At 51.5% G+C, this 70,046-nt stretch overlaps 2 protein-coding genes and 1 long non-coding RNA gene across 7 annotated transcripts; 2 read left to right on the forward strand and 1 right to left on the reverse strand.

The window, feature by feature from the left end:
- Window positions 1-1,424: 1,424 nt before the first annotated feature.
- NDUFS6 (NADH:ubiquinone oxidoreductase subunit S6) lies at window positions 1,425-16,253 on the reverse strand. Of its 2 annotated transcripts, none has more exons than XM_055366829.2 (4): window positions 15,822-16,100; window positions 15,297-15,350; window positions 3,014-3,136; window positions 1,425-1,625 (listed from the first exon to the last, which is right to left on the reverse strand). In XM_055366829.2, exons 1-4 carry the CDS (start codon window positions 16,098-16,100, stop codon window positions 1,560-1,562), a joined length of 522 nt encoding a protein of 173 aa, XP_055222804.1. In that variant the 3' UTR covers window positions 1,425-1,559. The 2 variants fall into 2 exon arrangements, with proteins under 2 accessions (XP_055222804.1, NP_001266642.1); NM_001279713.1 differs by lacking the exon at window positions 15,822-16,100 and adding an exon at window positions 16,122-16,253 and having other exon boundaries at window positions 1,560-1,625.
- Window positions 16,196-19,288, forward strand: MRPL36 (mitochondrial ribosomal protein L36). Of its 4 annotated transcripts, none has more exons than XM_004059076.5 (2): window positions 16,196-16,337; window positions 18,726-19,288. In XM_004059076.5, the coding sequence occupies exons 1-2, from the start codon at window positions 16,305-16,307 to the stop codon at window positions 19,047-19,049; spliced, it is 357 nt and encodes a 118-aa protein (XP_004059124.4). In that variant the 5' UTR covers window positions 16,196-16,304; the 3' UTR covers window positions 19,050-19,288. The 4 variants fall into 4 exon arrangements, with proteins under 4 accessions (XP_004059124.4, XP_004059121.3, XP_004059122.3 ...); XM_004059073.4 differs by lacking the exon at window positions 16,196-16,337 and adding an exon at window positions 17,774-17,882; XM_004059074.4 differs by lacking the exon at window positions 16,196-16,337 and adding an exon at window positions 17,790-17,903.
- A 15,264-nt stretch (window positions 19,289-34,552) lies between these two features.
- LOC129528103 (uncharacterized) lies at window positions 34,553-36,996 on the forward strand. Its single transcript, XR_008673315.2, has 3 exons — window positions 34,553-34,805; window positions 35,494-35,725; window positions 36,434-36,996. It is a non-coding gene; the product is annotated as an uncharacterized lncRNA (long non-coding RNA).
- The last annotated feature ends 33,050 nt before the right edge of the window (window positions 36,997-70,046 follow it).

A 70,046-nucleotide genomic window follows, 5' to 3' on the forward strand; every position in this document is an offset into this window, starting at 1 on the left:
TACAGCTTAATTCTTTTCTTATACCAGAATATGCCTAGTTGTCTTTTCTCACCAATACTGCTAGGAACTGGGTGAGCCCTGTGATCTGTGGGTTTTTCTTTGGCTTGGGAAATGTGTTTCTGCTGTTTCTGCCTCACCTTCCCTCTCACCATCCCTCTCGCCTTCCCTCTCGCCTTCCCACTCGCCTTCCCACTCGCCTTCCCTCTCGCCTTCCCACTCGCCTTCCCACTCGCCTTCCCTCTCGCCTTCCCACTCGCCTTCCCACTCGCCTCTTCCCTCTCGCCTTCCCACTCGCCTTCCCTCTCGCCTTCCCACTCGCCTCTTCCCTCTCGCCTTCCCTCTCGCCTTCCCACTCGCCTTCCCACTCGCCTTCCCTCTCGCCTTCCCACTCGCCTCTTCCCTCTCGCCTTCCCTCTCGCCTTCCCACTCGCCTTCCCACTCGCCTTCCCTCTCGCCTTCCCACTCGCCTTCCCTCTCGCCTTCCCTCTCGCCTTCCCTCTCGCCTTCCCTCTCGCCTTCCCACTCGCCTTCCCACTCGCCTTCCCTCTCGCCTTCCCTCTCGCCTTCCCTCTCGCCTTCCCACTCGCCTTCCCACTCGCCTTCCCTCTCGCCTTCCCTCTCGCCTTCCCTCTCGCCTTCCCTCTCGCCTTCCCTCTCGCCTTCCCTCTCGCCTTCCCACTCGCCTTCCCACTCGCCTTCCCTCTCGCCTTCCCTCTCGCCTTCCCTCTCGCCTTCCCACTCGCCTTCCCACTCGCCTTCCCTCTCGCCTTCCCTCTCACCTTCCATCTCACCTTCCCTCTTACCTTCCCTCTGCTCTGGTATTTCCTCCTCTGGAATTCCCGTTACTCACAGGCCAGACTCCTGGATCATTCTAGCAAGACTCCTTTCTCTTCCCTCAAAATCTACTTTTATTTTTATGTTACACTACATTATAATCCTTACTCTTTTAAAAACATAGACTGTCCTTAATGTGGCCAGTATGTGACTTTCGATGCCTTCAAACCAGTGCTTAAATTCTTGGGTTTTAAGATCTGACATTTCAACATAGGGACTAGGACGGACAGATAGACCAGCTCTGCAAGCCAGCAACAGGAGAGAGGCTGACCTTCCCATAGGACCAGTTGAGGCCTGGGCGCCCTCCTTCACTATGCACCTCAAGAGCCACCTCGGCTCTCTGAAGCAGTTGCATCTGCAAAACAAGAGGCACTTCTCCTTCTCCCTCCCTGCCCCCCGCCCATTCCTGCAGCCCACGTGGCCCCAAGGATAAGAGGAGACACACAGAAGCAGCCGGTAAGGCAGGCAGCGGCCGGCAGGAGGCAGCTCAGGCTCACTGGAGTGGGCACTGCTTCCACTCGCATGTCTACCCATGTCCATGTGGATGTTCACTTCCAAAGCCCAGACTATGAAAGAAACAAACTTACAAATTGTCAGCCTTGACAGCAACACCCTTTATTCAGCACCAGGAATACCCTTCGCACAGAACCAGCGAGCTTCACGCGCTCAGCTTCCCCGCAGAAATGCTCACGGGATGCTGCGGGACCCCCGGCGTGCCACATGCTCTAGCGGTGGTGCTGTCTGAACTGGAGCCCACAGTAACCGCATGTGCCGGTTTTTGTTTCTTTGTCCTGAAAAAATTCAGAAGGAATGATGTCGTATTTCCATATTCTACTTCAAATCTAGATATTAAGCATTGAAAATGTATGTATAAAACTTAGACTGTCAGAAACAAAAATACGCAGTTACTACTGAAGTAAGAATGCAGACTGTCCATCTCGGTTCCAGCCTGACCGAAGCCCCTGGCCTCAGGCTCCCACCCCGGGCTACGCAGCCATCCCCTAGGACCCCCAGGGACATCACTGTCGGCCTGCAGCTCCATTCACTCCCCACACCTCAGCGGCCTGGAGCAGGCAGTGGGTGCTGCTCCAGGACCGTGAGGCACACCCAGGCTCAGCCTGCAGGGCTGGAGCCCAGGAGGGGACATGCCGGGTGCCCAGTCCCACTCTAGGCTGTTTAACCATTTATGCCTGTTACACTGTCCCCTTTTCAGGACAGGCAACAAGATAATGACAGCTTTTAATAAATGTCAGCTCTAACGAAGTTAAAGTCCCTTAACCAGGACTCTGCTTTGGGGAGAACACCAAGCCCAGCAGCCGCCTGAGTCCCTGAGTGCTCCACGGTCGGTGGCCTCCCCCTCTCCCTGCACCCCAGGTCAGCAGCCGCCCGAGTCCCTGAGTGATCTGTGGCAGCCTCCCTCCCACCCTGCACCCCAGTTCCACATCCCAGCTTCAGCCCACGGTCTCTTTCTCTGGTCCTGTGTTCTTTTTTTCTCAATGGTCCTGTATATGACACTCATCAACAGGCATAAAAGATTACATAGGGATTGTTAGAAAATAAACCGTGTGCCCCCAAAGTCCTAACCCCCGACGTGACTGTATTTGGAGATGGGGCCTTTAAAGAGGTGATGAAGGTAAACTGAGGTCACATAGGGGCCCTGAGCCAATCTGCCTGGTGCCCTTATAAGAAGAGGGGATGAGGAGTCTCCCACAGAGGGACAGCCCTGTGAAGACACAGGGAGGAGACCTCATCTGCAAGCCCCGGAGCGAGGCCCCAAGAGGAACCCACAGAGCGGCACGGTGGTCTTGGGCTGCAGCCTCCAGCGCTGTGGGAAATGTGTTTGTTGTTTTCGACCCCAGCCTGCGGTGCTGTGTGTGGCAGCCTGAGCTGAGATGATGACCAAACCGAGAAGGGCCCAGAGAGGAAAGACGCTTGGGTGTCCGAGAAGAGAAACATGCCGCCCAGCACTTCACAGTTGAAAGGGGGTTTTCGGACGGGCGGCTGTATGTAGGCCCTGTAGTGTGGCGCTGTAGGGTGAATGTGCCAGCAGTGTGAACCCCGTAAGGGCCGCCTCGGGAGCAGGTAGAGAAGAGGACAGAAAGAACAGGCATTGGGAGTGAAGGGGAGTATGAGGACGAGCAGGCTGCCCTAACGTGTGCACGGGTGGCCGGCTACGCACCAAGTTTATATACACTTTTGGGTGGCCAAGAGCTCCCCCGCCGCCATCGCACGCTATCACCCGAGTCTCCACCTCGCTCACGGGCTGCTCTGCTATCAAATCAATGGCAAAGTTTTCATTCACCTGGAACAAGAAGACTTACGTAAACAAATACACAAACTTGCTAACTACATACAATTTAACCCACCACACACAAATTCATGTACCATCAGCACGGATCTATGGTGCATGCTTCATTTAACTATTATCATTGTAGACCTTATTAAATTCAGGGCCTACACACACATCTACTTTTCACTGGAATCAAGTTCCAAACGTGGAGAGGCACTGCAAGAATCCCAGCAGCACAGAGCCTTTCCCTTCTGTCCCCGTGTACCCAGCAAACGCTGACGCGTGCCCCGTGGGCTCTGCCACGCCCTCTTCTCCCCACCACATCGTTCCGTCCCACCTGAGGACATTTGTATTGCTCAGGCCTGTCTGTCACAGGCTCCCATGTGCGTTTCATAAGAACATTCTCTCACAGAACCTCCATGCAGTTATCCACCTCAGTAAACATGATACCGATGGAATAGATTTATCTAAAATGCCAAAAATGCCAGTAGCTCTGCAATCCGTTAGACCAACAATGTCCTTCCGGCTTTCCCCTTGGGCCACAGAGGTCCTGAATGCCGGTTAGGCTGTTCCTAAGTGTTTTCTCTTGTTTGCTGCTACCGTACACTGGGTCTCCTCATCCACTGTGTCTTCCACCTGGTCATTTATGACTCATAGGCATGTGCGGGAAAGACTCTGGTAACTTCACGTCCTGCTTGTGTGCTGACGCTTTCAGTTACAATCAAAACGGAATGAAAAAAGTGTCTCCATAATACCGCGATGGGGTGAAGGAGGACACAGGACTACGTGGAGATGCCAGGCAGTGGGTAAGTGGACAGGAAGCTTCCACTCATCCATGTGGGGAATACCAGGGGTCCGCCTACATATTCACTTATTTACATGAAATCCAAAGGAGAAAGCATTGAACAGTTACTACTGTGAGGTGGAAAGGAAGGAGGACGCGAGCACGATCGTTAGACTTTCTTCCAAGTTTTATAAATCTGACTGAGACTATATTTTATATTTTTCAAAGTTACAAAACTAAACTTTTAAAAGAGACAAATGGACCTAAGGAATTCCCAACACTTTAAGAGAGTAACAGGAACACTTCTAACAGGACACACCTTAAGAATAAAACCGCTTCCAAAGCAAATGAAATTATTATTGAAAAATCAGGATTTTCAGTGTGGGGAAGGAAATAGAGAGGTCAGCTCACTGGTTCAGCAGAAGTCTTGTAACCCTGAACTGAGTTTGGAAGGATCAGTGTGACTCATCCCATGTCTGATGTTCACACACACCCTTTCTTTTCTTTTTTTGAGACAGAGTCTCACTCTGTCGCCCAGGCTGGAATGCAGTGGCGCGATTTTGGCTCACTGCAACCTCCGCCTCCTAGGTTCAACCAATTCTCTGCCTCAGCCTCCCGGGTAGCTGGGATTACAGGCACCCGCCACCACGTCCGACTAATTTTTGTATTTTTAGTAGAGACGGGGTTTCACCATGTTGGTCAGGCTGGTCTCGAACTCCTGACCTTAGGTGATCCGCCCGCCTCGGCCTCCCAAAGTGCTGGGATTACAGGCATGAGCCACTGAGCCTGGCCTACACACACCCTTTCTAGCTCCATCCCCAGGACCATGATTAACTCAGTGGCAATGAGGACCCCTGCTGCCCACATGGTGGTCTCTAAACACCATTTCACACCGAAGGGAAGGGACTGGATTCTTTCAAAAATGACTGATTCTGGGTCCAGGACAGGAAATGTTATAGGATGAACTTCAGACACTCTACTGTGGCACAAGTCAGGGAAGCTTTTAAGGCAACTAAGGTTGTGTTAAAAGAGGAGTCAACCCGGGGAAATTTGCCACATGGGATAATCTGGGATACAGGAAATTGGAGGGACAAGGGGATTATAACTGCAAAATGTGGAAACACAAATTTTTACACTCATGATTTCATAAACATATTTTAAAAACTCATTAATTACCTTACTAGGTACTATGGTTTGAATGTGCTCCCCCAAAGTTCCTCTGTTGGAAACTGAATAGTCAGTGCAACAGTGTTGAGAGACAGGGCGGGGCCTTCAGAGGTACTGAGGTCATGAGGGTTCTGCCTCATGAAGGATTCTGGCTGCCCTCACAGGTGGTGAGTGGGCTCCTGGTAGAAGAAGGAGTTCAGTCCCCTTCATGCACACTCTCCAGTCCTTCCACCTTCCACCCTCACCAGACACAGCCCTCAACCTTGGATTTCCCAGCCTCCAGACTGTAAGAAATAAATCTCTGTTCCTTATAAATTATCCAGTCTCAGGTATTCTGTTATAGCAACACAAAACAAACAGAAACTAGAGAATCAACCCATTAAAGACTGGTAAATATAGGGAAAGAATCAAGTGTTTCTTCTGATTTTCCTACAGAAACTTTACCTCAACACCAAGGTTTCTTTTGATATAAGTATTCAACCTAATAAGATGGATAATATCATCATTTTACAACCCGTTATGAAATCACAGATGTAAGAGACAATGATCAAAGTCTCTTACTACAACCAGAACCAATTATATTATGTGCCTCCTGATGGAGGGATACATCACCTATGTAGCAGTCTCACCAGGAACAAAACACTGACCCTCAATCTGATCAAGCCTTGAGATCCAACTAATTTCCAAAACATGCAGAGACAAGAGACATGTTCAACAACACTACAGTGATGCGGTCAGTAGAATCCAGCTGTGGGTGACTCTACAGAGGAAATGACCCAGGTTCTTTAACAAATAAAATTTTCCAATGAGAAAGAGAGTGGGAGACCGATGGGAACCTACAGATTAAAAGAGACATAAGAGACACCAACAGCTGCATGTAGGAACTTACTTGGGCTCAGAGTCACACTGTAACATTTTTAAAAACATGCATGATCAAGAATATTTAACACCACTTAGATATTTAACTTAAAGAAAGTATAATTTTTAAGGTGTGATAATTATATTGTTGTCATGTTAATATATTTTGTTATTTTGGTTTTTTTTTACTTCCCCGTAAGATCTGAATGTTAGTATCTTTTGAAGGTACAGTTAATCCTTGAACAACTCAGGGGTTGGGGGCCCCCAACACAATTGAAAATCTGCATATTATTTTTGACTCCCCCACAATTTACTCATAGCCTGATGCTGACCAGAATGTTTGCCAATAACATAAATGGTCGATTAACATATATTTTGCATGTTACAAGTATTATATATTGGATTCTTATAATAAAGTAAGCTAGAGGAAGAAAATGCAATGAAGGAAATCACAAGGAAGAGAAAATGAACTGACTTTTCATTAAGTGGAAGTGGATCATCATAAAGGTCTTCATCCTCATCATCTTCACGTCGAGCAGGCTGAGGAGGAGGAAGGGAGGGTTGGTCCTGCTGTCTCAGGGGTGGCAGAGGCGAAAGAGAAGCCACTTAAGTGGACTCACAGTTCACACCTATGTTGTTCAAGGGTCAATTTACACACAGATAAATTTAGACTCAGTAACATGATGTCAAAGATTCACATCAACATTACCAGGGGCTGGGGGGCCGGGGGAGAGGCAGAGCAGAGCTGAGCCAGATTGGCCCCTCCGATAACGATTAGCAGAGCTGAGCCAGACTGGCCCCTCCGACAACGATTAGCAGAGCTGAGCCGGACCGGCCACTCCGACAACGATTAGAGGAGCTGAGCCAGACTGGCCCCTCTGACAACTATTTCGGTTGGTAATTGTTGAAACTGACTGCCTGGGTACATGGGAAAAGGGAATCATTAGACTATTCCCTCTGTTTCACAGAATTTATGTTTTTTAAGAAGCAATTAAAACATCCTCGCTTGGCAAATAATGTATTTGATGATGCTCACGATGGCAAATTTGGGAACTTGGAAAGGGGACATGCCTTGATTTCCTCTGACTCTGTAATGAGCCAGCCCCTTTCAGCTGCCCCTGGGAACAGTCAATGATTAAGTGCCAGGAAGACAAGGCACGAAGAACCGGGAAGCTATGGGAAGTAGAGTGCCGGCATCTGTGCATGTAGAGGGAAGGAACTCAACTCTACACCCCCAGCAGGCCTCAAAGCCCAGGGATGTGGGTCTACCTGCATGTCCCCTCCTGGAGGGCCAGCCCCGCCAAGCATGACACAACCCTCTGCCTCGGATGTTCCTCCTGGGGTTCCCCTGCTTAATGGCACAGCCTGAAACTTTGTGCTCCTTCTACAGCGTCTCCGCCCCAGAGTGGAAGCAGCAACAGGGCTCATCACAAAGTCACTCATTTCTGGAGACTAGAGGCCCATTCAATGCCACACAGTCACAGAGAACACACACGCAGTGGGAGGCAGGGCACCACTCTCCCTCACAGATACGTTTCGGAAAGGTTTATTTTTCAAGAGGTTCTGTCAGTTACAGATGACCATTGTGTAAAGCTTTTCCTTGAAGATCTATTTCCAGAAACACAGTAGGAAGTTAGTGGAAAATGAAGCCACATTAAAGCAGAGGCCTGAGCCGTGTGGCGCCGCCCAGGTTGTTCCACACACTCCAGCAACACAAGCCTCTGCTGCTGGCCCGGCGGCTCGCCTTGTCGCAGCGCCTTACAGCAGGCTCTGGAGTGAGCAATGTTCTGCTCACCCCTGCTGCAGGCGATGCAACTAACCATACAAATTAAGCCTTATGGTGTAAATAATATGGTGTCTGCCTAAGTGACAACGTGTCACAAAGGCCGCACTAACAAACTGCCAGGCCCCGATCACGGCAGTCAAAGAGACTGGCCACCTCCCTGCAGGGAGGGCTGCTGACGCCTCGACACTGGTGACTGACGCGGGATGCCCTCCCGTCATTTAGTGTGCGCAGCTCAAGGGTGACCCTGACCGCCCATCACCAGCAAACGTCTGGCTCCAGGAGCTCAGTGCAACCGCAGGAATACAAAGAACCAGCAGTGAACACACCCAGCCACGACACAGAGCCCCGCTCCGGGTTCACTCGGCCAAGCTCCGGCAGTGAACACACCCAGCCACGACACAGAGCCCCGCTCTGGGTTCAGACTCAAGGCTCCATTCTCACTTGCTTTCACCTGGGGAAAGGTGAGAAAAACTGAAGAGCGCTGCTGCACTTCACGAGGGAATCAAGGGAGAACCGTCACGGCAGCCCGCACGCCATCTCTTGTTAAGCACACGGCACATCATACACAGTGAAGTGTCCAACCACTGTAAAATGAGTCCCTCGCCCGTCACTAATGTAAAAAATAGGAAACACTCTTTCCATTGACCTCTTGATGATCAAATGATTGGGCATAAAAATATGTAGGTTTAAATCTTTAGGAGTCAAAGTCCTATTGTGTCAAACTGAGATTACATCTATTAAAGATAAAACATAAAATATGTGATTCTGTGACACAGCATCAAAACCAACGCAGAAGGGAAAAGTCCACCAGCTGGATCATAGACACTGTAGAATATCGACCCCATTCATGGACATTTAAAATAAAGGTTTAATATAAAGTAAAAGCTCAGTTCAATTATTTAGAACATCAGGCATTCTGAACATGAACGCCAATAATTATTTTAGCTAAACGTGTGTATACATGTCTATATAAGTATAAATCACAGGCAAAACTGAAGTTTTCATTCAAATTAATTTTTAAACTAAGTAACTTCATAGAAAATGCTCTAAAAACCACAATTGAGCTGTCTGTACAACATGTTCAAACTTGCTTTGAGAATGTTGGAATCCAGTGACTAATTTTGTCAGTGCCTTGGAAGAGAAAGAACCACAAGACACGAAGACACAACAGAGAAGCAAAGACGAAGCTGGGGAGCTGCATGAGGGAGGAAATAAAGCCCATCTCACCGGAAATAAAGCCCATCTCGCCAGCTCACCGACAAAGCCACCAGCATGTGAACCTGGGGCTCGTGAATTCACAGTTCCAACTATTTTCCTCTGGGTCCTGGGATAAATAAACCTCACTTTATAACCATTATTTCTGACAGTCCAAGCCTTTCTAAAGGAAGCAAAGACCCACAGTTCTTATCCATCCAGAAGATTTCTTTTAAAATCCGATTGCCTTCACTCCACTATAAAGATGGCGTATTTGGGACGGAAGCTCAGGAGGAGGAGCATGCAGAAGCAGGAAGCCACACAAAAGCTCTGGAGAGCAGCCATGGCACACACCGCACCGCCGGCGTCTCAAACACCCCCTAAAGGACGCCCAGGTTGCTTCAAGACAAGACAGACTCAGGCAAACCTCCCCTCTTAAACCCTCTAAGGATGAACCTGAAAGCAAGCACAGAGCTCCGCCTCTGCCACCAACCAGATGACCTGCAAAGGCGGAGGGTGGAATTCCGAGGCCCCTCAATTCAATCTTCCTCTCACGGAGGACCTTCTCAGCCACCACTGTCTGGCTGGGGGCCTCACCCTAGCACCCATCCTCGACTCCCAGTCCTGTCTCCCACCTGGAGCTCCAGCGGCACCACAAGGGCACTTTCACAGCTCCCTCCTGGTGACGCCACCTCTTCCTCCTGCCCCCCAAGTCCTAGGAATAGTGGCTGCTTCCTGCAGCTACTGACCCCTGGGTACCTCAGCACTCCCTCTCAGCTCTCTGGTGGCATCCCTCCTGTGACCAACAGCATGTGTGTGCACGCACGAGAGCCAGCATGGTTCGGGTGGTGCTGCGCTGGCCTCAAGAGACGGCTCAATGTAGACGAAAGATGTCACAAGTCTCTTCCACTGCTGATCCGAGGAGTGCGCTTGTCCTGGGTGATAACACAAGTTACCACCACGGGTGTGCAGAGCCCCTGGAGGTGCCGCGTGGGCCCAGCCTCAGCCTCACTTGCTTCCCCACCCGAGTGTGCCCTGCCCTGCCGGCCTCTTGGGAGAAATAAGAATGAGCGACACCAGCCACAGAAGCCTCAGGGAGGAACCTCTGGTCAATTCCTGCGTGGGCCTGAAGCCACTTCCCTCTCAATTTTTTTTTAATTGTGGTAAAATACACATAACATAAAACTTGCCATCTTTACCATTTCTAAGGACACCACGTATATTCACATTATTGTGCAACCATCACCACCGCCCATCTCCAGAACCTTCCACCTTCCTAAACTGAAACCCCATTTCCATTCAACACTAACTCCAAATTCACCCCCCAACCCCCGGCAACCACCAACTACTTGCTACCTCTAAGAAGCGACTGTTCTGGTCCCCCGTATCAGAGGAATCACACAGTGTTCACACAGTACCTCTGAGTACCTCACACAGTACCTCTGAGTACCTCACACGGTACCTCTAAGAAGCGACTGTTCTGGTCCCTCGCATTAGAGGAATCACGCAGTGTTCACACAGTACCTCTAAGTACCTCACACAGTACCTCTAAGTACCTCACACAGTACCTCTGAGTACCTCACACAGTACCTCTAAGTACCTCACACATTACCTCTAAGTACCTCACACATTACCTCTAAGTACCTCATACAGTACTTCTAAGAAGCGACTGTTCTGGTGCCTCGTGTTAGAGGAATCACGCAGTCTGCTTCTGTGACTGGCTCACTTCACTGAGCGCAACATCCTCCAGGCTTATCCGTGTTGTGGGGCCTGTCAAGCGTTCTTCCTTAAGGCTGAATAATATTCCACTGTCCATGGACAGATCACATTTTGCTTATCCGTTCAGCTGACAATGGACCCCCAAACTGCTTCCAGATTTGAGTTATAATGAATAATGCTGCCATGACACGAGTGTACCCCAGACCCTGCTTTCAGTTCTTTTGGGCACACGCTCAGAAGTGGAACCACTGGATTGGATGGAAGTCCTAGTTTCAACTTTTTGAGGAACCCACACGCTGTTTTCCTTCACGGCTGTGCCATTTTACATTCCCAGCAGCAAGGCACAAAGTTTCAGTTGCTCCACGCCGTCACCCACGCTTGTTTTCTGTTTGGAGGGTCTTGGTAGTTTTCCTCTCTCGTGAGCACTACTCAATTATTTCCATTAATGAAATCTACACACTCTTCTCAGAAGGATAAAACTTCACATTATCGCAACAAAACAGCACGCCAGGTAGACATTTGCACCGCGTGCAACTGCTCCTAATCCTGGTGGCACCATGCACCTTGAAGTCTGCTACTGAAGAACTGAAGGCCAGGCAGGTGAGGCCACAGGGTCACAACTGGACTCAACCCTGCCAGCCTAGGTGTCTCAGAAAACGTGCAGAATCTCGCTGACCCAAACGCCCAGCTGTGGGCTGTGCGGGTCAGGGAGTGACTCCTCCCTGCCAAGCATCTGAGGAGAGAATCCATCCCACTGGCGGGCAGATGAAGGCACAAGCTGAAGCCCCCAGCTGTTCCGTGATCCTGACACACACAGGTGGAGAGGGGTGGCACAGAGTCGCACTCAAGGGATCCCAGCCTCCTGATGTTCCGGGTTTGCTGCCTAATTCCTTCTTTTCAAAAACTAAAAGTAAAGACCTTGTGTATAGACACTAACGTTTAACTTCAGTATTTTAAAAAAATCTAAAAGTGAAGCCTGCCCTCATGGTGGTGGCGAAGGCAGCAGCAGAGTAAGGCGAACACACACTAGAGGCTTCCCTGGGACAGGCGCTGCTCCAAGCCTTTCCTCACCTACACGGACTCAGTGCCCACGAGCCTACAAGCTAAGTCACTGAAGCACACAGCCCTCATAAGCCCATCAGCGCAGGAGTCTGAATCCGGATGCGGCCAGGCAGCGCAGCCCCAGCTACTAACCAAAAAAGCAAATGATGTCGCCAAGTACCTGGCTACCAGGCTGTTGTTATTGCTGTTATTATTACCACACCTCACTGCAGACCTCCCCCAGTCATCCCTTCTATTAGGGGACAAGTCATATCTGCTTTTAATTTTACTTGTACGACTATAAAGCAATGAAAATATTTCCATCAACAGCAGAGAAATACCTGGTCACTTCCAAGTTTGTTCCAGTCCCCCATCTGACTTATGTGGCCCCAGAGTGCCACCTGCTCCAGGACCATGTGAGGCCTGACTTCTGGCTGGGGGTGGCTGGCACATTCTTTAGCACATGAGGAGTCTCCTCACAGGAAGGCCCGTCACAGGCCCAGGGGCCATGGATTCCTTTGCAGGTACCCCCGGTCAAAGCTGGGCAGGAGCCACACAGAGATACTTTCCACTGTTTTTCTGCAAAGACCAGCTCAATTATCTAGCTTCCTGCTATGCTTGTTCTACAGGTGAAGTTCAGATTCACTTTATTTTTTTCTTTTTTTTCTGGAGATAGAGTCTTGCTCTGTTGCCCAGGCTGGAGTACAATGGCATGATCTCAGCTCCCTGCAGCCTCAACCTCCCAGACTCAATGACCCTCCCACCTCAGCCTCCCACGTTGCTTGAGCTACAGGCATGTGCCACCATGCTAGGCTAATTTTTATATTTTTTGTAGACACAGGGTTTCACCATATTGCCCAGGCTGGTCTTGAACGCCTGGGCTCAAGTGATCAGCCCACCTTGGCCTCCCGAAGTGTTGGGATGACAGGCATAAGCCTACTGTGCCTGGCCCAGTTTACTTCTTAAAGTATTACTTGACAAAACTAGAGGACAGTACGATCAGGGGCTGCCAGGGGTTGGGCAGAGGGAGGGATGAACAGGCAGAGCACAGTGGATTTTTAGGGCAGTGAACTCGGTACAACACTGTCACAGTGAATACATGTCATTACACATCTATCCAAACCCTAGAACATACAACATTAAGAGTGAACCTGTGGACTTGAGTTAGTAATAATGTATGAGTATCAGCTCATCAACTGTGACACAGGCAGCACACTAATGAGAGATGGCAGTAAACAGCAGAAACTGAGCTGGGGGGCTGTGAAAACCCTACTTTCTTCAGTTTTTCTGTAAATCTAAAAGTGTTCCAAAAAATTAAGTCTCTCAGAAGCCAAACAACTACTACTAAAAATAGTACTAAACACCAAATTTGTGTTGAAAGAAGGAAAGCTTGGGCAGGATGCCCACTCATCATGTTATCAACATGCCTTGAACCTCCAAGGTGTGAGGCCAAGACGTGCCCTGGACACTCGGGATGCTGAATGGGGGAAGGCACTGGAGGCTAGGCCGGCTGGAGCGTTGAGGTCACAACCAGGACGCCCTGGGTGAGCTGCCGGTCACAGACACTACTATCACACTATCCCGTACCCACCCCTCACTGGCTTTGCCAATCCTGATTCTGTTTGGTTTAAGTTGTTTCCCACTACCCTATGCTACACCAACCAGAAACCAGAAGCTACACAAAGAATGTTCAGCAGAGACGCGTTTGTGACAGGGACCCGCATACTTGCTTCGTCACTACAAGAGCTGAGATAGGGAGCTGGGCTGGAAGCCAGATTGCATGAATGAGCCCAAGGGCTTCAGGACCAATCTGCTCCAGAACTGCTCAATCTGGGGCTCCTACCTTGCCCCCACGACCGTGCCATAACACCCACAAAGCAAGGATGTAGAGTCCAGCCACTACCTCAGTAACAACCACCCATCGATGCCCAGGAAACCTCCGTCACCACGGTCACTGCCAAAAGAAACCAAAGGGCCTGTGAACCCTCCCCACATCCATCGGTTTCTCCCCTTCTCCACGGTCACCACTAAAAGAAACCATACCGCATCCACACTAGGAGAAACCTCCCCTTCTCCACGATCACTGCCAAAAGAAACCAAAGGGCCTGCAAATCCTCTCAACATCCATCGGTTTCCACCTTCCAAATGTCAAGTTCATATACCTAACAAGAATGCCCAGGACAGCCTGCACACGGAAGAAATGTCCCATTCGCAATGCCATGAGCTCCTTTGTGTGAATCATTGGGATACAGCATTGGAGAATGTGGCACATGGAACAGATGCTTCTACTGGGAATACACTAACAATTCAAACAACAAACAGAAAAGGGTTTCTGAGGATGGAGAGAAGGAGCACTTACCCTATGCACCACTTACTCGACAACTGACAGTGTGATATCACTGGAGACTTATGATTCAATTAAAAATATTCACATGGTTCCATGTCACAAATGAGAAAACTGAACCCATGCTGTGATTCAACCTCACAATTTTTAGACTGCAAGTCCACACAGCTTCTACTCCGAGAGGCAAACCCACCAGACACAAGCCCCTCTCCACCACCATGATCCTGGTAGACATCACTAATCAATCATGGCACACTCTTTCACTGAATGTGCATCAGGCCTCAGGATCTTTCTCAACCCAACACTCAAGCGGCATTGCCAAATAATCAACCACTATAAAACAAACTTTTCTGACACCCACCCATCAAACCACACAACAGTGAACCAGCTGAATTTTGAGAATGTGAATTTATAGTCAATTCATGATCATGTGAGCTTTTCTGGAATGCCCTGTAGCTCTGGAGTAGACATACAAAAACTACACACTGGGAATGGATAACGTAACCAAGACTGAAGGAGAAGGGAAAATACATGATTTAGGGATAGCTACGGTGTTAACAAGAAGAACACCAGGCTAACCAAAGTGGGAAAAAGAATGAATAAGGTGGCTGTGAAGGACGCTTCACAGCACCCTTCAGGAAGCAAATTCAGGAAACATGGAGGCATGCCTGATCTAATTACGAATTCAGGAGCTCATTGACATGAGTGATAGAGAAGGAGTCAGGTAAAAAAAAAAATAGGCTGATTTAGGCAGAAGGATTCTAATTTCAACATTCTTTCTCCAGTGGTCACTCACAGGCACCTGAACTGATCTTCCCTTACAATGCATAGAGCTAATAGACCCACTAAGGGAAGAAAAATTCATGCGCCATTTTCAGCTTGTCAGTGTAAGTCCCTGTAAAAAACACACACTAATTTATTTGGTGAAAACTATAAAAAACACACCTCCAGGTGGTTAAAAGAATAATTTTTTTAAAGTTGATATGATTTACTTAAATCTGAGAGTCTCAGGAGAATAAGGGACAAGAATTTAAAAAAAGATCACTTCCATTTATATGCAAACCAGAACTACGGCTACAATGTTATGTATTTCAGGGCGAAACAAGTCAGAAATAGACACAATTAAGATTTTAAGAAAGGAAGAACCCCATCCAGAACTGTTAGGGTGCTTGCAATATGGGGAAAATTTATTTAAATCTTATATATTAATTTTTATTTCTTGTTGGTTACATAAAAGTTTTAGGAAAGCTTACCTCTCTTCACTAGATTTTTTACTCACCTCTTTCTGACGACCTACAAACCGAATTCTCCTGTAGTCTTTATCATCATAAACCTGGAAAAAAACAAAAAGACCATGTGTGACTTTTACGGCCTAATTCTGAAAGTCACTTCATATCAATCATAAATATTACAGGAAAGTGTCTTTCTTAACTTTTAGGCCATTGATGAAAAGTCAAACAAGTGCACAGTACTCGGTGTAATCAGGGGCATTTTTAGCGAGATACCTGGGATGAAAACGGGTGATCACCTGGATCACAGAGCAGCACAGAGACATAGCCCGGGAAGGTGGAGCTAAGGAGGAGAGACAAATCCTGACCGAGGAGAACCGCCCCCAACCTTCTTTGGCATATGGCCTGAGAGCTTTAATATCCCCCCATTAAATCTACTAGGGCACATTCCAGTATACACAGGTACCTTTGTTCTTCATTTTGGCTTAGGGCTTTTTTGTGCCTTGGACTACAACCGACTTCTCAGGTTACTAAAATTTATTATTGAATATTACACAAATTCTAAACGTTCTGACCCAAATAATCGGCTGCCACAAATCGCCTATGGGCAGCCAGTCCACAGCAAGTGCTGCCCGCTGGGGAGACTTCCCGTTCCAGAGCCCGCAGGCCCTGGAAGGACGAGACCCACCGCTACAGGCTGCCACCACCGTCCCGACTCGCGGGCGTCCTCCCCGGCGCGTGAGCGACAGCACAACCTTACCACGACCTGCGCTGCCGGCGCAGAACCAGGGCCGCGGATGCCCGGCGAGCCCACTGCCACCAGTCGCCCGAGGTGCGGCCGGAGGAAGGGGCATCCTGTACCCAGCGGCCGTTACCTGGCCAGTGTGCGTGACCTTCTCCCCGGTCGGCGAGACCCGCACCCCGAAACACCTGGCGCCCAGGGGCAGGCTCCGCGCCGCCTCGCCGCACCGGTTCAGCAGCCGGCAGAAGGTCATCGCCGCCGCCATTTTGCGCCGCTGGCCTTTGACCCGGCGCAACGTCCCGCTTAGCGCCAACGCATGCGCACGGCTTCTGGCGGCGCCAAACACCCGGTATTTATTTCGCCCTGGGGGAGCGCGCGCGGGTCGGGGCAGAGGGTGCGCCGGAGCTGCTCTCTGATTCAGGTGATCACCCGTTTTCATCCTAGGTATCTCGCTAAAAATGCCCCTGATTACACCGAGTACTGTGCGCTTGTTTGACTTTTCATCAATGGCCTAAAAGTTAAGCGGCCCCGTTGCGCCGGCAGGTGCAGCCTCATGCAGTTGCAGCCGCAGGCTAGAGCTAGGGCCCTGATGAGGCAGGCAATGGTGTGCGAAACCTTCAGCGATTAGGAGTACCCAGTGGTTCTTATTTAGCGGACAGGCAGGGGAGGATGTAAACTGAAAATACATTGTTTACATTCTTATGGTAACCGATAATCATGAGACATTTAAATATCAAAATTATTGGGTGAAGGAGTCAACTGCTTAGCAGACGAGACTGGAAGTGCATTCTCCTCGTTCAAGGCAAGCGTTCCTGTGTGTGGTTATAGGGAGCCGCGGAGGAAACGTGTATTTGGGGGATTTCTGCAACAAAGCCTAGTACACCGACTGATTTTACAGCATGCAAATACAGCCTCTAAAAAGGCCCGTTTTGCTTAGAGCTGACTTGGGTATAAATCCCAGCTTAAGCTCCAGCATCCAGCTTTTATTTTGCTGTGGTCAGAGCCTGAGGACCACGTGACTCCAAGAACAAAACACTAGAGATGGATGAGTGGCGGGGAAGATGATAAAGAGGAGGAAAGGCATGAGAAACAAGAATGCACATGAAAACCTCCGGTCCCGAAGATGTCCCAGCAAACGTGGTGGTCAGAGGCAGATTTGTCCTGGAGCTGATAAACTCCAGCGGCCCGCCCGGTGTTCGCCGGGTCAGGTGGAAAAAGTGGGCGCTGCGATGAAGCGTTGGGGCCTGCAGGGAGTGCGGAGTGGACGTAGCCACGTCTGCAACTCACCCGGACACACACAAAAAGGAAGGCGAATGGAGTTACGGGTAGATACCTGAAAAGGCAGGGATAAGCGAGCTAAGTGTAGAATCTAGGTGGCAAGTATATGGGTGTTCACCGTACAATTCTTTCCCTTTTTCTCTATGTCCGAAGTTTTTCATAATGTTGGGGAAAACAGCCGTAACCAGTTGAAACTACTGCCCGTCTCCACTCGTTTCCCGGAGCCTGTTTACATTTCTCCCGTCCACTTAAAAACATATCCTCTTTCTCAGTTTGTTTTGACATTGGTATTTGCCAGTTTTTTCTAAGGTCTAAGTGGTTGTAATTTCTTTTTCGTTGCGGATATCCATTTTCGTTCCTGGTTTTTGCATTTTTTTTCCCGAGAGCGCTCCAGTCAAACACCGCGACGATCACGGTGGCCCGCAGACAGTGCGCAGTCGGGGAGTGATACGTCGCACTCCAGCGCCTGCGCACTCGCGGCTGCGTCTCTGCGCCCCGCACTGGACGTGGGCACACCACGTGACCCCCCCCCGCTGCCATCTTCCTTCCTGGCAGCAGCGTCCGCGTACCAGTGCGCAGACGCAGGGGTCGGCGCCGGGTGAGAGCGTGCGGCAGGGTAAGGGAGCCGTCTTCTCAGGTCAGGGGTCCCGGGTGTCCTGAGAGTGGGGGCTGCGAGAGGGTGGGGCCGGCCACCTTGGGACCCTCGGGCGTGTCTCCCCGAGTGGGCTGCGGTCAGAGGAGCGTGGGCCGGGGCCTGGCGGTCTCAGAGGGCCAGGGTGGGGGGGTGCGGGTCCGACCGTGGGCGCCCGACCTGGCGACAGGAGGGAGTGTCCAGCGACCCCGGGGCGGGAGAACCGGCGGCTCCCGAACGCGACCTCACAGCCCGCGCGCAGGGCCGGCTCCGGTGCCGCGGTGTCCTCCGGGCCCTGCAGGCCCAGCTCTTCCCAGCCGGGGCCGCTGAACCCTAAGGGCCGGGGCGCGTGGGGAAGCAGGGGCGGGCGACCGGGGTGCCAAAGTTCCGTGCTCTTCCTGAGCGGGGGCCTGGCCCGAAACTGGCCCGAGGGAGGGCCCCTGGGTCTGGGAAGAGTTGGAGGGAGGAGCTCATCAGTTGAACCGCCCTCGACCTGGTGTCTGTTTGGAAAGGGATGCGGCCTAAGTTTAAGCTCCCTCCCAGCCAAGTGAGCCGCTCCTCAACATCGCGGGGCTTTGCACACTCACCTACACTTGCAGCGGCGGGAAAGGGAAGGAAGCCACCGTCCACTGCCCCTTATTCTGCTGGCACACTTGGCTGATTAAGGCAGTGTTGAAGCTCAGGTCGAGGCTGCAGCTGGTATGGGAACACCCTCAGACCCTGTGGTCCCTGCCTTCCCAAGCCTCAGTGAAACAGAGAAAAGGAAGCCTTAAAGAGCAGGTGGAAATGCAGGAGAAGCTATAACTCCTTTTTTTCTCTCTCCCATAGATTCACCACAACATGGCAAATCTTTTTATAAGGAAAATGGTGAACCCTCTGCTATATCTCAGTCGTCACACAGTGAAGCCTCGAGCCCTCTCCACATTTCTATTTGGATCCCTTCGAGGTGCAGCCCCCGTGGCTATGGAACCCGGGGCAGCAGTGCGCTCACTTCTCTCACCCGGCCTCCTGCCCCACCTGCTGCCTGCGCTGGGGTTCAAAAACAAGACTGTCCTTAAGAAGCGCTGCAAGGACTGTTACCTGGTGAAGAGGCGGGGTCGGTGGTACGTCTATTGTAAAACCCATCCGAGGCACAAGCAGAGACAGATGTAGACCCTTTCCCTCCAGAGTCACGCACATACTCATCATTGCATCACTTGGGAGAATGGTTGTATCTTACGGAAGGAATTATCACATCAAGGAGTCAGGGGAAAGTGACTGGAAGCAAACGCCCTAAAAGTTACCCATCACGTTTCAGTGTAAATGAGTAACTATAGAAGACATTGCGTTATCTTATTTCCACAACGTTCCAACTAAAAAACATTTTCCTATTAAAATAGACCTTCTGAATAGCTTAGTTCATTCATTCTCTCTTAACTCAGGCTGCAGGTAGGGATTGGATGGTGCTGGGTGAGGCTGGGCAGGACTTCTCTATGTCTCCGTGAGGCTGCTTAGAGCCTCTTGGAAGAAGTGGTGTTTTGGTCACCCGTCACTGTACAAGCCAAGGCTTGGTGGCTTAAATCAGCCATTTTACATTGCTCACGATTTTGTGAGGCATTTGGGATGGGCTCAGCTGAGCAGTTTGTCTGATCTGTGTGGCATTAACTGCAGGACCCACTTCCAAGATGGCACCGGCTCTCCTGTCTGGGGTCTCAGTGCTCCTCAGGCTGTACGTAGCACCTCCTCAGGCAGGGCCCACAGTGTGGCTTGCACTGCCCCACAGTGAGCTTCCCGAGAGTGTCCCGAGAGACCCAAGCAGATGCTACGAGGCTTCCTATGACCCAGCCTCAGAAATTCCATTGTGTCATTTCTACCGCACTCTTTCAGTCCCTAGGGTGAGCCCAGATTCAGGGGGAGGCGAGGAGCTCCCCTTGCTAGAGGATGACCACACCTACAGCTAGTAAGGACTTGGAGGGATGGAGTGGGCTGGTCCTTCCCTGGTCATCGGGATTCAGAGTTGAGTGAGCCCCATGCCTTGGGGGAGCACTGTCGTCAACATGAATTTGGGGGTGGGGAGCACAGTCCAACCCAGAGCAGATGCTGAGATGGGACGGCCTTCTCACGGCTCCTTTCCTCCTGGCCAGGGACACCTCCCCTTCTCCCAGAAAGGAGTTTCGTGAGACAGGAGACCACGCAAGAAGCCTAGCACGGGGGGAGCGCCCTCCCACCCAGATCGGCAGCAGGGGCGCAGCAGGGTCACCCAGAAAGGCCTGGTGGGGCGGCAGAGGGGGCACCATGGCCACATGAGGGCCAAAACTCCTCCCCAGCACCCACATCACTTCTCCAGGGGGAACAGACGCTGGCGTGGGTTGCTGTGAACTCTGTGCTGTGCCCATTCACCCTCACGAAGGGCCTCTGCAAGCAGCTTGACGTGGGCATTGCAGCCCACAGGCGTCTGGCCAGTTGAAGAAGGTGGAGGGCGTTATTACCTGAAAGAAAAGGGAACCAGCTCTGCGAAGAGCCTGCTTCTGTTGTGCAGTGTAAGGGAAGCCCTCTCTCAAGCCGTTCTTAAGTGAGGAGTTGATGCATTAGTGTGTCTGTCATGGGGGCCCCTGAAAGTGTCAGAAGCCAGACCCCACTAGGAGACCTGTTATGCACTGGGGCTGAGAATAGTTCAGCAAGAGAGAGGACTTTCCTCAAGCGTGTGTGTGTGCGTGCATGTGTGTATGTGGCACGTGTGTATGTGGCACGTGTGTGTGCATGCATGAGTGTGTCCACATATATACGCGTGTGTCTGCATACACTACCTGAACAGTGTGGGAGGGTGTGATGAGTCAGTGGCACCACTGTAGTGACCCTCAGCAGACTGTAACCTTCAGCCAGTGTGTGCTCTCCATGTCTCTGATCTCTCACGGGGTGGGTGATGTGGTTTTGAGAACCACAGGGTCCTGACAGCCCCCAGCATGGCTTGCCGATGCTTCCCGAGCACCCTTAGCCTGGGCCCTGGGGTGAGGAGGAGAAGAGGTGCTGCTGCCCTCACACCCTTACTGCGTAGGAGCGTGTGAAACAGGCTGGTGAGTGCTGTGTGTGAAGCGTGCCAGGCCCTCCAAGGCAAGAGGTCAAGGATGCTCCCTGCAGGGGATGATGGCCAAGCTGAAACTTTGGTTGCAGGGGAGGCAACCCGAGGAGGGGCCTGAGGCTGGGCACGGGCAGGGGGCATCCAAGCCATCCTGCGTGGATGAAAACTGGGTGTGTTTCTGCAATACGCAGTGCTCTAGGGGGAGACCTGACCACCGGCTGCATGCTTGCAGTTGGGTGTGATGTGCTTACGTGCCATGCAAACGTGGGCACATAGTCGTGGCCTCTTGACGATTGCACAGACACATCCCCAGCAAGGCAGCGTGGCACAGGAGCCAACAGGAAGGAATAAAGAAGGCATGGATTTCGTGGCACGCTTGATCCAACGGGGAAAGGTGGGATTCTGCTAATTTTGCTTAAGTAGAAATCTAAGGCTGATAATTACCTATCCAGGCTTCAGTCCAGAATAAGTGATTAATAAAAGAATTCTGCAGAACCAGGCCAGGGATCCTGGGCATCGGCGCTGTGGACATCTGGGGCTGGATTGTGCTCTGGGCCCATCCTGGGCACTGCCAGGTGTTCAGCATCCCTGGGCTCCACCACAAGATGTCGGGAGCACCCCACACACAAGCAGGGCCAACCAAAAGTGCCCCAGACACTGTCAAGCACTCCCTGGGGGGCAACTCGTTTCCCCAACAATGAACCAGGGTTGCTGCCGCCTGTCCTAACTGGGCACACCTCATGACGAGGGCTGGGATGCAGGTGCACCACTGGAAGGTGATCTCGGAAGTCAGGATGGGGAGTGGGGATGTGAGTCAGGGAGGGAGAGGAGCTTCCAGGGCACAGAACCAGAGGGACACGGGGTGCCACCCTGTTGTGTCCCCTGAGCTCTGGCAGAATGTACCTTGGTGTCCTGTAGGGGATGAGGACTGGGGGGGCATTTATCCACAGATGCTCATCACTGGTGGTTGAGGGTGACCGTGTGGGGACTTAAATCCCAGGCACTTCCAAGCCACCCAAAGGTGGGCTGAGCAGGTCCTCATGGGCACAGAGAAAGGCGACTGCAGAGAGAGGAGGGGTGGGCACGTGGGCCGGCGGGGTCATCCTGTCAGGAGCTGTCCCTGCACTCGCGAGACCTACGGGTGGGCTGGGGCCCTGCCAGATGCCAGCCCTGTCTTGCCAATGTCCTCCCTGTCTCCTGAAGGTGTGGTGCCAATGAACTGAAAGACGGATTGAAAATACTGTGAGAAGTTAGAAGTGCTATTCAGGTGTACGTTATTAGGTTATTCTCTGAGGGACTTTTAAAGTAAGATCAACTGGGGACAGCAGTGCAAGTGAAGGAAGAGTAAATGATGCCCAGATGGAGAGAAGAACATAGGAGCTGTCTATGCATTTCCGGAAGGAGGCGAGGTGCTCTGTGGGACACTGTCATGTTTGTATCCACCTAGGAGGCTACTCACGGACCAGGTCTAACTGATGGACCACCCACCTGGCAGCGTCGCTGTCACTCACCCAGGAGAGTGGGAGGTGAGACCGGCACTCCCAGGGTCCAGGTCTCCTTCCTGTGCCGGACCGGTGGGAGCTGGGGCTTCCCTGCCTCCCTTCGAGTGGGCATGGCTGTGAGACCTGCTGTGGCCTATGAGGCTGGCTGAGGGTCACCAGCAGGGTCTCCGAGCAGAGGTGATGTGCTGATTTGTGGCGGAAGCACTCCACGCGGTGCATTCGTTCTTCCCCCAGCGATGGCGGAAGTGATCGGGAGGTGGAAGAGCCGGTGGAAGAGTGTTGATCCTGTCCATTCCTCAATATCCAGCCTCCGGCAAGAAGCTTCCATGGAAGCCTCGTGTTTAAAAGGGGGCAGGCGCGACCCAGCCCTCCCACAGGGTTCTGGGAACCCAGAGAGCTGGGTGCTGTGGTCTCAATGTTTGTGTCGCCAAAAATTCCTGTGTTGAAACCTAATCCCCCGTGGGAGTGCTTTGGAACGGGGCCTTCAGGAGGTGACTCAGTCCTGCTCCAGGGCCTCGTGATGGGGTTTGGGCCTGAGAAAAGGGAGTCCAGAGAGCCAGCTCGCCCCATCCACCGCGTGAGGAGGAGCCCTGTCTGTGAGCCAGGAAGCCCCACCAGACACGGAGGCTGCCGGCGCCTTGATGCTGGACTTCAGCCTCCAGAGCTGTGAGAAACCAGTTTCTTGTCTGTAAGCCAGGCCGTTGGTGGAATTTTGTTATTGCAGCCCGAACAGATGAGCATGGTGCGTGGAGGCAGAGCCTGCTTCCCAGCCGTGTTTGTGTCCGTACATCTCCCACCAGCCCAGCCTGCAGCGGGCACTCGGCAAGCGAAGGCGGACCAGCACCTCCGTGCCTGCTCATGAGAGGAGGCCCGTCTCCTCCTTGCTCACCCCTTTTAAGGCCAAGCTCCCATTTTGCTCTGTGGACTTTGCTGAACGGTCCTGCCCAAGAGAACCCTCAGCACCTCTGGCACTGGAGTGTGGGACAAGTTTGACACTGGATTTTTCTAGAAATACACGTTCAGCGAAGGGCAGATGTGAAATCAGTGGTCACACAGGCTCCTGGTAACCACACAGCCCTGCAACAAATGGTAACCACGCAGCCCTAGGGCAAATGGCGTGGCTCGCCACAAGCCATCTCGAAACTCAACGCCAAGACATTTCTGAATATTAAATATGCAAAAAAGTTGCACAACCGTGTGCAAAGTACGTTTCCATTTAAGTGAAAAACATAAATCTAAGCATGTTTTTCGAAGCCACTGTATTTAGGCAACTTTGTAAGAAAAGTTCTGCAGCAACACACTGCAGACAGTGGTGCTTTTTACTTCTCAAGGAGAGGGGAGGACAGACAGGTGGCAGTGAAATGTGAGGTTCCCTTTCTGTGGGTCTTAATTTTGTTGAGGAGTTGTGTTTATATCTTACTTTTATACTGATACCTAGAAAAACATAAAAATTCGTCAACAATATGCTTTGCCAAAATAATCTGAGCAATGAAGCAACTATCAAGGAAAAGTGAAGTCCCTGCCCACCCACTCCACGCCCTCCCGTTTGCCAGTCAGGCTCAGCGCCTTCTCTGGGGCTTCCTTCCCATCGCAGCCACTCACCATTTCTTCCGCTTACGCAGATTGACCATATGTCTCCCACACACAGAGATGATTCTCAGCCCCACCGAGCTCATTTCCAGGCCTTGGAGAAGAGGAGCTGAGGGCCCCGCCAGGAAGCTCTGGGCAGAGGCTTGTGCCCAGGAAGAGCCCAGCCTCAGGGCCCTGCTCTCCAGCTGGGGCTGCAGCTGCCTTCCTTTCCCATCTTGCTGGTGTTAAACAGAGTTCATGGGAATTACTGAGCTGGATTCCAGCGCTTCCTGCCAGGAGGCAGCTCCCCTGGGAAACCTCCTGCCCCCCAACCCGAGATGGCTGCACGGTTGCTTCTCCCGCAGCTGGCTGCTGCGTTCATTCTCTTTTTCTTCCTTTTGGGACTGCAGGCTCACCAGCTCACCCAGCACATAACCCGGTAAATACCTGAACTAGTATCACCTGTTGCTGAGCATGTCTTTAATCTTAAAAGGATGGAGTGGAATCCACGTTCTGCCTCATTACCACGTTGGCATGTCTGAGCTTCAGTGTGGCCAACTGCATCAAATGATGGTCTCCTCCACAAGTCCGTGGCTGGGCCACTGCCAGTTGTTGTTGATAAAGTTTTATTGGCACACGCCCCCTCGCTCATTTATGCATCCTGTGATCTGTGTGTGTTTCCTGCTGCCACAGCAGAGTTGAGTCATTGCCTGAGAGCACAGAAAGGTTTTGCTCTCGGGCTCTTTGCAGAAAGCATTTACCAACTCTGTCCTATTCTAGGACATTCACCGCAGCAAGTGCACCCTCTGCCATCAGAGCTGTGCTGTGTGCAGCTGTGTGTGAGCAAGGGTAATTCCACTCTGAAAGCCGTGTGTGCAGAGATTTGGGGAGCCCTGAGACTCTCATTTCTGCTCTAAAGACCTTTGAACAACCGTTACTTATTTTTAAAAGTCAAAAAGTATAACTAGGCCAGGCACAGTGGCTCATGCCTGTAATCCCAGCACTTTGGGAGGCCGAGGCGTGGGGGTTCACTTGAGGTTAGGCGTTGGAGATCAGCCTGGCCAACATGGTGAAACCTTTTCTCTACTAAAAATTTAAAAAAAAAAAAAAAAATCAGCCGGGCATGGTGGCGGGCACCTGTAATCCCAGCTACTCAGGAGGCTGAGGTGGGAGAATTGCTTGAAACCAGGAAGTGGAGGTTGCAGTGAGCCAAGATCACACCACTGCACTCTAGCCTGTAGGACAGAGCAAAATTCGGTCTCAAAACAAAAACAAAAACAAAAGGATAAATAAAAAGAAGATTTAGAGAAGACGCCATGGTCTCTCCTTCCTCCCTATCGGGAGCAACACTCGTATGTTCACATCACATCACACCTTGCACACGTGCACGTGTTCTGCACATGTCTCTTGGACTGCCTGGACGCAGTCCCAGCCAGGATGACACTCTCCTTCCCTTCATTACTCAAATTATTTTTGACTTGTGTTGTTGCAAAATTTAAATCTTGAAAGAATGTGCTCTCCCTAAATTTAAGGTGTAAAACCCTAAGAACTCAGGGAACCAGTTTTCATATAAAAGTACTTTGGAAAAAACTGTGACAGATACTATTTATTTATTATTGTTTTTCTAATTATACCAAATATAGCAATTCTCTTTGGCTTTTGTTGAGTAAGTGGCTGGGTGAGAAACAAATTGTATAATATTTTATTATTGTGTATTACATGCCTGTCGGCTTTAGAAAGACATCTCTCTTGTTCATCCCAGATGAAGACAAATTTAAGATTGAAAAGTGGGGAAAGGCCAGGCACAGTGGCTCATCCCTGTAATCCCAGCACTTTGGGAGGCTGAGGCAGGAGGATTGCTTGAACCCAGACATTCAAGGCCAGCCTGAGCAACATGGTGAAACCCTGTCTCTACAAAAATACCAAAATTAGCTGGGCATGGCGGTGCACCTCTGTGGTCTTGGCTACTTGGGAGGCTGAGTTAGAAAGATCATCTGAGCCTGGGAGGTTGAGGCTGCAGTGAGCCATGATCGTGCCATTCCACTCCAGCCTGGGGGACAGAGTGAAACTATCTCCAAAAACAAAAAAAAAGTGGGGGGAAATTTATTTTGTTAATTACACTTCAAGTATACTTCTTTAGAGGATAAGATAATGTAAAAAGGAATGAAGTGATATGTTAGTTGCTTGTGACTGCCATAAAAAATTACTACAAACTGTAACATAAGAAATGTATTCTCTCACAGCTCTGGAGGCCAGGTGTCCAACATCCAGGTGTGGGCCAGGCAGTGCTTCCTCCAAAGACTCCAGGGGCGGATTCCTCCTGCCTCTTCCAGCTTCTGTGGCCCCAGGTCATTCTGGGCTCTGGCCACAGGGCTCCAACCTCTGCCTCTGTCTTCGTAAGGCCTTCTCCTCTGTTCCAGGATCTGTGCCTTCTCCTCTTCTTAGAAGGACACCCGTCATTGCTTTAGAGCCCACCCTAATCCAGGATAATTTCATCTGGAAATTCTTAATTACATCTACAAAGACTCTATTTCCAAATAGGATCACATTTCGAGGTTTCAGGTAGACAGGAATTTTGCGGGGGCTGCTAGTCAACCCACTACAGTGGTATAGAATGTTTTTGAAAATAATTTTAATTTAAATTAGTATTACTAGATAATGTGTTCACATGGTTCAAAATGCAAAAGACACCTGAGTATATAGTGAAGTTCTCTCCCGAATGCGAGACCCAGTTTCTCTCCCTAGAAGCCAGCAGGATTATTGGCTCCTGCAGGACCTCTGGGCTCTATCCTGTGAGTCTCTAAACAAATGCCTATAATTCTTGTTTCTTTCCTGTCTTGTGCACCGTCTTGCAACCTGAGGCTGCATCTGGACCGCAGCTCCTGCCGGTGACCCAGGGGCATCCCCATTCTTCCCCCAGGTGGCTGCGTCCTTCATTTTCTCAAGATGGTTTAGGATATGGTGAGCATTATTTATGACTGAGGGTGTTTTTCTGCATGTATGCACAATTTTATCTTTTCTCACTCCTCTTTTTGACTTTTAAAGCATTTTCCCCCTATTTTATAATTAGTGGTCATGATTCCCAATTAGAGGTTAATTGTTTTTTTCTCCCAGTTCCCACTTGTCATTTCCTATTTAAAATGCATGGAAGAAATGAGGAATGCATACAACAAAGAAAGCTGTTTTGCATTGCATGAGAAATTCACTCTGGCTGTGTCAGTGTTCAGAAACATGCTGTCAGGAAGCCAGCCCCGGGAGCCTTAGGACCCACCCAAGCAGCTCCCCGGGGTGGAAATGAGAATTGCTTCCCCTGGCTGGCCACCACTAAAGATTCATTGTCTTTTCCTCAGAAAGCGATGCATGTTTTTCCTTACAGAGTGATGCTGTTAGTCAACACAGGATGAATTGCTACCCAGAAATCCTGGCGGCCTGTCTGCCGTCTCTCAGGAAGTCTTTCTCCTAAGGTTTCTGTCAAAAGCATAATGGTTCTTTCAGTGATTGAGAATGCAGTCACCTATTCCAAAATTGTCATCGATTTCTTATGTATAATTTTTATCAGTTTAAGTAACTAGCATGCTGTTTGAGATAGGATAAAGGCATTTCCTGTGGTCAGTGAATCAAACTCTAATTCTTTACTCATCCAGCCAAGTGTTTATTAAGCTGTTATCTTGAATCACGCACTGTGCCAAATGCATGGTATGTATATAGATTCATGTATTAGGAGAGTCCTGCCTGATCATCCAAAGATGAACAGCTGGTTATAAATTGTGTCCACTTCAAACGAGAAGGGATGAAAATAGCAGTGTTACTGGTGGAGGGTGCCCAGGTTCTTGGTGTCTTGAACAAAGAATTGGACAAAATGCACAAACAAAGCAAGGAAAGAATGAAGCAACAAAAGCAGAGATTTATTGCAAATGAAAGTACACCCCACATGATGGAAACAGGCCTGAGCAAGCGCTGGAGAGCCCAGTTACAGAATTTTCTGGGGTTTAAATACCCTCTAGTGGTTTCCCATTGGTTACTTGGTGTACACCCTGTGTAAATGAAGTAGTGGCCCATGATCTGTCTGACTGGTTGTGGGAGGGGACCAATCAGAGGCTGAAGCAAAGTTACAAAGTTATACCCTATGCAAACGTCTGATTGGTTGTGGAAAGTGACCAATCAGAGGCTGAAGTGAAGTTACAGCATTATACTCCTATGCAAATGAAGACTTAGCCCTAGACCAGCCTGACTGGTTGCAGGAGGGGACTAATCAGAGGTATTTTCAATTTTTCATCTGCCACTCAGAAAAAAGGGAGAGAGGTTGCAAAGAGAGTAGCCTCTGGTCCTTTGGTTATTTGGGCATGGAAAGTTGGGGTTTTCCTTTTGATTTAGTTCTAGGAAGTCAGCGTGAATCAGCCTTAGGTTCCCCACCTCCAGACCCTCTTCTCCTGCCTCAGCCGTGGTTTAAACCAAACATGCAGCGTATTGTCTGCCTACCTCAAGGAAGGCCGTCCAAAGGCTCTCTGGGCGGCTAGGGCATCTCCGTGTTTGGACTTCCCGGTCTCTTTCTTCCCTTCTCCCTCACCAGCCAACCCTGGTGCTTACTTTCCATCCTTATGACAAACTCCTGGCACGATAGGGTGGCCAGTGCTCTAGCGGTTACTCCCAACCTTCCAGGCAGTCAGACGCCGAAGAGCTGGAGGACAAAGGAAACACCTGCTGCCCCTGCTCCTCTCATCCTTCTAGGCAGCTCTCCCGGCGTCACCTGGACATTGCTTTCATCGGAGGCTGCTTTGAGGAAAGGAGGGGGGTCGCTCTTAGCTGTTGGCGGCTGGATCCGTTGGTTCTGGTGCTCTGTGGCCAGAACCTTTGAACCTTCTCATAGGACTTGCAGTAAAACTTGCTTACGAAGAACTGCACGTGGTAAGACTCCAATAATTATTGTTAGGTTTTCTAATGCTTTTCATTGGAAGGCTTTTATTAACAAATGGCTTTCAGCTCTCAATACCATCGGAATTTAATTTGGATTTTTTACTTTTACTATTTTGAAATGCAAATTTTGCTGTTCGCTTTAGTGTTTATCGTAGCTGCTGAGTTCACAGGTATCACCCAGGCTACTGTGAAGTTGCGTCTCCCACCACAAAATGTAATCTCTGTCTCTACTCACAGAGAAGGCAGCCCTTGTCGTGGTCAGGTGCTAACGGCTCACAGTCTGGAGGTGTTGCTATGAATATTGTTTGACGTTTCCCAAGTCTCAGCCACAGGAACCCCACAGGAGCCACGCGTGCCTGGGTGCCCTCCAGGACCTGGGTAATGGTCACACCAGCATTTACACGGGGTCCACTCACGAGGCATTGCTTAGGGTGTATTCATCAATTCAATCCTCAAAGTGACTCCAGGAGGCGGATGTCACCAGTACTCCCACTTTACAGATGAAAGCAGCGAAGTGATTTTCCCCAGGTCACCCCATCTGTAAGTGGGGGAGCCCCCGTCAGCCAGTGATTGGATCTGCCCCCCCATCTCAAATCCACTGCATTGCACCACACCGTCTCCCCACCAAGTGTACCACCCCAGGGCGGGTGGAGGGGGACACCCCCGTTAAGCTGATGGGGACCCCTGGGGGATGAGATGCAGAGAAAGAGACAGAGACAGAGATAGGCATAGAGACATATAGTTACAGAGAATGAGATGGAGACAGAGAAACAAAGACAGAGATAGATAGAAATGGAGACAGAAAAAGAGCAGGAGGGGAGGGAGGAGGGAAGACAGGATGAGGTTGCCACAGCTCCCGGGCCACAGGGTGTCAGGGAGACACTGAAGGCAGGTGCTGGGCACGTGGGTAAAGGCCATTTGGTCCACCGGAAGGCACCCCTCCTGGTCTGGGCCCTGCAGCAATTGGGGGTCTCAAAAAAATCGAGGAGCCCGCCCCCAGGAGGGAAGGAAGACTGGTTTCGAGCCCCTCCTCTCCTGTCCAGCGCCCCAGTCCTGGCCAGAACGTGGGCGGGGTGGGCTCTAGGGAGGGGGACCCACACAGCCCTGCCCTCCCGGGGACCCAGTGGAGGCAGGGCAGGATTCAGACTCCGGCTCAGCAGCTTCGGGGGCAGCAGGGGCAAGGGAGGAGATGTTCCTGGGAAGGGAGGACCGACCCAGGGCAGGTCTGCTCCGTGTGGGGAGGTGGCGGGGACAGAGGGGGCCAGATGTGGGTGGCGAGGCAGCCCTCCAGGACGGGGATATGGAAGATGGGAGGTGGCTGGGGGTAGGCTGGAGGCCATCTCTGATGGAAGAGTGCATGGCAAAGGAAACTGCCGCACAGTGAGTTTCCTTGGGTTTACCTCAGCCTCACCTGGGAAAGCCATGGGCTGCGTGGGGAATGCAGGCAGAGCAGGCCTGGCCGGGAGGCACCGCCCAGCTCACACTCACCTGCCCAGGAGAGCTGCTTCCCCCAGCCTCAGCCTGCCCAGCAGCCTGGGCGCCTGTAAATCTTTGCTGCAGCCTTGCTGGAAGCTCACCTAAGGACAAGCAAAGGACCGGGGCTGCCAGGTCTGCCAACAGCAGCTTCCCGCAGGGCAGGCTACCCACGAAGGCACCTCCTGCAGGCTCCAGCCTCATGCATGGCCTCCTTCCAGGGCCTCCCTAGGAAATCCGGGCCCTGCTTAGGCCCCTGACAGCCTCGTGTGACCCCAGACAAAGCCCCATCTGGAGAGACCCTGGAGCACATGCCACTCACAGCCTTGGGATTCACAGGCCTCAGGAGCATGGATCAAATCAGGCCAAGCCCAGGTCCCGTTCCCCAGTGGGGGCCTGGTTGGGTTTTCTTTACTCCCAATGTTGAGCAGAGCCATCAAACCCAGAAACCCGCTGGGTGGACACTGGTGTGGCCTGAAAACAGAAGGGCCATGCAGCACGGGCTCCACCTGAAACCGGCACCCCCTGTGCTGAAAGAAGAATCGGACAAAGGCAAGAGCTGCAGGTGGACGTGGGACGCCCCTGCCCATGACACGGCCACAGCATCACACACGAGGGGTGCCGCCTTCCCTCGGCCCCGTCAGGACGCATTTAGGCAAGCAGGCAGGTCATTTGTAGAATGGACGGCCGCCAGCGGCGCAGAGGAAGAGCCTCGAGACATGATGATTTGGTTTTAGATGTAGGGGAGTTGCTCCTGTACTGTCTGTTTGGACTCAATTAATAGTAAATGATGCAAAGTTGTTTCAAGTCCCCAGCCTCGCCTTCTACTTTTCCTTCTTCTGCTCTGGCATGCTGTCATTGCTGGCCCTGTGTGCAGCTTGCCTCTTTCTGTGCTGGTCCTGGGAAGTCTTCCCAGCACGCACCCCCACCCAACTCCCCCTTGGGGTCCCTTCCCATGAGGGTCACCTGGGACGGCATGTTTCTGGGTCTAGGTGGCGGCTGGAGCAGGGCAGGGAGCCAAGCTGGGGGGTCAGATGGGGCAGGGCCTGGAGGCTGGGCATGGGTGGGCATGGTCCCAAAGGTGACGGGAAGCCCTATGGGTGCTTCCAGGGGTCATCTGGCCCCATGTGTGGAACAGACGGCAGGAACCAGGACTGCGGCAGGAAGCCAGGTAGAGCTGCTGTGGTGGCCCAACCAGAGGGCACCGTGGCTGGCAGGGGACGACGGGGAAACCCCTGGACCCGAGGCAAGACCCAAGTGTAGGTCCCAGTGTAGACCCCAGGGTAGACTCCAGGGTAGACCCGGGTGTAGACCAGACACACCTGTGCATTGGATGTGTGGTGATGAAACAGGAGAATTTGCGCCTGGCCTCTTCATTTTTGACTGGGCGCCTGAGTGGATGGTGTTTCCTTCTGCTCAGTGGGGAACTGGGAAGAGGTGAGTTTGGAAGGAAAAATGGTGCCTTCAGGCTGGGTCCCATCGTGATATTCAGAGAAACAGTGTTGGTGGGGGCAGGCAGGAAAGAGATGGCACGTGGGAATTGGGTGATGACAGGTGAGCTTTAGCCAGCATTTTTTTTTAGGTGGAGTCCCACTCTGTTGCCAGGCTGGAGTGCAGTGGTGCGATCTCAGCTCACTGAAACCTCTGCCACCCAGGTTCAAGCGATTCTCCTGCCTCAGCCTCCCAAGTAGCTGGGATTACAGGCACGTGCCACCACACCCGGCTAATTTTTGTATTTTTAGTAAAGATGGGTTTTATCACATTGGCCAGGCTGGTCTCGAACTCCTGACCTCAAGTGACCCGCCCGCCTCACCCTCCCAAAGTTCTGGGATTACAGGTGTGAGCCACCACACCTGGCCACCAGCTTTCATAAATATAAAAGCAGGGTTTAAAACGAGTCACAGGACAGGCAGGGGAGGGGCAGCTCCTGGAGCCAAGGGCAGCTGTGTGGAGGGGCCCCCGAGACGCCCAGGCTTGCTGCATGCAGGGAGAGCTGAAGCAAAGCCTCCGTCTTGCTCTGATCTGCTAGCACCTGCCGCCGGCTAAACCCACAGTGAGCAGGAAACTGAGTGGGAGGAAGGCAAAGCACCCTCAAACAGCCCATGTGGGTGAGCCCCCGAGACAGAGGACCAGAGGCTGGACCTGAGTCTGGAGGTGAAGATCAGGGTGTCTAGGCCACAGGAAGAGTGGGAAGTTTTGCAACGTGCCCAGAATTCTTGGACCCTTCTTCCTTGAGGAGGTGAGGTCTCTGCCCCCACACCACCTGCCTGGATGGGCTTCTGCGACCGTCTCCATCAATACAATGAAAAGTGAGCTTAGGAAACCAACGAAGCCTCTGTGGGCTTGTCCTGGGGCCCTCGACCCGGGACCATTCAGTGGCCAGACCCGGAGGCTGCTGCACGGAGAGGCCGTTGAGACAGAGGTGCGCCAGAGGAGTCCAGGTATGGGAGCCTCAGTCTGAGGACCAGGTGAGATGAAGGAGACGACCCCAGCCACAGCCACCATCTGACCACTGCTGAACGAGAGCAGCCCTGCTGAGCCCAGTCAACCCAGACCTGGGAACAACATGCAAGGTCATTACTATTTGAATTTGAAGTCCTGCCTTAGGGTGGCTTGACCGCAGCATTAGACAACCGAACAAAGCATATTGAAAGCCAAGGGCTGGACTCTGTCCCCCAGGAGAATGTGTAGGTAGAGAAGGGGTCCCGGCTCCAGCCCTGAGGACTCCCACATAGAAAAAGATGGTGCCACAGCAGGGGAAAAGCAGGTGCCCAGGCACTGGAGGAAGACTGGGAGCACGGAAGGCTTTGGGTGCCGAGACGGGAAAGAGTTGCAGGGTGGAGGGCGTCTCTGCCTCAGCGAATGCCACCAGGGGACTGGAGTGACCAGGAGTGGGCAAGGGAGGGCCATGGAGGGGCCTCCACAGGGTGGGCTGCTGAGGGTCGCGTGGAAGAATTTATGGGGAGTCTGCACGCCCGTCCCTCTCCATGCTGGACCAGGAAGCCGAAGCACGCCCAGGTCCTCCGGCCTGCACTTGTCCTCAGAGTGAGGCTTCCGATCAGGGTACTCCCAAGGTTTGTCTCTGAGGGTTATGAGGAACTGCATGTGGTTTAACGCAGAACACTCCTCTTTCCATCTGGAATACAATGATGACACAAGGAATTTGGAGACCAGGCGTGGTGGCTCATGCCTGTTACCCCCGCACTTTGGGAGGCTGAGGAGGGTGGATTACCTGAGGTCAGGAGTTTGAGACCATCCTGGCCAACACGGTGAAACCCCGTCTCTACTAAAAATACAAAAAAAAAAAAAAAAAAAAATTAGCCAGGCTTGTTGGCGCCTGCCTGTAATCCCAGCTACTCAGGAGGCTGAGGCAGGAGAGTCACTTGAACCCAGGAGGCAGAGGTTGCAGTGAGCCGAGATCGCATCACTGCACTCCAACTTGGGCGACAAAGTGAGACTCCATCTCAAACAAAACAAAACGGAATTTGGAGATTTGGAGATATGTATGTGGAGCCCTGAAAGTGGGCAGTGGGGTCCATCTGGAAAGTTAGAGGTGAGAAGCGCAGCCTTCCAGGAAAGCACCTGTGGGCTGGGCGGCTTCCCTTCCTTAAACATCTCCCTGCTGTCTGTTAGTTGTGTGCGTCTGAGAGAAGATTTCACCAGGCTTCCCAATCTTCACTCTCTTTTTTAATAAACCAGCATAAAGTAGAATTTATTTACATAATGCAATGATCCATGAAGGTTACCATAACGCCGAGGGACCATATTAGCCGCTTGAGTGGAATTCATTAGAAATTAACTACCACTTAAATTAATTTTCCCAGAGTCACAAGGCTGTAATGGCGGGAGAAGGGGCCGTCCATCAGCGGGTACTGACAGGAGACCTGTCACCGCTGTTATTTATAGGTGCGCGTGTCAGCCCCTAGAGCAGGCGCCGGGCCAAACTCAGAGCCTCCAGACTCACAAAGCCACTTCAAAAGGCCCAAAAATTCCCCCACTGATAAGTAATCCAGCCTTACCCGCCTCACCCTTCCCCACTGATAAGTAATCCAGCCTTACCCGCCTCACCCTTCCCCACTGATAAGTAATCCAGTCTTACCCGCCTCACCCTTCCCCACTGATAAGTAATCCAGCCTTACCAGCCTCACCCTTCCTAGCAGCCAGAGGAGGAGCAACCTGGGCGATGCTGGTCATGGCATCTGACAGACCAGAGGGACCCGTCTTTGTTTTAAACCCATACTGTGACATGCAAGTCCTTACAAGCTGCTGAGAGTCCTGTGGCCTTTTCAAAGGCAGGGGACCCCTTCCGGAGCTCTGTGTCCAGAGCCCAGTTTCAGACAAACTGTGCGTGGCTGTTTCTTAGGGATCTCTGGGGACAGGGCCCACTCCAAGGTAAGAGCTTGCAAGAGAACAACTGAATGTCATGTGGAAGGGCAGAGCATATGTGTGCACAGATGTGTGGTGTGTGTGTGGCATGTTTGCATGCTGTGCATGTGTGCACAGGTGAGCACACGTGTGAATGTGCGTGTGTGAGTGCATAGGGTGCACACATGCGTGGTATGTGTGCTCAGACGTGTGCATGTGTGTGGTATGTGCATGCACACATGGCATGTTAGTGCATGTGTAGTTCATGTGTGTTCTCGTGGTGCGTTTACATGTTTGCATGTGTGGTGTGTTTATGAGTGTGTGTGTGCACACATATGTACACTGGAGGATCCCTCCCGTTTAGGAAAATGAAAGCACTGAAAAAGGCGTTAAGCATTTCTGGGGCTTCCACTTCAACAGTCCAGACCATATTTTATTCTGAACCAGTGGGCAGTGATCAACGTGAGTTTCCTGAGACAAGATGGGTGCTCCCATGGGGAATGCTCACAGTTCCCAAGGGTGACGGTGCAATGGCAGAATTACTCTAAGGCCGAAAGGCTCTGAAGTGATCACCCAAGTTCTGTCAGGGGCCTTATTAACCCCTACCAAGGAGACTGACATTATTTAGGAGTTGTCTAGGGGAGTACCAGATGAGGCAGGGGGGTTCTTCTGAGGGGTACGTTGGGTGACATTTTTGTCTCCTGCTGAGACACAGCACCAAGGATGCACGAACTGGCAGCTGCATGGACACCACCACCCCCCCCAGGCTCCTGAGCGGTGCCTGCAGTTGCCACCTGTGCTTCACACATGAGGAGGGGACAGCTGGATCAGGAACCGCCACACACAGCCCAGGAGATTGGGGAACTTGGCCTCAGGGGTCTCACACCAGCTCAGCAACCCCCTCAGCTAAATGGCCCCAGTGAGAGGCCACCTTGGCGGGGAACCAGGTGAGCAACCAAGCCCTGGAGTTTCCCTCCTGGTCTGGGCAGCTGCAGCCCTGCTCCCCTCAGAGGTGCCTTCTCAGGTGTGAGTCCAGAAAGTTTTGGGGACCAAAAAGTCATCCAAGCATTTGCAGCCTTTGCTGTTTGAGATCGTGGGGAAGTGGTGGCTTGGCAGTGCTGTCTGCAGCCTGGCCCAGGAGAGAGTGAGCACGGCTCAGAGCTGTCCTGGGGCTTGGTGGAGTTGCGGAGGGGAGCTAGCGAGGCTGAGGGTGAGGCTGAGGCTGAGGGTGAGGCTGAAGCTGAGGCTGAGGGTGAGGCTGAGGGTGAGGGTGAGGGTGAGGCTGAGGGTGAGGCTGAGGGTGAGGCTGAGGCTGAGGGTGAGGCTGAGGGTGAGGCTGAGGCTGAGGGTGAGGCTGAGGCTGAGGGTGAGGCTGAGGGTGAGGCTGAGGCTGAGGGTGAGGCTGAGCCTGAGGCTGAGGGTGAGGCTGAGGGTGAGGCTGAGGCTGAGGCTGGGGGTGAGGCTGAAGCTGAGGCTGGGGGTGAGGCTGAGGCAGCTGCACCGTCCTCCAGCATCTGGGGTCTGTCCCAAGGCTGCTCTGCCAGGTCCTTGTGAAACCAGGTCCCAGGGTGTAGGCCAGGGTGAGATGGGGGTGGGAGAGCAGATACAGAAGAACCTTCCAGAAACAGTGTCTCTGCCCTCCCCACTTCTGACAGAGGGAAGGGCTGAGCTGAGAACGAGGATGCAGGATCCATTCAGTCGCCTGCTTGATGTTCCTAGAGAAAGATCCTGAAGTGCAGCGAGGCACTGTCGGAAGACCCAAGAAGACATCTTGGGGAAAGTGAATAAAAGAGATTCCTGCCAATGTGAGTTTCAAAATGCACGGTGCTAAATCAACTTTAGCCTAAAGCTGCCTCCTTACATATTTTAAGTTCAGCCTAAAGGTTTTTCTGCATATTGTCAACTATAACAAGTGGAGGTGTAAACAGGCCAGAGCCTACACTTGTGCCTATCACTGAGATTTGGCCGATCACATGTAGCCAGCTGTTTGAACTGTGTTCAAATAAGGCAAACGCCAACCTGTAACAATCCGGCTGTGTCTGGGCCTCACTTCCATCTTCTGTGCATTACTTTCCTTTTTCTGTCCAAAATTATTCTTCTGCCCGAGGCTGCACTGGAGTCCTGGAGCCTACTATGGCTGGGAAGGCTGCCTGATTCACAAATCATCCATTGTTCAATTAAATTCCTTTACATTTAATTTGGCTGAAGTTTTTCTTTTATCAACGGAAACTGCTTTGTCCCCCAAGACTGGATGTTGAAGGCCTCAGGGAAGTGGCGAGGCCGGAGTCCAGCAAAGGACACCCGGGAGCCACCCCTGGCAGGATGCTGATCCCTGAGCCAGGGGCTGCCAGCCGAGTCCCTCCACAGGCATCTCTGATGCCAACAGCAGACCTGTTTGGGGTTCAGTGTGATCCTCTTGGAACTGAGAACAGAGCGTCCCTCCTCCCACCCTCCCTGGGCAGTGGTGGCAGCCATGCTCTGGAGGGGAGGGGTCGCAGCACCACATTCTTGCTGGACCAAATCGGCCATCACGCAGCGTGAATGTATGACAGAGACAGACAGAGACAGGGAGGGAGAGATGAGACAGAGTGGGAGAGACAACATCCCCACAGGAGCCAGGGTGGCCGGATGCCTCTGGGAGTAAAAGGCACATAGCCTAGGAAAGAAGAAGGGAAGCTGGGGCCAGCATCGGACTAGAATGTTCTGTGGGCAACTCACTCCCTGGGCCATGTTTCCAGCTCCCTTCCAGATGCTGCTGAGAATTTCGGAAGGATGGTAAAGGGCCTGTGCTCGGGAGGCCATACTGGCAGGAGGCGGGAAGGAATGGGACCCGTGGCCTGGGGCCCCTCAGCCTCACATCGCCCTCAGGATGGGGCAAGTGCACGGGCTGGGGTTCCCCTGCGGGGGTCCAGGAAGGCCTATGTGTGCCCTGGGTGGGGGAGGGAGGCTGACAGGCAGTGGGGACCAGGGCCAGTAGCTGCACACTTTGACCTCTTGCTGAACTCTCACAGGGCAGGGACCCCAAGAGCCCCTGTTCTGAGAGCCCTCCCCCAGCATCAGCCACGTGGGCTGGGTTTTCATGGGGGACTGTGGGCTTAGAAATCCTGAAGCTTGGCCCCAGGGTCAGCGATGAAACACTCCTAATCCCATGGAAAAGAAGGAACCTCGAAGTGGAAATCCCAGGTAGGGCTGCCTCCCACCAAAGCAAGACTTCCACGCCCCACCGAAAGGGCGCACATGGGCCTGCCTCCCAGCGGGAGAGGCTGGGGTGGGAGTCACCGAAGGCCAAGCTGGAGAAGAGACCCCGAGGTGGGGCCACACACACCCCGAAGCAACAAGTGCCCTCCGGAACCTCGGCCCTGCGGCCGCTATGCTTTTATGCAATGTATGCGTCTGGGCTCACTTTGCGGAGCAGTCGTAATTCCCACCACATTCGCAGGAGGATCTGGGACAGCCCCGGGGCCTTGGCCCTGATGGTGCCGTCTGCCTCTCAGGACCTGACTGCCTAAGTGCTCCTCGCCGGGGACTTCCTGGGGAATGGACTCTGATTAAATGACCCTCGGCTTTCCAAGGAGCTTCCTTCTGCACCTAAGCATCGTTGGGAGACCTGTGAAGGGCGGCTTCCTGATGGAGAGGGACCCAAAAGAGCTCCAGCCCATGGCACATCCACAAGCGTTTGCCACCAGGGCAGTGACCCTGGTCTGGCCCCTCGTTGCTGCCACCTCTGCCTCCCTGCCTTCCCGCGACTCCTGGCGCCCAGGCCTTCCGTCCTGCCGGCTGGCAGCGTTCTGATTTCTGCGTGCTTATGATTAACCTGTACAATATGTTCCTCTTAATGCAGAGCTGTTTTCCTCTCCTCCAATTCTACAAACTGGAAAACAGCATATAGCCCGAGGCCACCCGGAATAATGCTGGTGTCAAGCATTAAAAAACATATTTGTTTTGTGTCCTCTAAGGACGAATGATAGACATGTAAAAATGTTTCCCTGCTTTCCTTTCAGGGAATACTTAGTTTAGAATTAACTTCTGTCAGAGAAAACACAATTTCCTGCACCCACTCCGTATGACTTCCCACCATTTCTATTTTGCGGGGGAAAATACCACACTGTGTTTGACACATATGATTACAAGTTTACAGAATCCACTTACGTTTCTGCTGTTATTATTGTTTCTCTTTAGGAAAAGCTACTCATTAGAACCAAACAGAAGCCTTCTTTCGGGAGAAACAAATAAATGCAGGAAATTGGCTGTCCCCAGCTGAGCCGGCCTGATTTGTCCTTGTGTCTGGGAAAATGGGCTCCCCCGGGGGTTAGGGCAAGGGAGCGCCCACACCCCCAACCAAGCTGAGACCGTGGAAACTGGCCCCCCGAGTGGGGTGAGGGGAGCTGGCATGTCGCTTTCCTGCTGGGAAGGTGCCCGTAACACACATGCACACACATGCACCCTGCCCTCTCAGAGACAAAGGGCTTGCTTGGGACAGCCAGTGACAGCCAGTGCTACCCTCGTTGTGACCGTTGCAGCCTGGGTCACCCCGCAGGCCCCCAGCTTTCAGCTGGAGGGCACAGGAAACCCTGGGCTGCTCAGGCAAGCACGGCCCAGACCAACCCTCATCTTCACGCCAGGCTGTGGCTCGCTGCGCCTTTGCCAGTGTTCCCAGGGAGGGAGAGGCGCTTGGTGTTTTGCGTCCTGGTGCCATAGCCGATGCCCCTGGGTCTCTGCCTTTCTTTGCAGTCGCACCAGGGCAGCAGGTATGGACAGCAGGTGTGTGTCTCCCGACTCTGACTTCTGGGTGACCAGAGGCCCAGGGGGCTTCGATGCAGGAGGGTCATCTGCTTTCCTGCCCACAAGGTAGACAATGAACACAGAGCCCCGGATGTCAGCTGACTCACCAGCACTACCCAGCCAGGCTGAAGACAGGACCTCCTGACACCAGAGCCTCCCCCGCTGTGCAAGGCCCACACACACCTGGCACACTGCTGTCCTTCCTCTTCATCCGGCCTTGTTGGCTCAGGCAGTTGTAACAAAGTACCACGGGCCGGGGCTTCAACACCAGAAACTGTTCCCTCCCAGTCTGGGGGCCGGGAGTTCAAGACCAAGGGGCCACTGGGCGGTTTCTCCCGAGGCTTCTTCATGGCCTGCAGACTGTGGCTTCTCCCGCGTCCTCCCACGGCTGCTCCTCTGCGCACGCGCATCCCTGGTGTGGATTTCTCTTCTTACAAGGACATGTCCTATCGGGTCAGGGCCCTCCTCACAACCTCATTTAACCTTAATTCCCTCCCTAATGTCCTAGCTCCAGATACAGTCCCGTGGGGGCTGGGGCCTCGCCTATGAATTTGGAGGACACGGCTCAGTCCGCAGTGTCGCTCTCTGCCGGCGGCATCCACCATAACAGACGCCGCACGGGAGGCGCAGGGCTCTCCCCGGAGAGGGCGCGGCTCTTCTCAGCTGAGCTCCTGGTCTCACCAGGCTGCTGTCCTTAGTCTCCCTGCTCAGCAAGGCCGGCGTCTGCTGTGGGCTGTGTCCACTGCCCCTCAGGACAGTCCTGGAGGAGACAGCTCCATGTGCTCAGAGGCTCCTCGCAGCTCCCACTGCCCGCTGTGTCCTGCCCTGAATGCATCCAGAAGGGGTCAGAAAAAAAGGAAGCTCCGAGAGGGGACAGGGAGTGACAGGACAGACGGGATCCCATGTGTCTGTGTCACCAAAGCAATTGGCACAAATCCTGGGAAGAGAGTGGGGCCTCAGCCCTCCAGAGGCAAAGACCTGGGAGAGTTGCCGCCCTCCCCACGGAGGCATGGGTGGGTGGGGATGGGAGAAGAACTGGAAGGCCGTGTGGTGTTTGAAGATGCCAGATGCCCGATGCCCAGGGGAGCAGCAACAGAGGGAGCTCCTCCTGCGAGGCTGAGCCCAGGAGGTAACTGAGGACATGGCAGGAGGAAGACCTCAGTGAGGACTTTGTGAAACTTAGGAAGAAAGGAACTGTGACCCAAAACACATGGAGAAGAGGAAGAACAAAGAGTCAAGAAGCCAATACAAGGCAGCTGCCTCCAAGGCTGACCCGAGAGGAGTAACCGACCAACCTCGGGCCTGAACCTTCGAGGTTTAGAGGCCAATTTCTTATTGACCAGATGCCCTCCCAGCCCCAGGCCTTGATTATGATTATGAATCCTTTCTTCTGTTACCCAAGTTCATTGTAAGAACATCTTCTAGAAAGAGCTCATCAAATAGCTCAGAAGAGAGCTAAGCCCTACATCACTCTTTACTAAGCATTTATACCTTGAGATAATTTTAGGTCGTATTTTTACTGTTTGGACTACATTGGATTAGTTAATATTTTGATTTACCAATGTAATACATAGTAATTTCAGAAAACTTACAAATAAAAAAAGGATTGAACAATAAAATATAATTAAATAAAGTCCCATCATTTGTAGAAAAACCAATGTGGATGTTTTTGGAAACTGAGAAATGATTTCCATACAGGGACATGCCTTCAGAGTGCTGTTCAGTCACTTCAACAGGCCCCAGGTGTGACGCAGGATCCCGACAGCTTTTCCCATCACTGCCCACAAGTTCCCATGAATCTGATCTCGTCAACAACAAACAAACAACAACAACAAAGTTTAGTCTTACCTGTTCAAGACTTTCATGTAAATGGAATAATTCAGCATAAACTAGTTGGCATTCAGCTTCTTTCCCTCAGCACCTTTACTTCTTTATTCTGAATTAATATGACTTCAATTTCCCATTCATGTCTTACTGCAGTGGCTAGTACCTCTTGTACTATACTGAGAAGAAGCGGTAAGTGCTCTTTATCAAGTTGAAAAATTTACCAACTATTTTCTACCAACATTTGCTAAGAGTTTTTAACAGTTATAAAACGGTGTTATATTTTCTCAAATAATTGATTTGCATCTATTGAAATGACAATATAATTTTTCTTCCTTAGTTTGTTAATATGGTGAACTACATTGATTTATTTTCTTATGTTAAACAGATTTTGCATTTCTAGAATTTTCTAGAATCATGATTAAGTGGTCCAACTTAATCATGATATCTTATTCTTGTTACTTATTGCTGAATTTGATATGCTTATGTTTTGTTAGTGATTTTTGCATCTATGCTTATGAAGGCTATTGGTCTGTCAATTTCTGACCTTATAGTGTGGTTTTTGAATTCTGGTTATAGCAACGTCATAAAATACTTTAGGAAATGATAGTTCCTCCTCTAGTTTATGAGTTTATATAGAATAGATGTTACTTCTTTCTTACATACTAGATGGAATTTACTAGTGAAGTTGTTTGGGCCTGGAATTTTCTTTGTAAGAAGTTTAATTATGAATTAATATCTTTAACAAATATAGGGCGATTTAAATTTTCTATTTTTGCCTGGGTTTATTTTGGTAATGTGTGTCTCTCAAGGAATTTGTCCATTTTATCTAAGCGTCGAATGCATCAGCATGAAATTGTTCGTGTCATCACTCATTACCCTTTGCGTGTCTGCAGGACCTGTTGTGATGCCCCTTCCTGGTTCCTGACATTGATGATTTGTCTTGCCTTTTTTTTTTTTTTAAATAATCAGTCTTGCTAAGGGATTTTCAATTTTATTAATCTTTTGTTTTTTTCCTTGAGAAAGAGTCTCACTCTGTTGCTTAGGCTGAAGTGTAGTGGCATAATCTTGGCTCACTGCAACCTCCGCTTCCTGGGTTCAAGTGATTCTCCCACCTCAGCCTCCTAAGTAGCTTCCTTCTACAGGCGTTCAAACCACCATGCCCAGCTAATTTTTGTATTTTTTGTAGAGATGAAATTTCGCCATGTTGCCAAGGTTGGTCTTGAACTCCTGAGCTCAAGCAATCTGCCCACCTCAGACTCCCAAAGTGCTGGGATTACAGGTGTGAGCCATTGCACCTGGCCTTAATCTTTACAAATAACAAATTTTGGGTTTGTAAATTTTCTCTGTTGTTTTATATTTCATTAAATTTCCTTCTGTTTTTATTATTTCTTTTTTTTCCTACCTACCTTGACCTTAATTTTTTTCTTTTTTAACTAGCTCCCTAAGGTGGAAGCAAAGATAATTGATTTAAACTTTTTCTTCATGTCTAATATAGGCATTAATCAATTTCTCCTTAAGGACTGCTTTAGCTCCATCCCACAATTTTTGTATTTGATTTCAATGTTCCAAGTTGATTTTCTTGAGTATATGATGGGCATCTTTCAATAGGTAGAATTAAATTCAGAAAACTTACAAAACACAGACAGGGTTGAACAATAAAATATAATTAAATAAAATCCCACCATTCGTAGAAAAACAAATGTGGATGTTTTTGGAAACTGAGGAATGATTTCCATACCGGGAAGTGCTCATGCCTTCAGAGTGCTGTTCGGTCACTTCAATGGGCCCCAGGTGTGACGCAGGCTCCCGACACCTTTTCCCATCACTGTCCGCAACTTCCCATGAATCTCATCTCATCAACAAAGTATATAAAATATATATATATGTGTGTATATATATATGTATATATATATATATATACATATATATATACTGGGTCTGGCTTTGTCATTCAGGCTGCAGTGCAGTGGTGCAATCTTGGCTCACTGCAACTTCTGCCTCCTGGGCTCAAGCCATCCTCCCATCTCAGCCCTCCCAAATAGCTGGGACCACAGATGTGCACCACCACACCTGGCTAATTTCTATATTTTTTTAGAGACAGGGTTTCACCATGTTGCCCAGGCTGGTCTCAGACTCCTGAGCTCAAGGGATCCTCCCACCTCAGCCTCCCAAAGTGCTGAGATTATAGGTATGGAATTATAGTGTTTGTTTGTTTTTATTTCCTTGAGATGAGGTCTTACTCTGTCTCCCAGGCTGGAGTGCAGTGGCGCAATCTCGGCTCACTGCAACCTCCTCCTCCCTGGTTTAAGCTATTCTCCTGCCTCAGCCTCCCGAGTAGCTGGGATTACAGGTGCACACCACCATGCCCAGCTATTTTTATATTTTTAGTAGAGAGAATGTTTCACCATGTTGGCCAGGCTAGTCTCAAACTCCTGACCTTAGGTGATCCGCCCGCCTCAGCCTCCCAAAGTTCTGGGATTACAGGCATGAGCCACTATGCCTGGCCAGAATTATAGTTTTAAATATCAGTTCTGTTCCATTGTGTTAATTTAGTCTTCATTTACTCCAGTTGCATCTGTGTTGTATATTCTTTGACAGGCTTTTATATTTATTATTTTCTCATATTTTTAATTTCCTTTATTTTCATTTTAATTTCTTATTTGTATCTTCTTATTTCTGTTCTCTAAGTCTCTTACTGTGCTTTTGGTTATATATGTTTTCCCTTGGGCACCCCATAATTTATCCTTACTTTCTGTTATGATTTCTATCTTTTTCTTCAGTTTCTTACTTGCATGTTGCTAGCTGTAATTTTATACCTTCCAGTATTTATCTATTTGTATTCTGAGTTTTTGAGCCTCTGATTTGTGATGACCTTTTAAATCTGCAATTGCTTGTTTATCTTGGAGGGTTGTGGTACACTTTTCATTAGCTTTGAGGATTTTTTGAGGTAGGTTTTTCTCCTGCTGAAATTTCTATTCTTATTCTCAATTTTGGCTCTCTTATAGTCAATTTTTATGGCTGGACGCTGATTTCTTGTTTTGTTCAGGATGATTTGTGTCAGATTTTCCTGAACCAGCGGTAGCTGATGCCTTGTGGAGGGAGTCTGGGTGTTTTACTCAACTTTTCAGTTTAAGAGCACCCTCTTATCGGCTATAGTCAAGTCCAATTTGTTTGATAAATGACAACTTTGGGGGCCTGTTTCTTTCTGATTCTTCGATAACACCCTGGGTCAGTAGCGCCCTTATCGAAGCGGCATCTCCCCCTTCCAAGAAGCTTTCCTCTCCCCAGACAGTTGTCCACAGGATTGCATCCATGGGTCCTGCGCACATTCCAAGCATCGTCCTTTCAGCTCCCGGCACAGCCTTCTGATCTGCCTTAGATCTCCTCTTTGTGTCCCTCTCTAGGAGAACAGACGTCTCCTCTGGTGAATGTCGTGGGTTTCCTCCTACACGTGGGCACTGCAAACCCTCCTGTCTTCCAAGCACACTCCAACTCACTCTGCTCTGCTGTAGGCCCCCTTGCCAGCTCTGATGGGTTCAAATGTTTGTTTCATCTTTTATGTGTCAGTTGAAGTTTGTGTTATTTGTTCTCTGTGTTCTGTTTGGTTGGGGGTGGTTTTGTTTGCTTTGTGCTTTTATAGAGGATATGTGGACAGATTTGGATCTAAGGGACAGTCATTATCCAACAGGTCCCAGAAGCTACCCCTTCCCCTTCTTCATTTCCTTTTTCAGTTTCCCTCACTCATATTGAACACTGCACCCGGGAGTGTCTGCAGCTGAACTCCCAGCAACCCACCTGTGTGGCACATGGGACACAGACTGAGAATAATGAAGGCCCAGGAGTGAGAACTGATTTGATGAAGGCTGTGGGTGTCCAGGCCTCCCAGGTGTGGCAATGGCTCTGCAGGCTCAGAAAAGCACTGTGGAGTGACTGCACCTGGCCTCCCTGGACATGTGTTGAGGATAAACCACACCAGTGAACCTTTTGGCAAGATGCATGAGCCACGTACACAAAATGGGTCCACGTCCCCCAGAACACGGCAGCCACGTGGGCTCAGCCCATGGCAACACATTCATTTCCAACTTTGCACATAATTCTGGCTGAGGCAGGATTCACCATGCCCAGCTTATAGCCACATCTGGCCAATCTGGTTCAACATCCGTGTAATGGAGTTGTGACTTGTTCTTCAGTTGCCGTGGACCCCCAGGCTGAAGGTCATATAACCTGAGCATGCCCAGAGAACCCACATGTGCAACGTGGGGGAACCTAAGTGCTGGGGCTGGGGAACGGGGACCGAATGAGGATCCAGGATCCAATTAGTGGAGCCCCAGCATCAGCCCCATGGCAGCACACCTCATTACTGCATGCTTGGAAGACCCGGTCCAACCCCAGCTCGGGGAGGCAGATCTGGGCACTTCCTCCTGTCTCCTGGCCAGTCGACTCGCAAAAAATCTTTCTTGCTGCAAAACCCAGTGCTTCGGTGTTCGGCTTTCCACTGTGTGCCGGCAGACGGACCTGGTTTGATTCGGTGACAAGCCTGAGAGCATGCATGCTGCAGCTCCTCCTACTACAACCTCAGTGCTGTGCGGCAGCTCTCAGGACTCACCTGCACTCCTGCCTCACCCCCGCGAGCCCTCCCTGAAAGCTGAGCCCTCACATGGCTGAGATCTGAGCCGGGTGTTTGCCCTGGATGTGCCCCATGAGGTCCTTCTGATCCTGGGCCAGTCTCTTGTGACCCATAACCTGTCCTGCTGCTGACAGAGCTCCCAGCCCTGCCAAGGGGACCTCCTATGGGGCTGCCCCTGCTTTCCTAAGCAGCTGGTTGAATCTTGATCAATCATATCCTGTAATGACTGCAGTGTCACCTTACATTTACATGGTGCACATTGTTATTCTGCATTGTAAACAACAGGCATAGAATTCAGTTGTCGACTTGGATGAGCTAGTCCACACCAACCGGAATGTTCACAAAAATGTGAGTGTACTCGCCATTGCTCCATGATCTCATATCATCCCCACAAAACACTGTGAGATGAAAATTATGATCCCTATTTTATAGGTTAAGAGCACCCTCTTATTTGCTATAGTAAAGTTCAATGTATTTAATAAATGGCAACTTTGGGGCTCTGTTTCCTTCTGACTCTTTGATAACACCCTGGGTCAGTAGTGGGTTATCATCAGCTACTTTCTCCTTTTCTTTCACCATCAACCATCTAAAGTACATATCCCCCTTCTGAGGAGCTCCCCTCTCCCCCAGACAGTTACACATGAGAACAAACTATGGAACAAGCCACAAAGAAACTGAAGCTTGAGGAGGTGAAGTCCAAGGTCAAAATCATAGTGAGTGGCAGAGAAAATGCCAGTGTCATGGAGCCGATGCTTTGGGACTGGTGATTTGTTTCACAAATAAATTCTTTCTTTTCCACAAAGGATGGGTTTGATTACACACTGAGGTCTCCTCCATTTGATATTTAAATGTACATGTAGAAGATTTTCCCCACAGCTTTTCAGAAACCTGCACTATGGACAGTGAAGGGAACTTGTGTTCACAAAACAGGCATCCCCAGAAGCCTGGAGAAAGGAGAGGCTGCTGGATGTGCCTCAGGACACAGCCAGGGTGTCATGCCCTGACTTTCACCTTTCTCTAGGAAGCCGTCCAGGTTTTCTGCCACCAGTGCTTGCTGTATCAGCAGCTGCTACTGCCACACAGGCACCACCCAGCGAGGTGTGGGTTACGTGAATTCAGGTTTCCAGCCCTTCTCAGTGCTCCTTAGAAAAACCAGACGACATGCCTCAAAACAAGGAAAAATAAAACAAGCAAGCAGTGTCTCAGCCCCTGGGCCCACACATAACCACCAAACACTTTTCTGTAAAATAAAACTTGAATACATTAAAAGTGTCTGGAAAACACTCCATGGGGAGCCTCCGAAGGATCCAAAGCGCATGGTGCTTGCTGGCCGGGGCTGTGCTCACCCCAGAAGGGCAGAGCTTGGGTGAGCCCTTTGCACGCACATTTTATACCTCCAGGGGTCATGGTGGCCTCGGGAGACCGGGCAGAGTCCTCTTCTTTTTAAAACTGAGGTGAAATTCACACAACACAAAATTAACCCTTTTAGACTGAGCAACTGGATGGCATTTGTCACACTCGCGGTGGGCAGCCGCCACCTCTGGCTTCAGGACAGCTTCATCACCCCAAAAGGAAGCCCCGTACCCATGAGCAGTCATTCCCGTTCCCTTCTCCCAGCCCCAGGCAGCCCCCTGTCACTGTGGAATTACCGGTTCTGGATATTACATGTAAAAGGAATTGTGCGCTCTGTGGCCTTCTGTGTCTGGCGAACCCCACTGAGCACTGTGTCTCGAGGTTCACCCGTGCGGTTCCCCGTGTCAGTGCGGCGTCCCTTGCTGTGGCGGAAACATATTCCCTTCTATGGAGGCCCCATTATCCACTCAGCCGTCAAGGGGACGTCTGGGCTGCTTCTGCCTCTCGGCGGCTGCGCATGCGGTTTCTATGCGCCTGTGTGTACACGTACTTCTTGGAGACCCTGTTTTCGATTCTTTTGTGGATAGGCCTAGAGGCGGGATTCCTGGGCCCTATAGAGATTCTGTGTTAACTTTGTGAGGAGTTGCCCTTTGGTTTTCCACAGCAGCGGCACCACGTTCCATTCCCACCCACGGTGCACGAGGGCCCCAGTTCTGCGCAGCCCCCGGGTCCGTGTGGCCCCGCATGGCCACGGGCTCCAGCGAACACTGCGGGAGGTGGCGCCAGAGACGTTGGCCTCAGGGAGGCCCTCCTGTGGGGTTCCGCTCGGGGCCGGGAGGCCTCTGCTCCTGCCCTCGGTGTGAGCTGCTTCGTGGCCAAGGCAGAGCCCAGACAGCTGCTCCTCGGACTCAGGACCTGGCCCCAGGCCACTCCGTCTCTCCTACGGCTCAGTTGCTGAGCCCAGAACAGAGCATACTTGTGACTTTACCCGCAGGGGCGCTCCTGGAAGTCTGACCAGGGTCGTCGCCAGGGAGCGCCAGGCTCCACGCTCACCTGCCAGGACGGTGGTGCAGTCCAGCGGTGCGGTCCTGCGGTGCGGCCCAGCGGTGCGGCCCAGCGGTGCGGCCCAGCGGTGCGGTCCTGCCGTGCGGTCCTGCGGTGCGGTCCAGCGGTGTGATGGGATCCGCCAAGTGATCGCGTGGGACATCACTGGCGTCTCGCCAGGCACCAATTTCTTATGACCACCGGGGCTGGGCCTCATCGGCGGGTTGTTCAGAAATGGTGGAAGGCACGTGGTGCGATCTCTAGGAAGTCAGCTCCCCTCCCCTCATCAAGGCCTGGCTAGCAGCAAAGGGATGGCAGGAGCCCCTCAGCCCCACCCACACACCCCACAGCCTCCATGACAACGAGGGTGTCTGTGAGCTTATCCCTGCGCCGGCATCTGTGGGCTCCACTCCGCCTGGACGCCACGCTGGCTGCAGGTGGGCGGGTATTGTCTGCTCCTGAATTCCTTTCCCTGGACAGAAGTGACCCTGTGTGACCTTCAGCTGCAGAGCAGCCCCCTCCACACATCTGAGTTGACCCTGAACGCCCCGTGGGCAGGGCCCGGATTCAGCCTTGATGCCCAAAGCAACAATGCCAGTGCAGCGCCCCTTAGCCAGGCACCCCCCTCGTCTTCCCTGGTTCCTGATCCTGTCTGGCTGGCCTGTGCCACCCACCTGGCTTCTGACCCACATACCTCTTCTTCCTTGGGTTAGATGGGGCTCTCTAGACCCCATGGCAGGGGTCCTGCTCCACCTGGGTGGGCCTCCAGAACCCAGACTATGGCCTTCCTAAAACTGCCTACACCTGTCCATCACCCACAGTTCAGGGACCAGCGCCCCATGAGTCCCTGGACAAAAGCAGCTGTGGGCAGCTGCACCCGGGGGTCCCTGGCTGGGCCCTACGTGCTCCCTCAGCCCAGGGCTCCCTCAGCCCAGGGCCCCAGACTGGTGAAGGAGGGGACCTGCAGGTTGAGGATGGGGCATCAGGCCGACCTCCCTTGCGGGTTGAGGAGGGACATTGGGCCAACCTCCCCTGTGGGTTAAGGAGGGGGCATCGGGCCAGCCTCCACTGCAGCAGCCCACCCACCCTCAGTGGGGCTCCTTCTGGCTCACTCTTCATCTCTGTAAAATCCATGTAAACCATTAAAAATACAGAGATGCTTTCAAGTATTCCCCAAGGAAGTCTCCCTTGGTCCTTCTCATGCCTGGGAGGGGGGGGCGCCCCACACACAGGGCCCTCCCAGGGATCAGCCTCAGCCTCCCTCCATGACAGCCGGCCGGGCACCTGTCTGCAGTAGCTCATAGCTTATCCTTTCACCTCTGCATGGAACCGGAGAGTTCACATCACCTAGAAGGAGCCCCGCGCACCCTGGCCAGGGAAACCCCCACTTGGCTGTGAGCTCTCTCTCTCCAGATGTGGCTCTTATTTTTACAAGATTTAATTTCTATTGGTTTTGCTGCTTTTTAACGAGGAAATTTTTTTATCTCTTTTTCTCACTCCCAACCAAAATAATATTTTAGCCCAACTGAAATGTCTGTTTCGCTACTTCAGAAGAAAAAGTAAATAAAGCCTCTCTTTTATACCATCTCGTTTTTCAGAATTTTAATTAACACAGAAAATTCTGTGTGTAAAACATGGAGTTTATTTTGAAAACGACCATATTTTCTGCTTGAGTACCAGCATTTTCTGTGTATGAGCAATACCATGCTAACTTAGCCTTGTGGATTCTATTCATAAGAAGATTTTATTCCATTGATATGAATAAATTATTTACGTATCTAGAAATATAACAGATTCAAATAAGAATTAGTTGCCAGTTCAATCAAAAATGTTTCTTTTTCCCTTAAAATGGTTTTATTGTTTTTTCACACATAGTCACACGTGAAGGAAAGTGATGACTGCAACAGCGAAAAGATCTTAAAACTGTATTAATCCCCTTCTTGGTGAGATCATGTGCAGTGAAGCAGAAACTGAATTTTAGGGACTGGGAAATACTGGAAAATCTTGCTATTTTCCTAGTTATCTGAGCACTTTGCAAACAAATCTAATACCAAACGCTCGGGGAAAATTTCCAAGCCTGCAAGCTGGGTTCCTGCTTTCATGTCTGATTTCCCAAGACCACCCTGTCCGTGGTGATGCAGTGTGGTGATGACTGAGGCATGGGACTGTCACCCCACCATGACGTTGGGTATGCTGTTGGGCGTGGGGTGAGGACACTCTGGATGTCCTGGTTCTCTTTGGTTCCACCACATCTGGATTGCAGCCTGGGGGAGGAAACCAAAGGACAACACAACCCCTTCTTTCATCTCTACCTTGGAGGCGGGACAGGTGCGATGACACACCTGAGTTTTCCACAGCTGGGATGGGCCACCTGCCCTCTAGGTGGGAGCAGGAATGGATGCAGGGCTGACGTAATCAGAGCTCTCCAGAGAAAGATGGAAATTCAGTAAGAGCGGATGTCGCACTCTATTTTTTGTTTGTTTGTTTGTTTTGAGACAGAGTCTCGCCCTGTTGCCCAGGCTGGAGTGCAGTGTTGCAATCTCGGCTCACTGTGATCTCTGCCTCCCAGGTTCGAGTGATTCTCCCACCTCAGCCTCTCGAGCAGCTGAGTCTACAGGTGCATGCCACCATGCCTGGCTAATGTTTTTTGTATTTTTAGTACAGACGGGGTTTCACCATGTAGGCCAGGCTGGTGTTGAACTCCTGACCTCAAGTGATCCACCGACCTCAGCCTCCCAAAGTGCCAGAATTACAGGTGTGAGTCACCACACCCAGCCCAGATGACACTGCAATCTTGAGTCTAGAATCTGCTGGGTTGACTAGTAACACAGGCAGGAAGTCTGTGGTACAGGTTTGAGGAGAAACCTGTCTTTGCTCCTAAGACCTTCAACTGATTGGATGGAGCCCACCACGCAATGGTGGGAGGGGAGGTGGTAATCTATTTACTCAAAGTGTGCTAGCTTAAATGTTAATCACATCTAAAAAATACCTTCCCAGAAACATCTAGGCTGGCATTTGACTCAACAGCTGAGCACCAGGGCCTCACCAAGTTGATACATAAAATTCACCGTCAGAAGGGCTCTGACAAAAGGGAGATGTGGCCCACATCTGGAGCTCCAGCAGCCATTTTGCAACTATGAGGAACAAAGGATGACGGGAAGACCAAGAGACAGACAGCGTGGTCTTTAACTCATGGACCACCAGACCCAGCCCTGGCAATGGCCCAACTCCCACCCTGTAGGAGGTGTGAGGGGTGACAGACCCATAGAGGTTCAAATCCTTCAACTGGGTTGGTCTCTGGGAGTCCGTCATACCACTGAAGTCAGCAAAAACATCTTTAAAAACATAACCTCCCTAACTGTTGAGAGGTGGTGGGAGAAACAGGCTAGGACAAGACCCGTGAGATGTGAAGCCAGCAGCGGGCCGCGCTGAACAGAGGCCGGCCATTCCTGCCACCTGGCCAGAGGGCCGTGCTGAACAGAGGCCGGCCATCCCCACCGCCTGGCCAGAGGGGTGTGCAGCAGGCTGTGCTGAACAGAGGCCGGCCATCCCAGCCACCTGGCCAGAGGGGTGTGCAGCTCCCACCTGGGCCGCTGCAACAGCCCCCCTCCTCCTCCACCGTGGGATCAGTGGCACCAAACAGAACATTGCCACCTGACACCTGGCCCCATGAAGCAAGTTTCAGGCGGGGGAGCTGAGAGGTGCCCGTGCTGTAGCCCCACCCTATGTGGTTCTGTAGCTTTGCATACCTTCCTCCCTGGTGGAGACAGCTGCAGACTAAGGCGACCACCCAGGAGGAATGCGGAGAGCTTGAGGTCCAGCTCATGCCTGATGCATTCTTTCATAAGTCAGTCAGGCACCACACTGCTGCCACTTTTTGGCACTGGTCAGATGCTAAGACCATGCGCATTGAGCCCCTGCCTCAGGAACCCAGCACCTGTGGGGGAAGAAAGACAGGTGGGTGTATCATCCCAAATACCTGCAGAGAATCCAGACATGCCAGGAGGAGGAGGAGGGGCTCCCAGGGACGCTTCTTTGGAGGGTTAGAGCATCTGTGCCAACCAGCCAGCACAGGGCAGGGACCACAGCCCAGCAAGTGGCCAACAGTCTTAGCTGTGCTTGTTATTCTGGGACAAAGTTGGAATTTGTAACGAATGAGGTTTTGGCAACGATGTTGGAGAAGCAGAACCCAAGGGGAGGACGGTCGGGCTTGCGGCGTTGGAGGCGGGGACGTGAGGAGTCGGGGACGACCCCAGGACTCCAACTCAGGCGGCCGGGTGAAGAGAGCGAGGAGGTGCCGGAGCCGTGGGGTTATTTGCTGCCCGCTTGTTTTTAGTAGTAAAGAGCAGTACAGGAATGCAAATAGAAATCACAAAAGTCAAATGTAAAACAAGTGGGGCTGCATCTCGAGAGAAAAGCAACCAGCTCTCCTGCTGCGGCTCCTCCTCCCAGGCAGCCCGTGTCTCGTGGAGTCCCAGGGAGGAGCACGTCCTTTCCCGAGACTCATCACTTTTCTTTGCAACCAGCTTTCTTTAACTACGAAGCTTGCTCATGGGCCTTCTATGATTTTACAATCAAAGGGCTACCCGGCTAAAACGGCAGCACATGCTGACTCCCACGGGCCTCGCCTTTGTGGTCAGGGCTCCACTTCACTTTATAGCCGCTCATCTCCGGCCCCGTCCTCAGCCTGGGGCTCCTGCCTTGGTGTCCTCAGCCTTGGCGGTGCCAAGGGACGAGCTTTGTCCTCCTGGGGCCCCACGGAGGAGGACATTGCAAGAGAAAACAACAGGGCTGTGGACATGGAGGCTTTCTGCTCCGATTCCTCCTCTCACAGACAGCAGCTTCGCTCACTCTACTGTCAAGGAAGAAGAGGCGACAAGCAGCTGCCTCCCCATTTTCTTCTATCAAGACCCGGTGCGCTCAGGGTTTTCTCGCCATCCAGCAGCGTTCAACTTTTTCGCTACTAGGTTTCATTTCAAACCAACATATGCTATTTCTGCAGCAGAAGGGGAGTACTGTTTGTTCTAAAGGAACAACACACAGCTGTAACAGAAACACAAATAATTGGCTGTATGACATTCTTCATAAAAAAGACATGTTGATTGTGTTGTAATGGCAAATTTATAGCATATTTTTCTACTAAGTGAGAACAAATGCAATTTGGAGTGTAGTATCCGTTCGGTAAACCAAGACTGCCCTCTATGGACACGCGGGGCCTTGCGGCTGACCTGTTCTCTAGCTCCCTGTCCTCCAGCTGGACAGGAGGCCGCATGTGAACCCGAAGAAATAAACGTCGCTTCCTGAATGACACAGCCTCCAGCAGAGAGGGGCATGTTCTGCTCATGTCTCTCAGGCCCCCCAGCAGGGCTTGGGGGTATGGTCTCCGTCCATTTTCACTGGAGCAGGACGCAGAGGGTCAGGCCCTCATTCCACGGCTCTCAGTGGGTTGTAACTCTCAGACTTCAGTGGAGATTCTCAGGCCAACAGGGCTTCAGGTTGAGACTCTCAAACAGCAGCAGGATTTGGGGAATGCCTGGAGACCCCAGGGAGAAACAGCCTTTTCTCCATACGCATGACACACAAGGCCACCACACGCCATGCAGAGCTGGTCCCGGCCACCCTCTGTGTCTAGAGAGGTATCCACAGTCAGAGAGAAAGGACGAGGAAATGGGAGGAGGACAGGCAGCTTTTCTGAGGGGTCGATCTGGGAGTCCAGAACAAGATACGCAGGTCAATGTCATACAACAAAATGCACCTGAGAAACAGCTGCTGCCTGCATGGCTGCAAACTCAATTTTAAACCCAGGGATAGGAAGAGAAGGCTATGAGCTGCCAGGTCTGGAGACACCAGTGCCACCGCTGCCCCCTCTCTGAATCTGGGGGGACGTTTTGCTGCAGGAGGAAACTCCAAACCCAGAAGGTGCTTCCTGAGGGTCCCTGTGGGGTCCTCAGTGTGGCTTCCAGGGAGAGAAGGGAGGCAGCCACACCTAGGGCTGAAAATCTCTGACTTCAAGTCTATATTTGAGACTTAAACTGTCCTCATCTTTTGGGCACGGTCACTGGCTGGCTTTGCCGACCTTGCCAGGCCAGGGTGTGACCCTGGTTTGTGACCACTCCCATTTCCTTTCCCTGGGCCCAGCCAAATCCCAGATCAGAGCCCATCTCCCTGATAGGGAAGCTGGTCAGTTGGAAATCTGTGCCCCTCCATGCTACGTGCTGACTGTCAGGAGTGGGGGGCAGTCACGACTGCTTGGGCAGAGCTGACAGTCGGCTGCACACACCGTCTGCCATGCGGAGATGATCGGTGTGGTGAATGGGTAAGGAAACCGGGCATTGCTTTTACACATCCTGACTGGGAGAAGGTTGCTCAGAAAATACACGTGAGTCCAGTCCTCTCCTCCCCTTAGTTCACGGCCCTCTGCGGGGACAGACCTCTACACAGGAGCCACTGTCACCAGCAGAGCCAGCTCTGCCTGTGTCCAGCCTCTGACAGGGACCCCTGGGCTGCAGCAACACCCTTGCCTCTGCCTCTGCCTCCTCCACTCAGCGCGGTGGCTCCAGCTCCCCTCGACTGCTGTGCCGAACCCTGGCCGTGAATAGAGAAAGCTCCACCAATGTTGCTGAGTCCATACGATGGCGGGTCAGGCAGCCATTTAAAAGGACAAAACAACCGTGCATGCTGCTGTGGGAGGCGTGTTGAGAGGGTAAACACGTGAGCTACAGAACAGTCAGATCCCATACATACTTAAAAATAGATTTTCACCTGCACAAGCACATACACATGGAGATGCACACAGGGGCCGAGTGCGGGGGCTCACGCCTGTCAGCCTAGCACAGTGGGAGGCCGAGATAGGCGGATCAGCTGAGGTCAGGAGTTCGAGACCAGCCTGGCCAACATGGTGAAACCCTGTCTCTACTAAAAATACAAAAGTTAGCCGAAATCACTTGAACCCAGGAGGCGGAGGTTGCAGTGGGCCAAGACTGTGCCACTGCACTCCAGTCTGGGCAACAGAGCGAGACTCTATCTCAAAAAAAAAAAAAAAAGTGCACACAGAAGAGCTACCGGAGGCCACTTCTGGGGAACCTGGTGATTTGCCAGAGGGTGTGAGGATTGGCTCTCACTTTTACCTGGTAAACTTCTAGATCATTTAAATGTTATGCTGAGAAAAAATAAAAGTGTTAATTTTTAAAAATATCGAATACACCTCATTCCTTAATCTGATGTGTTCTGACACTAAAAGCCATTGCCTCTGGAACCTAAGACGACTGTGAGAACACAAGTGACCACAGCTGTGGCCAGGTGCCCCTCCAGGAGAGCAGGCGATGGGGGATACTTTGAGCTCCGCCTGCATGGCTGGCGAGACGTACAAACGGATGGCAGGTGCAGTGGGCAGGTGGGAGTCGGGCAGTGGTCACCACGTGGAGAGGTGTTTCTGACTCTGAGGGTCACAGGGTGCACAGGAGGCTTTGGGGGTTGGGAGTGACTGCCTCCGAGGGCTGGTGCGGAAGGAGCCAGGGGGGGAGTCTGAGGGGGAGCTTCAGACGTGGAAGGTGGACCTTGTTGGAATGCATGGGCTGATTTGGTGGGTTCCAGGTGAAGAGACGCGGCCACCCAGGGACCACACCATGAGCAGTGAGCCACATGATATTGCCTGGGGCTCGAGCAGATAACCTGGGAGGAGACCACCCGGCCCTCGGTTATCAAGTCTGTAGATGGAGCAACCAGGTGACTGGGGCTGCCGCGTGAACTCGGTGTGATCTTGCCCTTGCCAAGCCTATCAGACCAGCCTCAAGCGCAAAGGGCTGTGGACGCCCCCAAAGAGTCTGTGACGTGCAGAACCACAGGGTCCATGCTGCCTGGGAGAGCCCTGACAGGATCTGGGAACTCAGGACCTGCCCCAGAGGCACTGCTGGATCCTGAGCCGAGACAGCAGCACAAACCCCTCTCCCCACCCCGGGGCCTGGCCCGGCGCTCCTCACCCAGACCCCATTCGGAGGAGCGTGGTTGAAACCTATAGGGAAAGAGCAGGCTTTCCGGTCTCAGCACAGTGAGTCTGTGTAACTCTAACCTAGGCCACAGAAGTCACAAGGATTTCTCCTTTAGTCCTCGCTTACAAACAATGGGAGAGCAAGGGGACCGATGAACAAAATCCTCCCCCATGAGGCTGCCAGGGTCCCTGTCGGGAGGCCACAGCCCTTCTCCCTGAGGACTCAGGGGCCTCCAGCGGGGTGTGCCCTTGTTTGCAGCGTTTGCAGCTTGTTGAGAATACTTACTTTTAGTGCTCCCTTTTTGTTTCAGTACGTTTCTAACTATTACATTTACTTTTGTTAATTAATTGTACTGGTTTTTCAAGTCTCGTAAGTTGGGTAGTTCATATTGGTCAGGTTTTAAATCAGCCGACTATTATGGGCTGCGCAGTCCACATGGAGTTGGCCTTCACAGTCTGCATTTTAGTATTTCCTGAATTTAAAAGTGCATTGGATTGGATTTCTTGTTATAAATTAAACCAAATGTGATTGCCACCCCCTCCCCATCCCATTGACTTTGCCAGCTTTTCATTATGGAACTGAACATGGTAAAACATTTCATTTGGATGGGATTTCATTTTGCTCTGCTGCCAAACTCTAAGCAAGAATGGACTTTTTAAAACAATATTTTTTAAACCATTTTGTAAAGACTTAACACTGTGTTCACATTTTGGATGGAAAATGTATTTGGAAAAAAAGGAGACTCTTAAAGAGTTTAAATAGTGTGGAATTTACTAGTCACGTGCAATAATCACTTTTCAGATTTAAACTTAATATTAATTTTTAACAGTTCTCAGTAAGACACTGCATTTGTCAAAATAAACACCCTCTCATTGGAATGGGCTGACAGCAGCAGGAGAATGTGTTGAGAATGTGGGCTTTACCACGGGCTTGGAATAATTAAATCATATTGTATAACCCTTTTTATAGAAAATATAAAGTTACTTTTCTTTGCAAAAGTTTCCACTCCTGGGGTCCTGGAGGCTCCTCCCTGAGACTCTCGGCACCCGAGGCGTGAGTTGGAGGTGACCTGTAGCTTCCACAGGACACAGATGCCCTGGGCAGGGGAGCAGGCCTGTTCCTAAACGGTCAGAGAGCAAGTACTTTCCACCTCGCAGACCACACGTTCTCTGTCTCCACTGCTCAGCTCTGCTCTTGTTCAAACGCAGCCTCAGACGATGAGTGAACGATGAGTGTGGCCACCTCTCAAGGTGATTCCATCTACAAAAGCAGGTGGTCACTCCCCAGCCCCACAGTAGAGGGGGCCGCCCCTTCCTGCCCACTGAGGCTTTGTCACAGGGCCTTTGTCACAGGGCCTGATGGGACTTGCTTGGGAGACCACCCTTGGAACCCTGGGAGTTAGCAAACACCTGCCTCAAGCCCCATCCAATCCCATCCACCAGGCTCCCTGGCATCCTGAGCATTCAGTGTGTGCAGAATTCAGACCAGCAGGATGTTTCCCAAAACCTCCACAGGGGACCTTAGTAAGCATCGAAGGGCACCTGTAATCCCAGCTACTTGGGTGGCTGAGGCATGAGAATTGCTTGAACCAGGGAGGTGGAGGTTGCAGTGAGCCGAGATCACACCACTGCACTCCAGCCTGGGTGGCAGAACGAGACCTTGTCTCAAAAAAAAAAATATGTATATATATATATATATATATATGTATATATATATATATATGTATATATAAATTTGGGATATATTTAAGTATATTTATTAATATTAATATATTTGTAAAAATATATTTTAGATGGGACCTGACTTCTCTGTAGCTCATTGGCTGTCAAGACGATCCCGCCCCAGCAGTGTACGCAGTTCTACTTTGTTCTTTTAAACGGCTGCCTGGCCCTCCATTGTACAAACCCAGCAAACCTGATGTAACTTTCCCTATTCACAGCCATGTGTGTGCTAGTTTTTGTCTCACATAAACAAAGCTTCAAAGAGCATCCTTGTAGATGTCTCTTTTTTTTTTTTTTTTTTTTTTGTCCATTTGCAAGTATATTTCTAAGGAAGTTACCTAGAAATAAAACAGGAAAAGATGAGACTGATTTAATTTTAATGGATACTGAAATTGCCCCTGGACAGGCTCACTGTTCTTCCTGGTACCCAGTGTCACGATGAGGGGGGTCTGATGTACGTGTGGTTTTCTTCCTTTCTAGGTAAGCTGTCTGTTCTCTCTGGAAGATGGCAATGCTTTCTCTTGTCTTTGGTGTTCTCAGTCTCAGGTAGAATAGAGACTCAGAGCTTACTGGTCTGGGACCAGCCTGATTGTGTCGTTTAACCTCTTTACCCCTGTTGAGTCAAAGCCAGTGCTTTGTATCGTATCAGCTCTGAGATCTTTTATTAATTCTCTGTTATTCTTCCTAGAATTTTCTGTTTTCTTTCCTGGAAATCCTAGAGAAACGCTGGATACCCTGGATTGCGTGTAAGTGTCATCTCCTCTGAATTTTCTTTATTGTGGTAAAACACACACAGTGAACATCAGTGTCTGTTTACTTATCTCTCTGCATTCTGAGAGATTTCTTTGATCATAACTTCCAGTTCATTAATCTGGGCTTCAGCCATGTTCATGCTGCTGACTTGACTTGTTCTTGCATTTTTTGCTGGAGATGTTCAGATTTTTAATTTCTGATAGTATTTTAATCTTTGTTTTTGGAGGGGCCCATCTGTTTAATTTTATGAATGCACTAGACTCTCGGATATCACTTCTGATATGAATTAACATTTTGCAATAATGGGCTGGGCATGGTGGCTCACACCTGTAATCTCAGCACTTTGGGAGGCCGAGGTGGGTGGATCACGAGGTCAGGAGATCGAGACCAGCCTGGCCAACATGGTGAAACCCTGTCTCTACTAAAAATACAGAAAAAAAAAAAAAAAACTTAGCTGGGCGTGGTGGGATGTGCCCATAGTCCCAGCTACTCAGGAGGCTGAGGCAGGAGAATCGCTTGAACCCAGGAGGCAGAGGTTGCAGTGAACCAAGATCGCACCACTGCACTCCAGCCTGAGTGAAAGAGCGAGACTCCGTCTCAAAAAAAAAAAAAAATTTGCAATGATGTTTCTGGGTCTCCATATCACTTCTGTTTCCCAGAGCCATCTGCTGTGCTTGCTCACCCCGTTGCTTCTCATGTGTGCCCGGGGGTGGGCCTGATCCAAGTATCTGGAGGCCCTGATGCTTACGCTGTGGAACACAGGACTAAGTCGATCGGCCGCCCTGGCTGCTGTGGCATCTGCATTTATGTGGATCTACTTTACTAACCTCTTGTGACTCTGGACCAGAGGAGACTGCTGGCATGGGCCAGTTAGCTGGGAGAGGCTGGACCCGGGGCAGCTGGGCAGGGGCCAGGCAGGGGTCCCGTAGCTTCGGGCTCAGCCACAGTGAGAGCTGAACCTTGCAGTGGAGCTTCCATTTCCTCCCCTCCTGGGGACTGCCAGCTTTGCTACCCATTTAATCGCCTCTGAGTCTCTAGTAAGTGTTTGAGGAACTCCACGCGGCTCTTTCTCCCTGAGCCCCTCTGCTCACCCCATGGTCTTCTGGAGACAGGTGGTGAGCTCTGGACAGCATTTCCCCGCTTCTGCCTGGTGGAAACACCCCATCTCATTGCTCGCGATGGGAACTGGACTTTGGCTCCGCTCTTCCAGCGCGCCTCCAGTCTCCTGATTGGCTTCAACCTTCCCCGGGGCTTCTTTCTCCCGTATTTTGGGCTGCAGTCTTCTCTCTTCAGCTCAGTCTGATTCTGTCTTCATTTCTCAGGAATGTGTCACAACTCCTGGACACTGATTTCCAATGTTCCTAAGGATTTATTATTATTATTATTATTATTATTTGAGATGGAGTCTCATTCTGTCGCCCAGGCTGGAGTGCAATGGCATCATCTCAGCTCACTGCAACCTCTGCCTCCCGGGTTCAAGCAATTCTCCTGCCTCAGCCTCCCGAGTAGCTGGGATTACAGGCACACAACACCACGGAAGGCTAATTTTTTGTATTTTAATAGAGACAGGGTTTCACCATGTTGCCCAGGCTGGTCGCGATCTCCTGAGCTCAGGCAATCTGCCTGCCTTGGCCTCCCAAAGTGCTGGGATTACAGGAATGAGCCACTGCGCCTGGCCAGGATTTATTATTTTTAACTTATATTTTCTCACATTTGGAGAAATGTTCAGTGGAAAGGAACCGTACGCACTTACTCGGTCTTCCAGTTTGATTTGGATCAAGCAGGAAAAGGAGCTAATTAAGTTGGGCATTCAAAGCTCTGAGGAAGTGACTTGGGATCTAAGACCCAAGGCACGAAATGCAAATTAAACATTGTAGAGGAAGGCGATGGGCTGCCTGAGCACTGAGGCGTCTTCCGGCTGAACGGAAACAAACGTAGGCCTCTACTTTAGAAAGAAAAAAGATGTAACAGCATGAAAGCTTAAGTATGCTACAAATAGAACAACAAAATATTAGAAAGAAGTTTTGAAATGCTACTTTTGTAACCTGGAAGTTGGGAGACCTTCCCTTAACCAGAACAGAAAACCCAAAACCTTAAAGAAAAGTTAAATATATTTTACAATGTCAAATTAGGTATTTTTACATGGCAAGTACAAATTATAGCAATCTAACAAGTGGTAGACTGAGAAAAATGTCTGCAGTTCATATGATAAAGGGTTAGTATCCTTCATAGACCGAATCCTCTTACTTCATGTTGAGAAAAAGTCAAGCAATGCAGTGGGAAAAATAGCAAAGAACAGGAACTAGCCATGTGCCAAAGACGGTCTAGGAACAACTAATAAGAATTTAAAATGAGGCACAGTGCAGGCTTAGGGAAAGGCGAACTCTGGCAACAGCAGAGCCTGCTTCTCCGCTTTGCAACAGCAAACATCAAAACTCCGCACCTCTGGAGCTGCTGAGGGTGCGGGGAATTAGTTCACGTTTCTGGCAGAAGTGCATACTGAAATGATCTTTTGAGAATCTTATCTGGCCTTGTCTGCTAAATTAAAAGTGAATGTGATTTATCCAGCGATTGCTCAGGGGGGCGGGGGCCGGTGGCCAGGGGAAAAGTATCACGCAGGCATTTTAGCATTTGTGCATAACCGTAGGGGTTTAGGGGTGTTTATTGAAGCCTTTTTATGAGGACAAAACCTTGCAGCCCTGCCAGCTGCCTGCCTTTAGCAGACGTTGAGTGGAACACGGCGCCTGTCCTCAGCCAGCCTCAGGAGGAAGAGGCTTTCCTTTATGTGAAGCCATGGCCGACCCCAGGGTCCCTGGTCCCCATACTGTTGATGTGCAAACAGGCACTTTCCCAAGGCAGCTGTCCACCAAAAGAGCTGGCTCAGCAGCAGCTGGAGATGTGAAGTAGCAGAGAAGGCCGTGTTCTAAGAGTCCGGTGTGGGACAGGTCCTGGTTTTGCTTAAAAATAATGAGACAGAAAAGAAGCCCACTCGTGTGTGTAATGTGAGGTGTGTGTGTGTTTGCACGCACACAGAGAAAGGCACAGAGACAGATGAATGATAAACCAAGTTTCTCACATTGCCGTTTGATGCAGGAGGGAGATCGCTAACTTTTTCATCACATTATCTGACTTGCTACAATGAGCATACACTACTTTGGTAATTAAAACATCAGAAAGCAAAACAGAGCAAAAATCAAGTAGAGCAAAAGAAAATCATAAGGTTTTAGATTGCTAGATTAGAACGTTAGTCTCAAAGCCAAAAGTAAAGTGTGGACTATTTTCGGGGAGAGGGGACAAAGTCCTCCCTTTCTGGGGTATCTTAGCCAACTCAGGCTGGAATAACAAAATGCATAGGCTGGGGGGCTCCAAGAACAGACATGGGTTCCTCACACGTCTGGAGGCTGGAGGTCTGAGGTCAGGATGCTGGCAGCGGTGGGGTCCAGGGAGGGCTTCCTCCTGGTTCACGGGCGGCCCCTCCTCCCTGTGTCCTCACACAGCAGAGAGAGAGGAGGCTGTGGTGTTGTTTCTCACAGGAGCCCTAATCTCATCACGAGAGCTGTACCCTCGTGGCCTCGTCCCCTCCCGAAGGCCCCACTTCCTAACACATTGCAATGGGGGATAGATTCCCCATATGAATTTCATGGGGCACATACGCTCCATCCTCAGCAGGGGCAATAGTGGTTTGAGTTGGAGCCAAACCCTTGATCAGAGAGAGGCAAGGGAGAGCAGGTCCCTGGAGAGATGAGTCCACAGCACAGGCCAGCTAAGGAAACAGCCAGGCTGGCAGGCTTTGCCAAGGTCAAAGGTGCCAGACCCTGTGTGGGCACTGAATAATACCAGCCACCCAGGCCAGGCGTGGCGGCTCATGCCTGTCATCCTAGCACTTTGGGAGGCTGAGGCAGCAGATCTTCTGAGGTCAGGAGTTCGAGACCAGCCTGACCAACATGGCGAAACCTCGTCTTGACTAAAAATACAAAAATTAGCTGGATGTGGTGGTGGGGACCTATAATCCCAGCTACTCAGGAGGCTAAGACAGGAAAATCGCTTGAACCCAGGAGGCAGAGGTTGTAGTGAACTGAGATCGCACCATTGCACTACAGCCTGGGTGACAAAGTGAGACTCCGTCTAAAAAAAAAAAAGAAAAAGAAAAAGAAAAACACAAGCGGCCCTCAAAGTGGCCACGCTCTCCAGCTCAGGTCCTCCCAGCCTTTCCCTGCCAAAGTCCAGCTCAGGTCCTCCCTGCGTCTCCCTGCTGAGGGGTTGGATGATGAATCACTGTTGGGTCAGGTTCCTCTGTCTCCTGTACTTTGTATAAACTGGTGCTTTTCAGAATAAAGACACCATCCTTGTACATTATGTTTTATTAAGAAACATGGCCAGGCGCAGTGGTTCACACTTGTAGTCCCAGCACTTTGGGAGGCCAAAGCGGGTGGATCACCTGAGGTCAGCGGTTCGAGACCAGCCTGGCCACTATGGTGAAACCTCATCTCTACTAAAAATACAAAAATTAGCCAAGTGTAGTGGTGTGTACCTGTAATCCCAGCTACTTGGGAGGCTGAGGTAAGAGAATAGCTTGAACCCAGGAGGCAGAGGTTGCAGTGAGCCGAGATCACACCACTGCACTCCAGCCTGGGTGACAGTGAGACTCTGTCTGAAAAAGGTTCTAGGTAACTCCTCGCCTCCTACTTTGTGTCTTTGTTCTCCTGAGCTGAAAACCTCTATTCCCAAGCAGACTGCCCTGAGGACCCAGTTACTTTCCCCCACACTTGCACCCAGGGCCCAGGGCACCAGCACCAATGCTGCCCATAGTAGCATGGACCCCGGACACAGCGGGATGTCGAGGGCCCTTTGTTTTCTATTTTCCCAGCTTTTGTCCCATCTGGGAGTTCCAGCCACATCTCCATGTTTTATTGTCTTTGAAACAGGAGTCATCAGCACGGTTTTGCCATCACTTGGTGCATAGTTAGGCTGTTGCTTGTTTTTGCTTTCCATTTTTAGGGATTGATTCTTTCATACTTACGTAAAATACTGATGAGGGGTCAAAGTTGCCTCTAAACAAAGCTGGGGCTGCTCAGAGAACCTGAGCTTCTGCCTCATCCCCTCCACCCTTTCCCCTTTCAACCCTCAAAGGTAAAACATTCTAAAAGTTTTACAGATCGTTCTTTCATTTTTACAATTCTACATACTTGGATACAAGATGCACGTGTGTATCCAGATAAAACCACTCGGTTTGCTGAAGGCAAGGTGGCCAGACGGGACTCCCTCGGAGCGCTCAGGCTCTGGCCGGCACTTAAAGGAAAAGGACCTTCGTGACGGACCGGGAAATACCAGGAGCCAAAGCCCCCTGGTCAGGGGTGACCGCCTCATTTCAGGACTGAGGATGAAGGCTCCCCAGGCCCAGAGGGAGCCGGTGGAAAAGCTCTCGTCCTAGGAAATCCTCCCTGTCTGCAGCACTCCCCGTGCCCCCAGGGGGGTGGGTCTCCCATCCCCATTGGGGTCTCTCATCTTCTAGGGGCCTGTGGGGCGCCTCCCACCGCCTGGCTGTCCTGGCCACCATCTGGGCTTGGAGGGAAAGGTCCACGGGGCTGGTCCCCACGGGACAGCTAAACCTATCTCGGTGGATGGAGGTCTAGGGAGCTCAGAGTGGACAGAACAGTTTGCTCTGGCCAGGATTTCCACCGGGGTCCCCTTGTGTTATCACTGAAGGTTGCGGGGTCCTGCCTCTTGTCCTGCAAAGTCACGTTTCCGTGGCGTTTGTTCGTTTCCTTCTGAGGGGACTAACTCGCTGTGTGTTTTCCCATCTCACCCTCTCCTCTCCCAGCTCTCGTTTTCCCAAAGAACTCACATGACAGCCTGGTTTCCCATGGCATTGGAGGGTCCAGTTCTTTGTTACGTGGTAGAAATGTGTGTGGGAAGAGCCAGGCTGGCAGAAGCGGGCGGCGAAGGCTGGGATGGCGTGGTCAGCGTCATGAAGGCAGCATCCCTGGAGAAGAAGCTCCTCTGAGCCACGATCACAGCAAAGTGGCACTCCTCTGAGCTAAGACGCACTCCACACCCTGCTCTGTCATCTTTGTGGTGAAAGAGTGGCTTCAAAATGTCATCGGAGCAAACGGGGACAAGTCGTACCTGGCAGGACACTGAGCCGTGTACGGCTGCCCCCCCCCCCCCCCCCCCCCAGCATCTGCAGTGGAAACCGAGTCCCTGGGGAGAGGAGAAAAGTTTCCTGGAAGAAGGAGGTGTTCACTTTCTACCCAAAATATCCCACATTCTCCAGGTCCCTCTATTTTTCTTCTTTTCTTTGCCCATGGGGAGAGGTCCTAGGAGGGTGTTGGCACAGAGCAGGAGCAGGGAGGGTTGGACCAGTCCCATGCCTGCTGGGCTGGGTCAGGGTGTCAGTTGTGGTGGATAATGTTGGAAAAGCGCTGAGAATCAGCCAGGCCCGCCTCACCAGGACTGGGAAGAGGGATCCCACGGCCTGGGGTAGGGGCGCCACTGCCCTGGGCTGGGGTCCCGGCTGCCCATGGGACCAGGATCCCGGTCGCCTTAAAGGGGGTCCCAGCTGCCCAAGGGGGTATCTCAGCTAAGAGGGGAAAGGTCTCAGCTGCACAGGCTGTGGGGAGGTTTCAGCTGCCTGGGGGACGGGGGTCCCCACCAGTCACAGCTCCCGGGGGTTGTTCTCAGCACCTGGAAGGCATGCGTGAGCTTTTGACTCAAGGCCTCGCCAGGGCCAGTTCTAGGTGCTATGACGCGTCGAGAGCCAAACAAAGCCCGTGGCCCTCACAGGACTGCACATCCAGCAGCAGGAGACAGGAGGAGGCAAGGGACCTGCGAGAAGCGGGAAGACCCAGGACTCAGGAGGTTGAGCAGAGCAGACTTGCTACGACAGCAGGGCAGCCAGCAGGGAGCTGTCAGCACAGCAACGCAAAGCCCAAGGCCTGAGTGTGAGGGAGGGGGGGGCGAGGGGCCCAGGTGCGGTGGCGGAGGGAGGGGAGGGTGGAGGTCCCCGTGGAGGAAGGAGAGAGACGAGGGGGTGGAGGGCCCCGTGGAGGAAGGAGAGAGACGAGGGGGTGGAGGTCCCCGTGGAGGAAGGAGAGAGACGAGGGGGTGGAGGGCCCCGTGGAGGAAGGAGAGAGACGAGGGGGTGGAGGGCCCCGTGGAGGAAGGAGAGAGACGAGGGGGTGGAGGGCCCCGTGGAGGGAGAGGACAAAGGCGCACCTTCCTCAGCAAATCCGGGAAAGGCTCCTGGCCAGGCCACCTGTGCAATGGGTGTGTGAGCTCCCATGCAGGGCAGTCTCTGTGGGGGCTGGGAAATGGTGCGCACACTATCAGCCTGGGGTCCGTCAAGGCTGGAGGTGGTAGGGTGAGTGTGGAAACTGTCCCCACAGGGCTCATGGGAATGCAGGAAGGCAGTACCCATGAACATTGGGTGTCCCGAGGCCATGGGAGGTGCCCATATCCGGCAGCTGTCACCAGGTGGCCGGGCAACAGGGAGAGCCAGGGTGACAATTCAGGTTTCGGTAGGCAGGAAGGCAGATTGCTAACTGTGGTCGCCCAAAATCCTGGCAGGATTTGTTTACTTGCAATAAGTAAGAGGCTGGAATCATGGAGAATGTGTCAAGCATGGTATCTGACTGCCTCGGATGCTTTTAATTTTGGAGAAGCAGCTGCTGCGGAATGCTCGGGGAACGCCCCGCTAGCCTGCTGCGCTCAGCAAGGCCACAGACCCCACTTTAGTAGCCACACTTGCCATCCTGAGCCCGAGAAATCCAACCTGCTCCCTGCAGGAGACAATGAGGTGAGCTGGAAGAGACTGCACAAGCCCTGGCCCCCAGAAGCCACGATGTCTCCCTACAGCTCAGTCCCCTCATCTGCAGTTCCCAGCGGCTGAGTGGCCGCCTTCCTTTATGTTTGATTATCCGGGCGTGCGCTCCCCATAAATACAATGTCAGCTGACTGCAGGTGACCGTGTGATGATGGCCATGTGGTGGTGGCCGTGTGGCGATGGCCATGTGGCGGTGGCCGTGTGGCAGGTGACTGTGTGGCGGTGGCCGTGTGGCGGTGACCATGTGATGACCATGTGGCGATGACTGTGTGACAATGTCCGTGTGACGATAACCGTGTAATGCCCCCAATTTCTTCAGGTCTTCTTTTGTCCCGATGCCATTTTCTATGGAGGACTGAAGTCAAAACGCTGTGCTCCAAAGTCACTTGAAGCAATGCTTTTCTCTCCGGATTTGTCACCAACTTGATACATCATTAGGTTCTTTTGTCTTGGCTTGTTTTCAATTTTCAGGATGGCATTTTCTTCTTTTGGCTTTAATTTTATTCTTGTTTGTACAAAATATAGTGATTCCAAGCTGAACTGTGTTAACAGGATATGCCACGAGAAGGTTCTCTCCCAACCCTGACCCCTCTGACCCCTCCCTGACACCTCCACTTCAAGATAGATTTGTTAATTTTTTTTGTTTTTTTGAAACGGGCTTGCTCTGTCCCCCAGGCTGGAGTACAGTGGTGCAATCTCGCCTCACTGCAGCCTCAACCTCCTGGGCCCAAGTGATCCTCGCACCTTAGCCTCCTGAGCAGCTGGGAACACGGGTGTGAGTCACCAGGCCTGGCTATTTTTTTTTTCTTCTTTTTGTAGAGACTGGGTTTCTCTGTGTTGCCCAGGCTGGTCTTGAACTCCTAGGCTCAAGCAATCTGCCCACCTTGGCCTCCCAAAGTGCTGGGATTCCAGGCATGAGCCACGGTGCCTGGTAGATTTGTTGATTTTGGGTTTAGCCTCCCAGAGTTTCTTTTTACAGTGTATGTACATATGTGTGTCCACAGCACTGTGGTCATGGTTCCGGTCCTCCACTGCCTCAGAGCACCATGCTTCAAATAACAAGGTAATGAGCCTTGCTCTTTCATCCAGTTTGGACAGACATGGGCTCTGCCCCTGAGGCAGTGGGAGGCTGGGTCCTCAGTCCTAGGAAGGCCCATCACACATCCTACAGGTGCTCGGTGTGTGGTGTGGCTGTCGGGGGGACCCCATGTGGGCTGTGGCTGGGGGATCCGCGTGGTCTCCCCGTGGCCACCTGGCTTCTCGGTGGCACAGTGGCTGGGTTCCAAGGTGGACGTCCCAGATGGACCAATCTCTGGCCACTGATCACTGCCTTTGGTGACCCAGCTTTGTCAAGGCCACATCCACCCCAGTCACAGGTCTGCTTAGACGGGAAGTGGGGCATCGACCCTCTCGGGGCGGGATGAACGTGTGTTGAGGTGGGGATACTGGTGCAGCACAGCTGAAAATACATGGTTTGCCCCATTTCCACATAAAAGAGGGGACGTCGTACACCAACCCTTCTGTGCCCAGCTTTTTTCTCTCCAAAACCACGGAAGCCGGGGCTCTCATCAGTGCACTCCGCCGGCCCTTTATGTGTTGCAACACCTTTTCACTCCATCCAGCGAACAGGTCTGGACACAAATTGTCTGGTGCCTTTCTCAGCATGCCTTCACAATCGATTTTTAAGTGTGGGACTGCTGGGCCGAGGTCATTCACTGTGCGGTTTTTCATTCCCTGGCGATGCCAGGCTTTACTCGTCCATGCACTTTTGACGGCAGCCTAGTGGTTTCCTCGGGGTCCACTACAGACAGGCGGTGTGGACGCCCCGTCCGTGTGCACAGGGATCTCTAGGACGAGAGCAGACCAGGCGTGGACTTGCTGGAGGCCCAGACAGCTCCTGCAGTTTCCAAGGTGGCTGTGCCAATTTGCACGCGGAAGTGTGAAGGAGTTCTCAGTGTCCCTCATTCTGGCAATATTTGCACATCAACACTGTAGTCTTGAACCCACTGTGGGTGTGACAGTGCATTTCTGTGACATAAATTGGATGTCCCCAACAGCTCACAGGACACCACCTCCCTGGGTGCTGAGTTTCTGGTTGGCACTCCTTCAGTCGGGAAGGGCCCTGCCAGCCTTTGGGCACCTTTCAATCAGGCTGGCTCTTTCCTGCTCATTCTAGACCCCAGCCCTTCATCCACTGTTTATATCTCAGACACATCCTCCTGCTAGGTAGGGTGTCTTTCACTCCTCTTATCAGCCCTCCCTTTTCTCCATAGGTAACAAGAAAGCCAAGTCTGGCTGCGTCTGTGCCCAAAGTACCGCATTCCCCCACATAGAAGAAGCAGGGCTCTTTTCGGCTGCAGCCGTGGGGGCCGAGCACATCCTGAGTGAGTGCTGGGCCGGGCACCTGGGACCCCCATGACTTATAGATGCCACGCTCACAGCAGAGCATAAATACTTCACTAACCCTCCATTTGTTATTCGTGCTGAACGCTTCGGAACTTATGCAATATGAATTACGTTTTGTAATGGCCCTCATGCTGGGGTCTTCTGGGAAAATATTGTTTTCAGCAAGACAAAGCAAATTGCAGATGTTCCTGAAGGAGCTTCACTCTTCAACAAGGAAATACATTTACTCTGACATAGTTGCTCAAATGATCTCTTGTGTTATCTTTTATTGAACACAAAATGAGGGCTGCTCATCCAAGTTATGTGTGGCTGGATGTCCTCGAACTGGAGTCCAAACTTGAGCAAGCAGAGGTTGAGAGAACTCCGGGCGTGTCTGTGGGGATGCAAGAGGGCAGCAGTGGGGGCCCCTGTGAGCCTGAGTCACTCTTGAGATGGACACACAGTGCCTGGGGTCCTGGGGCCCTTTGGTGCCTGGCGGCCCTGGGTGGCTGCAGGTGGCGATTGGGCTCCTCCAGGCACCCCAGGCCCAGGCCCTCAAGTCCCCACTCCCCACAGGGGTTCACAGCTGCCAGCCCTTAGCAACTCTACTTCTTCACACACAAGGCAAGGGCAAGGTTGTAGCGGGGTGGCGGGGGGGTCCCTCTGGATCAGTCACTTGAGCTGAGATTCCGGTGGACACCAGGAGGGGCTGACCAGTGGTGGGAAGAACATACATCCATGGGAAGGAGGCTGACAACCAGAGGCGATGACCCCTCGGCATGGTTAGGGAGGAAGAGGACATGGTGCCAGTGGCCCCAGAACAGGTGGATGGGAAGGACTGACAGGCAAGGCTGGGTCAAGGTGGGGGCTGCAGCGAGGGGTGGGGACCTGCACGAACAGCCTCGGTACTCGCTCGCACCTGCTTCACTTTCCTAGGTGGTAAATCTGTCATTTCAAATACTCAAA

Source organism: Gorilla gorilla, chromosome 19 (genome assembly GCF_029281585.2).
Source record: "Gorilla gorilla gorilla isolate KB3781 chromosome 19, NHGRI_mGorGor1-v2.1_pri, whole genome shotgun sequence".
NCBI lineage: Eukaryota > Metazoa > Chordata > Mammalia > Primates > Hominidae > Gorilla > Gorilla gorilla.

Bases quoted from the DNA above. Each gene is read 5' to 3' on its own strand.
- NDUFS6 (XM_055366829.2), bottom strand. From the start codon at position 16,100: ATGCCCCTTCCTCCGGCCGCACCTCGGGCGACTGGTGGCAGTGGGCTC. The intron at 15,351-15,821 runs GTCAGAACGTTT...GTTTTTTTCCAG, and splicing joins TGTGGCAGCCGATTATTTGG to GTTTATGATGATAAAGACTA. The intron at 1,626-3,013 runs GTGCGTAGCCGG...GAATTTTTTCAG, and splicing joins CAAAAGTGTATATAAACTTG to GACAAAGAAACAAAAACCGG.
- MRPL36 (XM_004059076.5), top strand. From the start codon at position 16,305: ATGCGCACGGCTTCTGGCGGCGCCAAACACCCG. The intron at 16,338-18,725 runs GTATTTATTTCG...TCTCTCCCATAG, and splicing joins CTGGCGGCGCCAAACACCCG to ATTCACCACAACATGGCAAA.